Consider the following 72,089-nt stretch of genomic DNA (forward strand, 5'->3'; position numbering starts at 1 on the left):
TATGGCACCAGGAAAATGGTGGACCCTCAAGAAACATTTGTTGAGTGAATGTCTTACACAATAGAATCAGTGATGGATATTTGGGTAACATTATTCAGATCCAGCAATTCCAAGACTTAACATCAGAGATAGCATTTATCTGTTCACAAGACAACTGAGAAGTTAATATCATTAAGAGATTCTCTTGAGAAAGCAATAAAAACTGTCAGACTGTCATATGGACCAGCTCTGAACAGATGCTGTGCTGAGGGATCTGAGAAAGAACACTTTGAATTACATCCTAAAATTAACCATGTGAAATTGTATGTATTTCTGGCTGTCAAGTGGAAATGGGTTTGTATGGTTAGTTCTGCTACTGTGTTTGAGTGAACTCAGTTGGAAGAGTTCTGAGTCAGCACACAGAGGGTTGAAGGCTGTGGGGAGCTTGCTAAAACTCTGCTCAGTAGTGCGTAAGAATGGAGTACCATTTTTAAATCTTCCATAAAAGATTGCTGCAACTTGGAGGGTGAGCGAAACATAACCATTATATTTTGAGATCCTTAGAGAAGAAGAAAGTGTCTGCATTCATTATAGCTAACTTTAGGGCCTAGGACTGTGAAATATGTGTTCATCTTATGAATACAAAATATAAGTAAGAAAGACAAAACAACAGTAAGCAAGAGGGTGGGCACAATTCACAGTTGAGAGTCTGTCTGGATGTTTCTGTTCCCATTATAGTCCTTATTTCTCAATTTTTTTTTATGTCTAAAGGTCTCTAAGCAAAATCATCACTAAGAAATTGTGATTGGAAGAAAGATTTATCTTGAGAATATTTATAGGAAATCCCAAAAGACTTAGATTTTAGGAAATCTAAAATAGATTTATTCTAGACATAGGGCAAAGCATTGATGACAAGAGAATATCTAGAAAAGGATAAAGAATAAAAATCTGTTTGACAAGCACTTGTTTTTAAAGGAAGGAAAAGCTCAGATTTGACTGGGAAAAGACTGACTTAGAATCACCCGGGAATTGTGTTTTGGAGGATATGTTCCTGGACTCTATCATGAGAAATTCTGAATCAGAAAATCTGCTCTGTTTGGTTGTTTTTTTTATAGGAGTTTTCCAATATAAACAGCTGCCATGTCCATGTAATGTTTGCTAATATCCTATGAGTTGCTTCTCAGTCATAGACAAACCATACTTGGCTTAAACACCATAAGCAGCTTGACCTATCCCTACTCCTATCTGGAACGTTGCCTCGGTTAGAGGTGTGAATAAAGAGAATGTATGCTGGTCACAGCTAATTTGTGTGCTTCAATTCAGCTTATTATTTCTGGTCCATTTCATAAATCCTGGCCTCTATTATAACTAATTTCCCCTCTCTCTCTCTTTCTCTAAAAATCCCCAGTTGCGAAGGTAGATCATTCCGTATATTTCTTTTATTTAAAAATAGCCATGTTCATGTAATGATTTTAGAGTAAAACTTACTAGAGTTTGAGAGATGTTTTCCTTTATTAGAGAGCATGCGGATAATCTTAACTTGTTTGTTAAGTAAGAATAACCTAAAACATAAAATTTTAGGAATCACAGATATATGGAATGTTAAGTATTTTAACACAGTAATAGAATAAACTAAATGAGACAAATGATTCTAACTAATAAAGAGAGATGCATCAAAATATCAGTTATTGACATTGGGAGAGTCTAGGGTAGAGGATTTGATGACTCTAATTATCTTTAGTATTGCAAGAGAATGGTAAGTTCTGCCACTGGTTTTTCTTTAAAACACTTCAGAAGAGTCTCTGTATATCAGTGGAGGTTACAGCATAGTATAGCTGCATAAAATCTATGCTAGCGCAAAGATGCTAAAGAGAATCATTTGTTTTCCTTATAGCTCTATTTCAGCAGATCATGGCCTTCCCAAGAAATGCCCTGTTAGCAAAGCTGTCATTTCACAATGATCTCCAGATGAAAGAACGATGACAGAGCACAGACTTCTGCATTTATTGTAGAATAGCATTTTTCCTTTATTTTTGAAAGAACTCATATTTTGTATTCCAGTTTTCCTTTGGCTATAATGGACTGAAGTTTGATTCAAGGTAAAAACTCATCCAAGTAGGGAATTATACACTGGAGAAATATTTACAAGATACACTGTAATCTTCCCAGCTAGAGTACATTAGATTTTCTTCTCATAGCCAGGCACTTGAAATTGATACACTGAATATTTCTTTTTCCCCAGGTCACAGTATAAGAATAATACCATTTAGTTTACAAATTATACCTTGGGAGTCAAACTTTATGTGGTATAAACTAAAGATGGGTTGATACTGTTTTGGCAATTTACACACCAAACATCTTCAATGCCCTTGGACCTGTAGGAATAATGAGGGGGATATGATTAAATAGCAGTCCCTGCTTGAAATTCCTCCTCAGCTTTGCATCACCTTAGATTTCATTCAGATCCTCATCATGGCCTACGAGGCCCTACTGGATCCTGGCCTGGCCTCTCTCCCCTAGACTTCATCTTCTTTCATTCCTCTTTTTATTACTTTCCAGGTATACTTGCCTTCTTAATTTCCTTCACACATATCAACCTCGTTCCTCCCTCTTGGAATTTGTCTGAGCTATTTCACCTGCTGAATTGCTCTTTGCGTCAAGTATTTACTTGGTTCTTTTTGTTAGATCCTTTTTGTTAGACAGGTATCAGTTTAAATGTCTTCTCCTTTGAGAGGCTTTATGACCACCCATTCCAAAGTTGTCTCCAGATGCTCAATTACGTTGCCTTCCTTTTTTTAAAAAACAACAGTTATAACTATTTCTATATTTGTTTGTTGTTTCTCACCTCCTTACTAGGATGTAAGCTCCGTGAGATCAGGTTCCCTGTCTCTTTCATTGCTCTACTTGAGGCAGTACCTGGTGATTATTGGCACTTATTCTTGGTTGAATGAGGCAACGAAAGAATAAATTAAGTGGGATTTCAATCTAAGGACAAAACAAAGCAAGTGAAATTCAGTCCTATTTCTTTTCCTCTCGCTGCCTCTCTTTCACTTAATTAAAGCATGTACTCATGCTCTAATTTCACATTTAAATGCCATGAAAGGCAATATCAAAGGGTAGTTTCAATTTTCTTCAAACAAAAATTTAAGATAGAGAAAGAATGAGTGTTTTTTCTGTATCCCTAGAGTCAGCACTCAGGGACTTGGGCCTATTTGCAGCAAGATTGATTAAGTTTCCCAAAGTCTGGCATTTAACATGAGCTTCCACTTTGGTTCTGTAAATCTCTTGACCTAGAGAGATCCTCCAGATTTCTAGTGGACACTTCCCGACTAGTGCAACGTCAAAGAGATGAAGTTAATATCAGTAATCTAAGAAGCCTGATGCAATATGCTGCCAAAGGGAGTCTCTGCCATTGCATTTTTGTTCTTCTTCTTTTTTTTTTTTTTTTCCAAACTGGTTTCTTTGGGAGCCAAAGTTTTCCAAATTCTTCCAATTTGTATGGTTGCTGTCACTGGTAACCAATAACACCTTGACACCATCGTAAAACAGTTTATTAGGGTAAATAAGGCAATAAAAATAATCAAAGATGCTGATGAATAAGATCTTTCAATGTTGGCAAATATATTGAGATATGCTCTTTTTTGCCATACAATTTCCTCTCTGGCCACTACTTAGTTGTTGTTCCAATATTATATTTGATTTAAAGTCAGGAGATGTTATTCTAGTTTTGATGAAATCTGGGACATTTGTGTATAGTTAAAAAAAAACTACAGCATGTCTGTCTCATTGGACATTTCTCCTATATCTGTCACAGTCACTTGCGGTTATCTCTTACCAGCCTTCTTGAACATTTATCCTACAACTGCCTTCTTTATAACTAATGTCTGACTTTGGCTCATAAATCCCATGCAGCATCAGTATTTCACATATATACCCTTGCTCCCACTGTATGCACACATGGAAAAAACTGCATAGAGCAGAAAGATTCACCACTCAGAAATGATGCATAATGACTGAGAATTGCAGAATAAGTCAAGAACTCAAGATATAATTTTCCTGGGAGAAATGAAATATCTGAGATGTGGACTTGGATATGCCGAGAGGCTGATGTTACGTTTGAAATGTATAATATTTGATTTAAAACTTAAGGAAAGAAGATACAGAGCTGAGATTTGGGAGAAATGGCTTATAACCAAAGCTCTGACACTCCATGATCTTGCACAAATTACTCATTGCATATATGTATTCGTTCTCTTTAATGTAATATGAGGTATTGGCCAAAAATATTGCTAAGAATATTTTCTAATTCAAGATTTCTATGATAGTATAACTACCTGGATGTATTTTTACATATTTTCAGAATTATGTTGTACTTGGACTTTTCATAGAAGGACAGATTTGATATATGAGAAATGTGTTTCAAAAGACTCCTGTCTCTATGTATATGATAGACCAGATAGTTTTAAAAAGTCTGACTAGAAACTAAAACAAATGCAATATTAATTACTAATTATTAAGTAAATAAAACTTGTTTCAAATTGGTTGAAAAAAATGCTTGAGTTTGAAAGAAAGTAAGGAAGCTATTCATAGCAGAACACAAAGTAAGAGCACAAATCCAAAGATTTAAACAAGAGCAGAAGTTGCTTGCCACTCAAACAATTAGAAGCTGAGAACTTAATTCAAAGTTGACATGGACTGATAGCAGCCCCAGACACACAGCAGAGGCCAATTCAAACTATCTCTGAGAAAAAAAATTTCCAACCCAGGCCCCCATATATTTTTACAAATAAAGTTCCAGCAAACATGCATTCTCTATAAAAAAATCACAGAACACGAGAAAATAAGGTTTTATAATTGAGAAGCATCAGTAACAAAAATCAATAGGACAAAAACACAGCAAAGTTGCATTTTGGAAGTACTGGCTATGGAAGGTAGAATACAAAATAAGTTCATGTATATGGAAAGAATGAAAGCATGGGGTAAATAATGTAAGAGCAAGATACTAGATAGTGAAAAAAGATGCCAGGTGGATTTGAAACAAATATGACTTATAACATCTAGAGAGGAAAAAAAGTTCACTTGGTGAGTTAAACAGTAGATCAGGAATAGCTGAACAGAGCATTAGTGAACTAGAAGGTTTAAAAAATTTGTACAATATGAAGCACAGGTAGAGAAATAGATGGAAAATATAAAAGAGAAGACAGGGAGTGTTGAGTAAACATATCTGACGTTCACCTGGTCAGAGATCTATAAAGAGAAGGTAGAAAGAATTAGAGATAAGAAATAGTCCAAGAGAAACTTGCTGATGAATGCTACCTGGCCTCAATTTCAGGATTCACAATGAAAAGTAGCATAAATAAAAAGGTATCTTCACCTAGATACATCAGCTTCATACTTAAGACCAAGAAAATATCTTAACGTTTGTCAGAGAAAAAACAACAATCTTCTGCAAAGTAATGACAATTAGACCAATTCCTGACTTCCCAACAGCAACAGTGGAAGTCAGAAGAGAACATAAATACATTTTCTAAATGCTGAGATAAAATAACTACCAATCAAAATCACGTAATACATACAAAATGCATAATACATACATACTACATAGACCATGCTTCTATTTGGAAGTGAAATAAATAATTTTAAAATAAGGCAAGAAGTAAGCAAGTTTACCCCTATGAACTCTTACTAATATTTCTTCTAAATGATATACTTCAGGAATGTGATCCCCAATGGATAATATTAGATGAAAGATAGAATGATGATTTTAAAAATTCATAAAATATTGGCAAGTTAGTACAAAATAATAATCTTTATGTCTAATATATGAGGTTTCAAATAACAAGATTCAATTAAAATATAGCACAATAATAAAGTAATCCAAGATGATGGGCTTTGGATTTAAATCATTTTAAGATCTTGATATGTTTCGGAAGGAGGATAAAAGTATTTATTACCATTAGCATTTATATTTAGAATATTTAGAATTTATAAACAGAATATATACTGCTTAACATCCACTAAAGAAGAGAAATCTAGTGATTACCTTCTAAATTATTGGAGAGAAACAAAAAGAGAAATTGAGAAAACAGTTAAGCTATTCATAAAGAAGCAAGAAATGAAAATAAAATAAATAGAAAAAAATGACACAAGTGGAGAGTATGAAATAAGTTGGTAAGTATAAAGACAAGCATATAACTAATCACAATAAATGTGAAAACACTAAACATTCTTGTTGAAAGACAGTTTTGCTGACTGGATTATAACATCATCTTGTTTATTAAAGACTATAGTTATTGGCTGTTAATATATTATAGCCATTTCTAAAATATAAGGATACAGAAAATCTGAATGTACAAACACAGGAAAAGATTTACTGGTTAAATGTTATCCCATAAAATGTTACTGTAAGAAAATTAGTATCAGACCAAAAAAACAAAAGTGAAAATCTCCCCTAGAGATCAAGGCAGTGACCTTACAAAGTTGAATTCACTGTGCAGGTACAATAATCCCAAACTTGAGTCAGTAATGATATTGCTTCAAAATTATAAAGCAGAAATAAAAGGGATTACAAGGAGAAATTTTAAAATCCATATAATGGTGGGAGATTTTAACACCTTCTCTCAGTGATTAATAGGTTGAGCTATAAAAAAATATGAGTAAGTGTAAGAAGTATTGTGAAAATCTGATTTAACAGACATATATAGAACCTAAATTTAACAACTAGATAAGTACAAATTGAATACTAATGAAAATTGATCATTTTTAGGCTATTATCAAGTCCCAACAAAGGTTAAATATTTGGTATAATATGCACTATGTTCTCTGAATAAAATGCAGTTGAGTTGAAGTTTAAAATTGATACTGAAAAAAATAAACCTACTCACTTGAAAATTAATAAAACATGCATACTTCCAAATACTTGTGCTTCAAAAAAGAAGCCACAATGGGAAATTAAAAATACTTACACCTGTATATCAAAATTGTGGGATGCAGCTAATGAAGGATCTAGAGGAGAAGGTACAGCTTAGACTGCTGATATTAGAAAAGAAGAGAGCTCAGAATGAAGGAGATAAGCGTTCAAGTTAAGAGTTACAGAATGAATAACAGAATACACTCAAAAGAAATGAAAGAAATTAAATATTAAGATTAGAAAATAAGTTAGTAAAATTGGAAACAAACATTGTATAAAAGTTGGTTCTTTGAAGCAATGTTAATACGATTGACAAAACTCTGGTAAGATTTATTTAAACTGAAAAATTAGAAAGGCTCAAATAGAAAATATTGGAAATGAAAATGGGGACATATAACTGCAGATATACTAGAGAGTAAGAGAATATTAAGAAAGCGTTATAGGGCTGGCCTTGTGGCTTAGCGGTTAAGTGCGCGCGCTCCACTGCTGGCGGCCTGGGTTCGGATCCCGGGTGTGCACTGACGCACCGCTTCTCCGGTCATGCTGAGGCTGCGTCCCACATACAGCAATTAGAAGGATATGCAACTATGACATACAACTATCTACTGGGGCTTTGGGGGAAAAAATAAATAAAATTATTTAAAAAAAAAAAAAAGAAAACGTTTTAAAATATTTATGACAATAAGTTTGAAAATTTAGACAAAATAGAAACTTCCAGGGGCCAGCCCCGTGGCTTAGCGGTTAAGTGCGCGCGCTCCGCTGCTGGCGGCCTGGGTTCGGATCCCGGGCGCGCACCGACACACCGCTTCTCCGGCCATGCTGAGGCTGCGTCCCACATACAGCAAATAGAAGGCTGTGCAACTAAGACATACAACTATCTACTGGGGCTTTGGGGGAAAAAATAAATAAATAAAAAATTAAAAAAAGAAAATTCCAAGAAAAACAAAAATGCTTTATTGTGTTTTCCTTACAATGCTTCTGAAATTATCTATAGTAATGAAGTGTTTTATTTGATTAGATAGGAATCCTACATGTAAAGTTCATTTTTCTGAAAAACTGAGGTGTTTACTCATCTTGTTTACCTTCAAAAGGAGATGCGGGAAGTGGCCAGGAGCATTATGCTACATGGTTTGCTTTGAGTGACTCCCTAAATGACCCTTTTGCCTAAGACATCTCTGTTATTTGCCTGTTATGGGGACTGAATTATCACTATAAAAATGAATTTACTGCAGTTAGTAAATCTATTACAAGTTATATATTGAGTGAAAATGTCCTCGGCATGCAGATTTTCCGTTAATGATGGATTGTAAATTAGTAATAACCAAATAGGAATCCAAGGGTGATAGAAGAAAAATTTAAGGAGTGGGAACATGCATGTATAGTGTAAAGTGAGACCTGGGAATGAGAAGAGCTGAGGCAAAAGAAGAGATGATCAAAAGGCGCCAACATCAGCGTTTGAACACATCTGGTGCCTGGGAGTTTTGCCGAGAGAGGGTAAGACAGTGAGAAAGAGATACAAGAATGTTGAAAGAAGGGCAAAGAAAAACATATGTCCTCTAAATTTTGTCTAGCGGAAGATATGATACAGCATGTTTTCTGGAAGGAGAACTAGACTAGAAGTCAAAAGAACTGAATGTTTTTTACTTGCTGTGGGATCTACATAAGACATTGGGCCTCTCCGTAAAATAAAGATGTTGTTTATACAGGAATTTCCAAGATCTTTCCTGTTCTAACATTCCATTTCTATACATTTTAAAGTCAGTCACCTAGCCATACATAAAGCTTCTGATTTCCAGTTCTCCGTTTTCTAATACAAAGGCTTCTAATTTCCAGGTATCCATGTCTATTATTTCATTGTTTTTGAAGTTAAACAATCTTCTGTCCTTAAACTATGGAGCTAAAGAATGTCAACTCATCATTACTTCTACTCCTATGCTACCTTTTTGAGTTATTAGTTAGCATTTTTGTGTTATCATAAACACTTTAAAGTCAACAATTAATCCTCAAAACAGCTCCTCTAGGAGGCTTTCAAAAGATTTTATAGATACTAATGAAATTCATCACACATCTCCTTAGGAAAGTATGCAAATGGTTTCTCTACTGTATGACTAGGATTCTATATCAAGTTCCAACTTCACAGAGAACAGTCAATAGCACATGTACTAATTAAGCTTCTGTTCCTTAGTGTTATTGTGATATGTAATTGTTTGTTAGCCCCGACAAGATGCTTTGCCAGGATGAGAACTGTCAATTTTATAAAATTGATTGACCAAAGCTTAGACCTTGGATGAGAAAAGTAAGAGTGGAATAGAATTGACAGATATTTGTGAAATGCAGGCACATTATCTCTTACTTTCAGACACTAATGGAGGTAATCAATAAAGTAGAATTCAGTGCAACAAAGAGGAGCTCTCACCTGATGATAACATAACACATGATCCAAATGGATGAAGAGGTAAAGTCTTAGCTGAAATTCCATCTTTTACAGAAATAGATGTTACTTCAACATAGATCCCAGCAGATGTTTGTACATTGGCTCATTTCCTAAAGGAGAATTGTAAATGCACCAACACCACACTGGCTTTTATAGGCCTCTCACGAAGACATTGCACAATTACAAAATATTTCTTATTAAAGATATTTTCTGTGAATGGATTCTTAAAATTGGATTCTACTGTGTCCCTCACACATATTGTTTTCTCTGAGAGGACCCTACAGAGCAGTAGAAATCACTGGGTAGTCACTCTGAAGAAGCCACAGGGCAGAAAATGAAAAGACGGATTGCATCCACTTCTCAGTTCTGTGTGCCTTTTCCTGCTCTGTGAATGTTACTGTGGTCCAGACAAGGGTACTTAGCTATGCATGGCCTTCACCTTGAATTTGTTTCTTGGCCTGCGCTATTGAAGAAAGTAAGAATAGCTCTCACACTGGATATCTTAGTCCATTTGGGCTCCTATAACAGAATACCATAGACTGAGAGACTGATAAACAGAAATTTATTTGTCACAGTTCTGGAGGCTGGAAGTCCAAGACCCAGGTGCTGACAGCGTCCGTGTCTAGTGAGAGCCCCTCCTTCACAGATGGCTTTCTCTTGCTGTAACCTCGCAGGGCAGAAGGAGCCAGAGAGCTCTCTGAGGTGAGGTCTCTTTTATAAGAGCATTAATCTCATTCATGAGGGCTCCACCATCATGACCTAAGCACCTCCCCAAGGCCCCAGCTCCTAAGACCATCACATTGGGCGTTAGGATTCAACATACAACTTTTAGTGCGGACGATAACATTCAGTCCGTAGCACTGGTTTGGTGTGAGAATCCCAGGTGATGCATAGGAAGGTGCATCATCAAATTGTAAGGGGCTGCACACGAAATGTTTGTTACCTTGCTGAAATGACCACATCTCAGGAAACTGCTAAGGAAATTTCACACACACACACATGCAGACTCCTAACTCTCCGTAATAAACTACAATAAATTTCATAATATACTACAAATGAAGTAGCCTACTTTTTATAAATGCCAAGTGTCATGTAGGTGAGATAGAAGAAAAGAAAGGTTTCTCAGATGGACCAGCTGACACTGGAGCTGTCTTGCGGCCTAGCTGACACAGAGCGCTGTGAATCAGTGTGGTCCTGGCTGTAACACAGTGTTAAGTCTCAGCCTAGTGAGATAACACGGCATCCCTAAACCTAGTGCTCACTGAAAAGCCAGCGCTTTGCTTTTCGTCCTGAGAGCAGGTCATAACAATATTTCAGTCCATGCAAAGGAAACCAGTTTGACTTAGTGCTAAATGCCTCTTTATATAGTCCCTTAATTGGTGATATGATGGACTAAAAAATTACCTTCCCTCACCCTACACAAGGCTGACTGACTAGCATTGAGATAATAGGGTGAAAATATCATAAAAAAAGATTATTTAAAAGAAAGAATTGATCATGCTTCTTATCTTAGGGCCTTCAAATAATTAACTCTCTCTCTTTTACCTCCTTTAATTCACCTCCTTTAGCTGAAATCTTTTTCTCTGAATGAGCTCACATAGAAATACATCACCAAAATTAGGATTTAACACAAATAAAAAAAGAAATTATTGAAAGCAAAAGATAATTTCACTGAAAACATATTAAGTATTACAGAGTTCTGTGCAAATGGGATGTATAATATCCTAAATATTACGGAAAACTCACAATGCACTGTGGAAATAAGTTTGGATAGAGCAAGTCTAACTAACTTCTTCAGAGAGATGTAATATGAGTCATATATCTCAATAGATGTCTGGAAGTTTGTGTATCTATGTCCATAGAACTGTCCACAACTCAAATTTAAGGAAAAGAACTCGTGTTCATACGAACCTGTAGGCGCCCTAAGATTTCTTTCCGGGTAGTGAAAGTTCCTTTATGTCTTATATTGTCAACAAAAGTTCCTGTGGTTTATTATATATCATAGCAGAAAGGCATCTTTTTCTAGATTGTTTTGTGTTCAAATAGCAATATTTCTGGCCCTCTAGGAATGACATGTTGTTTGGATTACTGAGCTCCAGAGAAGCCTCCGGACTTGGATAGAAGATTGAGATTTAGTAGGCAATATGTTTGCCAGCCTTTTTGAAAATTGGAATGTCACTTTTGAACTTTATCAGCTAGCATGTTGGATCCTTGAGGTGGACATCATAAAATTAATGAACATATGATTACACCTCATTTGTTTGCCTTCTACTAACCTAGAAGGCCAATGATTCAACTATTCAACTTTAAGAAAATATTATTGATCATAGATGAGATTTTTTTTTTCTTTTGCTTAACGGTATTGTTTACACAAGTAATAATAAACACTTAACCTGCTGAATAGTCACATTCATTTATACCCACACGCACACTGGCTAAACTACTTTTTTTGTCCAAGAACGAAAAATACCGCAAGTACATATGCAGAGTTTGATATGCTCCTGTTACCATAGAAACACTTATTTTTGTTAATTAAGATACTTTATTTTGATTAAAGTTATTAGTAGTTCTACAGAATTAAAAGCAACTGGATTTGTTTCATATGTCACAAGTCTTATATCTTACAATGTACCTCTATCTCTGTTGTATACAGACATTTAGTTAGAGTGCTGTGTTAACAAGATCATTGATCTCATTTTATGCAGGGCAATTAGTTTCATTCTGCTTGAAGGCCACAGATTGCACCAATGATCATGATCACTTATCTTGACCGTGTTTGTCACGTGTCACAGGAAGAATGTGGCGACAGAAGGAGGCTGGGTCAGCACTATTTCCTGATAGGGAAAATAACTCAAAGATACCCTTGGTGATAGTAGGTCCGAGGACTTAGAGTGTGAGAGCCAGGAGAGATATTAGATGGTCTCTTCCAGCCCTCTCAGAGACACTGTTTTTGAGAGCAAAGAATAGCCTGTAATGTAGCACATAATATGCAGAAGCTATCCTGTGATAACTACATAATAGATCTCATGTCTTTAAGTCTAATGTGCTACAGACATCAGTGCTTATCGGAGGGTGACAACCTCAAGTTAGCTTAACTGTAGGAAAATTGGGGATGCAGCTCAGGTGTCCCATTTTCAAGGAAGTATTAAAACTTAAATATATTATCTGTCTATTCATGATTTGATGGGCCTATGAGAGTAATATAAATCTATTCCTTGTAAAGCCATAATAACACATAATATGTGTGATTATTATGGATCATAATAGTAACATAATATAAATCTTTTGCAATGTCAATGTTAAAATATAGATTCATAAAGCATTTGCAGTTTCATATTTTCAGTGAAGAGTTTATTGGCACCAAATAGAGTAATAAAATAAAACATCTTTTAGAAAACATATATATATATATATTAAATGCTGTAAAATCTTACGATTTTATTTTTTCAAAGTAGGCATCTCTGTATCGTGACAAATTTGACACCATTTCCCTCATTTTCCCCCAAAGCTGTGGTGATGTCTGTAGGAGAATTAAATAAAATAAAAAAATTGCATTACTCTGAAATGTTGTACATAGCAAGGCCTACTCTAGACAAAGTAGAATCATACATTGTTTATTTCAAATGTTCTTATTTAACAACATTTATTGTGCACCTAATAGTGTAAGATACTGAAATCAGAGGTAAATCTGGTTAGTTCATGACCTCTAGGAAGAAACAAAGTCTATACACCTCCCCCAATGTGGTAATGACAAGAGGATGAAAAAGATTTAAGATATATCCTCTGTAGTGTATTGAATGGTGGCCCCTTGAAAGATTTGTTCACATAGCTGGAATCTGTGCACGTGAGAGAATTTATACAAAGAGCCTTTTCAGATGTAATTAAGATGAAGATCTTGAGATAAGATCATCCTGGAACCCCCTGGGTGGGCCCTAAATCCAATGACAAGTGTCCTCATAAGAGAGAGGAGAGGAGAAGACACAGACAGAGGAGAAGGCCATGTGAAGACAGAGACAGAGATTGGAGATGGGCAGCTACAAGCCAAAGAACATCTGGTACCACCAGAGGCTGGAAGAGGAAAGAAAGGATTTCTCCTTAGATCCTCTGGAGGCAGTGCAGCTCTGCTGACACCTTGATTTAGAACCTCTGAGAAAATATATTTCTGTTGTTTGAAGCCATCAAGTGTGTGGTATTTGTTATGGCATCTCTAAGAAACTAATAAATCCCCTCTCACATTTTCATTCTAATTGAACTCTTTTGACAACTCAGTCTTTGCAGTGCAAAAGTAACGGGCCCTCTAGTGGTTGAATTTCAGAGTTTACATTGTGGTTCTATTTATGGTCCCTAGGCATGGAGGTAATTGATGTTTTTACCTACTTGTAACATCTTCCCTGTTGATTTGTTGAATTATGGAAACCATCTCCTCGAGGGTCTTGATCAAGTTGACCATACCAGTAACAGTAATGATAAAAGTAATATATTGTTATTTATGGAGCTTCTTATACATGCTAGGTATTATTCTTAGGCTTCACCATATGATAATAATTATGAGATAGGAACTCTTATTTTTAAAGATGAGGAAACGGGGATAGGAATGTTAAATAATTTTCTCAGTGTCAATAGCTAGAGAGTGAGAAAGCTTGTGCTCATGAGGACTACTCTTAAATTACTTTTTGTAAAAAAAAATTTCTCTGTAATTTTATCTTCTTCCTTTGCACTTGCTCATTCTTTTCTAAATATGCTCAAATCTCCCTCCTTAAAACAAAAAAAAAAAGCACCTTCCCAGCCCTGAAGTCTCCCACTAGTTATTATCATCCTATCTCAAGACTTTTTCAAAAAATAATGTACATTTACTATCTCCACAGCTAACCGACTGCCTCTTATGTTGAATCATATGAGTTTGCTGACCGTTGATCAATTTTGATACACAAAATGGCAGTCTTAATTGGTCCAATCTAGTGTTTTTCAACCCACTAGAGTCAACCTTCTACCTTTACTACTCCGAATCTACTCTTGAAAGATGCACAGGTAACACCCTAATTACAAAATGCAGTACAGTTTTTCCTTAGTGTCTGCAGGGGATTGGTTCCAGGACCTCCATAGGTACTAAAATCCGAGGATGCTCAAGTCCCTTGTATAAAATGGTGTAGTACTTACATATAACCTACGCACATCCTCCCCGTGTACTTTAAGTCATCTCTGGATTACTCATAATACCTAATGCAATGTAAATGCTATGTAAATAGTTGTTGTACTGTATTGTTTAGGAAATAATGACAAGAAAAAAGTCTGTACATGTTAGGTGCAGACACTACCTTTATAGGCCTTTCCATCACCTGTAGTTGGTTGAATTCAAGGATGTAGAACCCGCAGATATAGAGGGCCAATTGCAGTCAATTTTCAGTCCTCTTTATATAAATAGTACTTCAAGTTAATAACAGCGGATAACATTTGCTTAGTGTTTTCTGTGTAATTTGCATAGGGTTAAGCATTTTAACCCTTTGAGAAGAGATAACATGCTTTACCCCAATTAAATGAGGAGGGAATGAAACTTGGACAGGTTATGTAATTTTCCCTCCACACTCAGCAAAGCTAGATGCAAAGACTGGTGCATTTCACTGTGAAACTTTTGATGGCTATGATACAAATCCTCCTTGCTTTTGACACAATTGAGCACTCCCTTCTTGAACATTCTTTTGCTCCTGACATCTGTGGAACCACCTTTTGTTCTCCTTCAACCTCTGATCACTATCCACTTACTCTTTCTAACTCTTCTTTCTCTGCCTAACTTTTAAGTGTCACTTTTCCTTGGGGTTTTGTCTTTGGCCCTCTTCTCATCTCACTTTGCCTCTTCTCACCTTTTTCACTTTATGCACTCGTCCTATGGATTCAATTATCACTTATAATATGACGACTTTCAAACCTCCACCTAGAATTCTCTTCTGAGCTTCAGATGTAATTCACTGTTAGGCATTGCTCGTGGATCTTAGGCTACTCAACCCAAATATGCACATCTATTCATACCCCAAACTCCTCCACAACTTTCTTTATTTCCTGTCCTGATTGAAATGTTCCCACTGAAAAATCAGGTAAGCTGAGGTTAACTCACAGAATTATTGGAGTTTCTCTCCCTTCTTTCATTTTTTCATCGATTTCATAAAAAAAGTAATCACTAGGTTTTATAACTGTTGCCTCCATAACGATGCTCAAATCGATCTCCCTTTCTGCATCCTCAATTCAACTGCTGTTGTTTGAACCTCCAGCAGCTGCCATATAGACTTCTCCACTGTTCTTTTATTTTTTTCGTGAGGAAGATTGGCCTCGAGCTGACATCCATTGCCAATCCTTCTCTTTTTGCTTGAGGAAGATTGTCCTTGAGCTAACATCTGTGCCAATCTTCCTCCATACAAAAAATGGAGGCTACAGCCTTGGCTTGATGAGTGGTGCAGGTCTGTGCCTGGGATCTGAACCTGTGAACCCTGGGCCGCCATAGCAGAGCATGCAAAATCAACCACTACACCACCAGGCCAGCCCCCCTCCACTGGTCTTTTGACTGGTCTTCCTGTTCCCATTGTGTCACCTTGGGGAACCTCCCTTGATTTAGTTGGCCCTTCATGGATAGCGCCATTGAAAATGTTGTAGGAGAGACATCCTGGACCCAGGCCAAGGTGGCTACTTCTATTGTGTTCTGTGCCTCCCACAGAATAGCTAATACTAAATTAATATTTGTTGATTAAACACATCAATCCACATTTTATTTGTCAATTTATAAAGCTCTTCAACATATTATAGAACATTTGTATCACTATCACAGTAATTTTGGGGGCTAGGCATATAAACACATCTTTATTTTACAGAAAAGACTATGAAGGCTCAGGATGGCTAAGACTATTGCAAAGTTATGCAGCAAATTGTAGAAAGGGGATTAAACCCAGATTTTCCTGATTCATAGTCAGGTTCTCTTCTTACTCTATCTTCATCTCTGTTGAAAGAACCCAAATTTACCTGTGCTCTAAACCCCTAGAAACAGTCCATTCTCTGACTTAGCCAGTCAGGGTCTGTTAATGAAGGCCAATTCACAATGTCACTGGTATTAATAATTTATTTTTAATCGGGCGTCACCTCGGAGGTTTCAGCTTCACCCACTATTCACATCAAAACCCTAAAGCCCTCAGGCGTTCTTTGACCAGAGTCTTCCTTCCTTAGAGTTTGATGACCATAATGAACTAGAATATAAGTGTAGTCTCTAGAAGCATTCCAGATTATTAAGGCTTGCTTGATGTCTGTATTTATATTTATTAGTAGGTGATGGAACTGCATATCTAGTTGGTGTGGCTGAGGAAGAACTCAGCCAAAGCAAGTTTAAGCTGTTATGTTTACCTGTCTTTATTTCAACTCTCTATTGGTATTTTTGTATTTTGCTTCCTGTGACTAACTCTGTTCTAGACCTGCAAGAGTATTCTGCTCCAACTTTAAGATCTCATCCCATGTATGGACCACAAAATCCTTCTTGATTTCTCATAGTGGAGCTGAGATATAGGCTGGCAGGTGTTCCCAAAATGAAATTTGTTAAATATTATAATAATTTTGACTATATGTGATAAATACATGCAATTATATATATTAAAGATGTATAATCTTGTAATAATATTAAATATTAAGTGAATCAAATAGGAAATATAGAAAATAAAAATATATCACAGTAAGCACTTTTCTGAATATAAGAACAAGAAGTAATTTATCTTAATGGAAAGGTATCATAGGCTTTACAGTAGGACAAGATTGTGGTTCTCTCAATTAAAGAATGCATGACTTTGTGCAATTCACTTAACTCTTCAAGCTTTTTGTCCTTCCTTTATCATTAGAAATAATCCTCCTTTTGGTGATAAAAAACTTATTTTATCATTAGAAAGAACTATCCTGTAGGGCTGGGGTGAGGAAAAATAAAATAATCAATTTACAGCACCTACCTTAGTTCTTGGCATGTGCATGATAACTATTACTATGTTAGAGGAGAGTAAAAAGGATGTGAAAAGTTCAGAAATTATGGTGAACTTTTTTAAAATGACAGGAATGAAGAAATTGAACAAATAAGGCTAAACCTCAAAGATAACTTTGTAATAAGTAAAGCCATCAGACAATGGAAGTGCTTTTTATAATATAGTGGGCAGCCAATAGCTGGAAGGGTTCAAGTAAGGGCTATATTATATTCCTGGGGAGGGAAAATTCTTTCAATTAGGTGGAATAATTAGCAAGATGACCTTTGAGTTCTCTTTCAAGTATAATGTTATTTGATTGTGAAATTGAGATCCTCAGTACCTGGGGTAACATTTAAGTCTATTAGTCATGGACATCATTGTGTGATTGAATTTAACAGACTTTTTAGAGTCATAACAAAGCACAGACTTGATCAGGAGTTGGAGGAGAGCTCAGTGGAGCTGGGAGAATCACCCGGCAGAGTAACCTGAATGAAGGGCATTGACCAGAAGGAGGTCCTTTGTTCCTTGGAGAGGGGTGGTTAAAGCAGCTGAGAAGTAACTTTGCCTATTTAATTTGCTTGGGTGAGCTTTTGCTTTGTCCTGGTTATATTTAATTTGAATATCTAATTAGTAATTGTCCTTGAGAAATCTCTGCTTTTGAAATATAATTGGCAGGTAAACACTGTGTCTAGACCCTGTTTCCTATCTCCTAGTAGCCCTTTATAATTTTCTCTGCTGAGGGAGTATTTGCTGCTTGAGCAGTTTGGTGATGTCATCAAACTTGAGAATGCTCTGGAATTTCTGGAATCTGTCATTTAGATTTAGAGGGCACAAAGGGAAGGGGAGGTTGAGTTCTCTTACATCGAGGGTCAGTTCTCTTTATGGTAATTTTAAAACAAAGACTTGTCTTGAAGCAGTCACTAGAGATTTCTGTGGAGTCCTGATTAGACCTGGTTCAATACAAGCCACTTAAGTCCATCAGAACTCTTAGGGAGTTTCTTATTTAAGACTTTGTGAAGCTTGGATTCATTCAGAATATTCTCATATAGTGAGAAGCAGATTGTGGTCCAGGTGATGTGATTTGAGATACCCCCCGATCACTCTAAACATACACACCTCTAAAATGCTTTATAGTGTCTTAAATCCTACACTTAAGAAGTTTTTCTCTGGTTATAATCCATTGTATGCACATTTAACATGTGTATAAAAGCCTAGGAGAGAGTGTGTGGTTATCAGGCATTCATACATATAATGTAAATTTACTAAATCAAATTACGTTCTTTCTCAGTTGGCCTGACTCATGGATATAAAGGACAGTTTCTGTAACTGAGGGTAGCAGGAAGGCGGGGGAGAAGGAATATTTGTGCACTAGGAGGGAAACGTTGGTTCTTTACGTAGCAGGGAGGGGAGGAACAGAGAAGGCGGGTGTTGAGAGACACAACGATTCCCTTATGCCATGATTTTCCATGTGGTGGCACATGGCCAGGCTTATAACAATCATCTATATCCTTTAAATTTTCCAAACAGCTGCCAAACTATCCTGGAATCAGAGTGCCTGTATGAATTTGCTAGCAACAAAAGTCTGTGGACAGTTAGCTGTGGACTAACGCTGAACATCAGAAGCCTGAACGTGAGTACTGGGCATAGTCATTGAGCACTTACTATGCTATTGTGTGCTAGTCGTACCGGGCATTTTGGTGTGCGCTTTGTTGTGATAGTTCCCTTTTTTAAAATTTTGTTTTGTTTTTAATTGTGGTAAAATATACAAAACAAAATTTACCATCTTAATCATTTTTAAGTGTACAGTTCAGTAGTGTTAAGTACTTTCACATTATTGTGCAACCAACATCCACAACTTTTTTCATCCTCAAAATGAATATGCTATACACATTACACTATACCTCCCCATTCTCCTCCATCCCCTCCAGCCCCTGGCAACCTCTATTGTACTTTCTGTCTCTATGAATGTGACTGTTCTATGCACCTTATGTAAGTGGAGTCACACCATATTTGTCCTTTTGTGTCTGGCTTATTTTACTTAGCATAACGTCTTCAAGTTTCACTCACGTTGTAGCATGTGTCAGAATTTCATTCCCTTTTGAGGTTGAGTAATATTCCATTACATGCATATACCAGACTTTGCTTAATCCATTTATCTGTCAATGGACATTTGGGTTATTTCCACCTTTGGCTATTATGAATAATGCTACTACGTATATGGGTGTGGAAATATCTCTTCAAGACCCTGCTTTCAACTTTTGGGGGGTATATACTCATAATTGGAACTGCTAGAGAAATTTCCATTGTGTAATAAGATCTAAAATGAGGGTGGGAGCCATGTTGGTGTTTCCAGATAAGAAAGCAAAGTTGAGGCAGGAGTGGGCTAGGACACAGGGGCAGTCTTAGGCTCAAGATGGAATGACAATGCCTGTTGTGCACTTTCATCAAAAGATTTTAGTAAAAACACCACTGAAGGTAATTTCCATAAGCGTCTCATTTAATTCAGTTTCCACCACAGTCTTAAGAAGTAGTATATTCTAGTCTCATGAGAGGGAGCATTGTGTGTGCGTGTTTGGGTGGGGAATGATTAACAGTACCTGGAGTCACATTACCTGGATTTCTATCCCGTCTCTGCTACTTCCCATCTGTGTGACCTTAGGAAAATTACTTAACTTCTGTGTCTCAGTTCTCTCATGAGGATGATAATTGTTTTGAGTTGTAATCAGACAATGCACGAAGACTTTAGAATAGTGCCTGTACTAATCACTCAGTCGATATTCACTATAATTATGAAGTTCCTCCCTTCCTTCCTTCCTTCCTTCTTTTCTGTCTTTATGTCTGTTTGTCTTTCCTTTCTAATACAAATGAAGAACCTGAAGTTTAAATGATTGACAGAACCAGAATTTGAATTAAGCTATTTATGACTCTAATGAGAAAGTTCTTTCCAGAATTTCATTGCTCCTTCTCCTTGCTAATAATGAATCTTACTATGAAATCCAGATTATTGTGTGTTAACTTAATTAACTGGTATTTTAGTTAGTAAATGTTTATTGAATATCTACTATGTTTCAAACATTATGCTAGGAACAGAGAATACTATTGTAGCCCAAGGAAGACAAGGTAATATATTAAATAACAGGACATAGGAAAGAAAAGTAAATCAAATAAGATTCAACTTCAGAAACATGAGATTTAAAACAGTGAAAAACATCCTATTATGGAGTAGCCCGACTTGGAGTTCTAGGCAGTTGTTAGAGCCATTTTTCCTTGCATCACAAAAACACATCTGTGTATTTTGATCTTGATTCTATTCCTACCACCTCCACCCCTCAGCTCAACACCACTTCAACAACGTATGAAAGAAAATAATTTGCACGATCATTGCTTCTGGTTGCTCAGAGCATTGTCTCATGGTGAGAGGTGATAAGTGGAGAACAGTGAGAAGGAAAACAGCTCTTTATTAAACTCTGCTTCTTGCCTCAACCCTTCAGAGGCATAACACTGCTTAATTAACCAAGCAGCACTTACCATTCTAACTTTAGGGTCCCAGGATCCATCCTCTAAGCTTTGCTTTGTTTGTATTTTCTTTACTAAGCGACAAGCTTGCCAGCTTGAGATGTCTGTGTGATATGTAAATGGTGCCCTGAATCGTTTTTATATTCCACTCGGCACTGGGAGAGCAGTTTCAGGGCTGTCATCTCTGCTGAGAGATATCAAACCTCAGATGTCAAGGAAGATTCTCAATTAAATTTCAGAAAAGCTGGGTATTTGCTTCCTGGCTGTACTGATTTACATCAGTTTGTTTGATATATCTGTGAGGATGTAAAAGCTGTGGCTGCTATTTTCACCTTACAGAACCTGAGGTTAATTCGTCTCGAAGGACGTGAGTATTTGAAGATGTTGTTCTGAGTGTAGCTGGAGCTGTGGTTGCTCAGGTGCGTAGAACAATAAGGGAGCAAAAGCTTGTAAAGGGGGCTTGGTGGGGACACACCTTGGAAAAAGAAGGGGCAGTTACGGCTTCATCTCTCTTTTTACTGAAATCTAGGGGGAAAGCTCTGCTAATAAAGCATCCCGAGTTGGAAGAGGCTCTCCCTTGTGAAGAAGGATAGCGCGATCCGGGATAGGGCTGCTAGAAATCCACTTGTACATGGGATTCCTGGGCTGCCTTAGGTGGTTCCAATGCCCAGGCCCCAAGCATGCTGGCCTGCCCTTTGTGACTATGGAGTCCCACACTCTTTAGCAAGATGGGCTTGGGGGAGGTGGGGACGCTCCAAACTGGACCTGCTGCAGGAAGGCAATAACAACTCTTCTCTCTCTCTTGGACCTCCTTTAGTGTTTAGAGATGGCGTCATGCAATGCAATAACTTTAGTTACTTATGGTTTCAACATCATTTTTTATGCTTAGGCTAATCTCTCTAACTAGATACAAAAATTCATGAGAAGAGAAACTGTTTTGGACTTCTCTTTCCCAAAGTGTGGGCACATGGCAGAGACCCCATGAACTCTCGATTCCTGGTAAACTGGGCCTAGACTATTACAACTTCTACCTTCTCTCAGCACATTTGCCTTCTGCATTTGCACCAATCACTGAGGACTTGGGTAAGTGTAACCGAAGTAACAAGAACAATCACAATGTTCTTCAGGGACTTTCTGAAAGGTTCCTCTGAGGCAGACATGGCAGTCCTTCCTGGCAACACACACTGATCTGTCTTCCCCTGGTGTAAACACTATATGGGGAACATAAGCACTCTCTGGCAGTCTTCTGGTAGTGTAGGGGCCTAAGAGTAAAAAGATTCTAAATCTGCTAGAATTGGTAGAGGTGGCCTTCTCTTATGATGTGTAGAGAGTCTTAGATGGAGAAAAGAAAATTTGATGATGTGCCATTAAGAATACAAAATATGTGTATGGTTCTCTTTCACAGAAAGGTCTCTAATAGCTGGAAGGTTAACATCTAGGCTTCCAGGCATAGTCCCTGCTTACCTCTAATTGTGTGAAGTCACGTGGTGAAATCTTTTCTCGGAGTTGTTTATGACGTTGCAGGACTGCTTGGGAATATTACTACCATCTGTCACCGCAGTAACTGTTTCCAGTAGTGGCCCTGAACATGGACAGAAAGGGACAGGGGATCTTAAGGCAAATATGTTCAACCCATTATATCCAACACATATAGAGGATTATTTTCATCTCTTCTATATAATCACATGAGGACACCAGGTATATGGCTGCACAATGATTAGATATACTTTCCCTTTTGAATCTCGAAACATCTTTGAGACGTTTAAAAGTATTTTTTTTTAAACCTACATTCAAACACTTTGATAATTGAACAATTCCTGACCAGTTATTTTCTATATTTTTCACCACATAGTGTGATGGTCCCAGTAGCACTGTTTAGGAATGTTGGCAAGGGAAACATATTTATTTTCCTTCTGGAGGGCCAGAAGTTAGGACTTGGATTTGTGCATGGGGTGTTTTAGGCTGGCTGTTTTAAAGTCAGGAACAAATGGTAGGTAGGATATAGTTTAAATGAATTTTAATACATATAGACATGATGTAGAATTAATGGTGACTGCTAAGTACTCTGGTCCCTTGCATGAGTATACCTGGACATACAAAAATGCAACCCTTAGAAATGCTGGTCTGGGGTTGATCATCAGGAATCACTACCCAGTGTTGAGTGCCATTTGTAGGCAAAACCAGGAAATCATGAAGTCATGGTCTTTCCTAACAGGAGTTTATCTTCTGTTGTTTAACTAAATCATATATATCATTCTACTCTAGATATGCTTCAGTTTGACTCTGCCCACTGAAAATTGTAGAGTCTAAAACTGGACTGGCAGCTTTATCTGGTTTCTGGCTAATGACTAATACTTTCTTTCATAGCAATACCTCTGTTATTGCAACCAGGTCTTATATTCGCCTTCAAAATAACTGAACCATATTACTGATTCATATCAACCTAGGATTCCTTATGACTCCTAGGTCTTACAAAATATATTTATTATTTTACTTTATACCTGTGAATCTCTGATAGAAATTGCTTTTCTTTGTTTGACAAGCACTTTAATAGGTTGTTTCGCTATGCCTAGTCTGGATGGGAATGGTTGAGATAAAGTTTGCATAATTAGAGTGTACCAAATTGCAGGGATTGTTTTTATTCTTTAAAAACTATAAATATACACATATATAGAAAAGTACATAAAATATAATATAACCTACAGACAGATTGGGGAACAGAACAGTATCAAGTAGCACCCCAGAATCATCTTTTGTTTCTTCCATATAACAATCTTCCTTTATCCCAGAGTTAACCATTGTCCTTAATTTTTGTTGCTGTATAGTATTCTATCATACGCCTATACCAATACTTATCATTCTACTGGAAATAGACATTTGGGTAATGTACATTTTTGCTTCCATTCACAATATAGATACAAGCTTACTAGTATATATATCTTCATACATATATGAATAAATTTTTCTAGGATATATATAATGAAGGGAGAATTGTTGGCCATGAATAGTTTATCTTCACTTTTGGTAGATAGTGTCAAATTTTGTTTCCAAAGTGGATGTACCAATTTATACCTCTTACTTGTAGAGTAAGGGATTCTAGTTACTCCACACTCTTGTTTTGGTATTATCAGACATTTCAATTTTTGCTCTTCTGATGGATGTGTTATTTACTAGGATTGACAGACAAAATACAGAATGCACAGTTAAATTTGAATTTTTGGTAAAAAATAATAATTATGTAGCATAAATATGACCCAAATATTACATAGGACATATGTATACTAAAAAATTATTCATTGTTCACCTGAAATTCAAATTTAATAGGGCATCCTGTATTTTCATTTGCTAACATGGCAACCCTATGTGTAATAGGGTTTTATTGTGGTGGAAATTTATATTTCCCTAATTTCTAGGAAGGTAGAGATGTTTATTGCAAATGTTTATTGGCTATTTAGATTTATTTTCTGTGAAAAAATTGTAGAAGAATTCTTTTCCCATTTTCCATTGTTTTTCCAGTTTTCTATCATTCATATATATATAGTGTTAGATTCACTATATTAGTCTTGTGTCTGTTATATGTATTTCATGTATCTTCTTCCATTCTTTTTTCACCCTCTTTGTGTTGTGATTAAAACATAATTTACTCATTCTAATGTTGTTGCATTTTATTAATATTTTTCATTATGATTAACACTTTCAGTTCCTTTAATCTACCCTAAGGTCATAAGTACCCCAATATAATTTTATAAGAGCTTTAGAGGTACACCATCTACCCGCAGTTGATTTTTATGTGTACTGTGAGCTAAGAGTTCATTCATTTTTATTTTTTAGGATATACAATTATCCCAGAACCACATGTTGAAAAAGTATATTTATTTTCTCACTACAGTTTTTGTAATGTTGAGGGACTTTCAGATTTCCCCTGGAAAATCAAGAAAGAGAAAAGTGTTGAGATGAGAGAAGGGAGTTTGTTGTATGCTTATAGCACAGTGGCAAGTTGATACCTAAGAGCCAAAGAGTAAGGATTCACCTGGCTTAACCAGCATGATATCCCCCTGTAAGCTATTTCTTGTCATTTTCCTAATTTATCACCAAAGCTATCAGCAAACTTTGTCAACCACCATAATTGTGTTAGCCTCATGCTCTCCAATTCCTAGACAATGAAGGGAGAACTAAGCCCTTTTCTTCAGAGAAAGAGTATCAGAGGGAGTTGGAGAAACTCAGGGAGCTCATGGCAAGAAGGCCAGAGGGGATCAGAGGGAGCAGGAGTTTTGATCCGGTGAAGCAAAGATAGAGGAAAACAAAGGGACTCAATAAGCCTGGACCCTGCCCAAGCCACCTTCGTGAATTTCCAGGTAGACTTTCCAAAAGTTTGGAGCTGAACTTATTATCGTCAAACTAGCGTATAATTTGAATAATGGTATTTGCCTGAATTAAAGGAAAGGATGAAGCAAGAAAGCTGTAGACTTTGTTGAGGATATTTGGGTTACAAAAATGGGAGGCAACATGGCTGGAATGGAATGCTGGACACTTACTAGCTTTGTCTTAAGATTACAGGGCCAGTGAATTGGCAGGAAAGAAAAGGAATACTTACAGCAGGTGTTGAAAAACTCAAATGTCTGCAGAGGCCAGCAGGTAATATAAATGAGTAAACTGAATCAGGTATAGAAAAGCAACAGCAGAAGTTTGATGATAAATGGCTGCCGACTGTAGCCTCAGCGGGAGGGAGGTATTAGTTGGTGTTGAGGCCTGTGGCTGCCTAGGGCATACAGGATCCTCTAATGGGGCAGCTGCCTCTCTTCCAGGTGGGAATTCCAGGCGGGAATGGAAGTCTGATGCTGCTGGATATGCAGACTTTTCCAGTGGAGCCAAGAATCTAGATTTTTATATGAACTATCTCAATTATCATTGTCAGTAACTGATTCAATTTTAAACAAAAGAAAAAGAAGAGAGAAGAACAAAACTATGAGAAAACACACTATGGGCCAAAGAAACACTGTCCCGTCAGCTGGCCTCCACTTCCAGGCTGGTTTGTGCTCTCCAGAGCCAGTACACTTCTTAATTGGACAGGCCCAGGGAAGGTTGACTGAGAAGTGCTAGAAAGCCAGAAAATGGCAAGAAGTGTCTGGGGTTTTGGAGAAGAATGGATGGACATTGAAATTCTAGATTGTTCATACACAATTTTGCTTTAGACTTGCCTTTTCTATCTAGCCCGGCTGGCTATAGATTATTGTAGAAATAAACAAAATAAACCAAGAAAGTAAATCATTTCTAACCATCCACAGTGCCACTTAGACAAATGCTGAAAGAGAAAACAAATACTGACCTGAAAGTAGGTCTAGTGATCACTTACTGGATATGAACACCTTCACAGAATTCCCTTTATCAGAAAATTTGTCTGGCAATAAACAGAATGTTTTTCTAGCAGGGGTTCAGCGTGGTGTCAGTTCTGCTGTCCATTATCAATAGAATTATTTCTCCCTGAAGAGTATCCACAGATGCCTTTTGGTTTAACTTGTCTCCCTTGTATCTTATTTTTCTCTCCGACTCTGTCTGCTCTCACATCAACAAGAAATTTGAACTGGATCAGTCAAGCACTTCATCAGTGGGAAGAAAACTCTTTCATTAGAGGCTAAAACTCACTCAGCGCAGAAACACATACGCATATGCACACACTCACACTTACACACAGATTCCTCCTAGCAAGGCTGCCTTATGTAATTAAAGGTAATGTGTATCAAGCGTTAATTACACAATTACTGTGCTCTTCTGAGTAGTGCACAATTATCAGGCAAGCAGCACAAATATCATCATGCCACAAGGCTGCCCTTCCTACCATGAGCTTTAACAATTTATTTTCAGGCCTTCGGTTATCTATTAATTATGTATGCATCTCTATACACTCACCACATGCCTGAATGACTGTGTATGTGCCGTATCATGAAGGTTATGAAAGTCAAAGATACCTGGCCCCCAGTCCCTTACGCACATGCGCCTATATTAATAAACACACTATTGCAGCAGAAGGCTTGCATTTGAGTCATTCAGAATAGCCACAATGCTCAAGAACAGTTAACTTGACTTATACATGTTTTCATCATGGGACATCAGGAACTGCCCATGCCGTAAATCAGGAGCTTATAATTTCCGAAACTGAAATAAATCAGACTGCTGGAAAGAAAGAAATGTAATTAAAATTAGAAAGAAAAAAAACTATTCTGATTCTTTGAGCCCTACATGTTTTACTGTCAGATGCTTTGGCACCGTTTGTCCCAGGTGTTAGAAATTCTGTGTAAAAATCTGACAGGCTGAAAAAATTATTGGTGAGCTGATAGATATTCAAAGTACATCTCCATTGCTGAAGGATCCTGAATCTGCAATATTAACACAAAACAGCTATATCTTCCTGGCCTACATCTGACCCATCAGTGCTGCTTCATAATGAACTATTAATAAATAGGTGTGTTTGGCATAATTGGATTGAGTGTCTTCAAAGGAAACTATTATTTTAGTATCTAGGAAATAATATATAACAGCAGAAATGTAGGGTAGGGGCTGGCCTGGTGGTATAGTGGTTAATTTCATGTGCTCCGCTTCAGCGGCCTGGGGTTTGTGGGATCAGATCCTGGGTGGGGACCCACACACCACTCATCAAGCCACGCTGTGGCGGCACCCCTCACACAAAATAGAGGAAGATTGGCACAGATGTTAGTTCAGGACCAATCTTCCTCACCAAAAAGAAAAAAAAAATAAATAAATGTATAGTAAATACTACTTATAATAATAAAAAAGGAATATTTGAGTTTTTAAATGGTTCTTGGATATTTGTCATATGACCTAAAGTTCATACACGATTATTGTTACTTAGGGATTTATTGCAACCCATTCATTGCAACAAGTTTTACATGTGCAGAATATCCTTGTAGGTAAGTACAAGAAGGTGAAGTCCAAGGCTCTTTTTCTGATATACCACACCAGTGGCTCTCAGACTTATTATGCATCAGGAATCACCTGGAAGTCTCATTAAAGTACCACAAATCTTGGGGTCCCACCCCCACAGTTTCTGATTCAGTAGGTCTGGGGTGGGTCCAGGAATTTCCATTTCCAACAAGATCCCTGGTGCTGCTAGCACTGCTGGTCCAGAGACCACACTTGGAGAATCACTGCTGTGCGACATAAACTCCACCTTACCAGGGGGAAAATCTCTACTGTTTAGGCCAGTACCATAGCAGGCGTTCAATAAGCAGATAATAAATGGAGAGTACTTCTGAAAACCATCAAAATACTGCACACTTTTATTACAGAGAAATTTTAATAGGCCACCTGACAGTAGAAAATCATCTGTATTTTATATACAAAAACAATTCACCACAGGCTCTGGTGCCTCCATTAAAGCAAAATACTGGTTCTGCCTTATTAACTCGATTTATTGCTACTAGATTTTTTTATTATTATGTTTTCAGCATTTTTATGGATTTTGCCACATTTGTTTTTTGCTCTCCATTTAACTTACATTTCAGAGGATCTGCTTTTCCCCTTCCAACTGGGGAAGGGACATTGAGATTTCTTGCAGAAACAACTAATGCCAGTATTCTTATTTTCTTCCTTTCTTTTCTTTCCATTAGAACCACTTACTCCTCTTGCAGCTGTGTTCCAAGCAACCACAAACAACTTATTCCAGGTAGCATGCAAAATATAAACAATTTTCCATCCTTGGGATAAGTTTCATCTGTGATTGGCAGAGGCTCCGTTCTTCTGTGCTAGCACTGTGTGAAGTCCATTATGTGTATGACTTCATTTATTTCTTACAATGAACTTTTAAATGCAACTGTTATTTTGAAGCTGCTTTATGTCCAATGAGAAAGATTGCCATTGTCAGTCATTCATGGACATACGAGGGGGAAGTAGACATGTGAATGCTGTGTTCGCTGTCCCCTGGCTTAATCCAGTTATTTTACAGATGAGAACACTGAAGTGTGTTTTCTATAATAACAAAATTGGGTGCATGGGGTAGTGGGGAAAGCAAAACATGACATACATACATTAGAAAACAAATCAAAAAAGAAAAATCAGTGGGTTGAGTTGGATTTAGAATCTCTGTCTTCTGTTTCCTAAAACAGTACCTTATTTTCCCCCACTTGCTCATCTAGTATGTTCAGAGATGTGTTTTTTTATTCATCACCTACCAATGGGGATCATACTTTGCGTATTAATGTCGGGTAATCCTGTAAATGTACTGATGGAAGTAGAGAAATGAGAGTTGAGACAGACTCACAGAGGTGGTTGGTCTTTGCTCGTGTCACCTCAGATTGACATGCAGCTGAGGTTGGAGCTTTCTGAACCAGAAATGGGTCCAGGTACATTAATTCAAGACACGATCCCCAGGCAAATTTCTGTATATACTTGTTTCTAGCTTTCCTCCTCCACTTCCTCGTCCTCTGGCCATATTGACATTGTTGTACAGGCTATGACAAGCTGCAAGTTTGACATGGGAGTGAGAAGATGAAAAAAAAAGCACAGCCTGGGGGGTTTATGTGAGGAAAGATGATGTTTTTTCTAGGGATGTGTGGTCTATGACCTCCTAAGATTGCTGTCCTCTAATTCTTCAACCAGATGCTAATCTAGGCCCTGTTGTGAAGGGACTTTGCAGATAGAATTAAGATTATGGGCTTTCAATAGGTAGATTCCAAATGGGCAGATCCTGTGACCCTGAAAAGCAGAGAACTGTGACCAGCTGAAGGAAGATGAAGAGACAGTCAGAGAGATGTGGCAGAAGGGGAAGACGGAGAGGTCGGAAGATGTTGATAGAGAAAAAGGGTCACACGCCAAGAAACGCAGCGGCCTCTGGAAGCTGAGAATGACTCCCAGCCAATGGCAAGCAAAGAAACAAGAGACCTCAGTCCTAAAACTGCAAGGAACTGAATTCGGTCAACAACCTGACTGAGTCTGGAAGCAGATTCTTTACAGAATCTCCTGATAAAAGCCCAGCCAGTCGGCAGCTTGGTTTTGGCTTTGTGAAACTGGGAGTGGAGAAACCAGCTGTGCCAACCCAAACTTCTGACCAACAGAAATGTGAGATGATAAATATGAGTTGCCTTAAATTGCTAAGTTTGTAGCAATTGGTTCCTGGGGTATAGAAATCTAATAAGAGGAATGAGTATGTACAGGGACTATGTCAGGCCCATCTTTTCTCATAACATTCTGCACATCCCTTCATGATGGCATCCCTTGCATTTTATCACAGTCTGTTAGGGCAAGAATCACAAATAGATTTATCTAATAAGCACTAAGATAGCACTTAATTTTTGCTAAGCACTGCCCTCAGCATTTAACTTATATTAACCATCTAAATCTCATACATATCGTTTGTGGTGGGTGTTATTACTCTCTTCATTTTACAGATGAGGGACTTGGGGCATGGAGATTTCGTCACTTGCTCAGATCACATAGCCAGTAAGTGGCAGAGACAAGGTTTGAATCCAGGCAGGCTGGCTGCAAACTCCATGCTCAAACCACCACACTGTATTGTTATTTGCTAAGTGAATATGTGGACACTCAAGAGCATCAGGGATTTTTGGTGGAGCATTGTCTGATATAGCACTGGAAGGCGAGAGGATGGCATCAAAAGACCAGGCAGGGTTCCCCTCTGCTGTCCACAGGGTCGCTAACTCCAGGACACCAGCAACAAAAACCTAAGGGAGCTCGCTCGGTTCCACCACTTACTCAGACACCATAATTGAAGAAATTGCCTCTCTTGTCTGTTTTGCCTCCTTCCTTCCATTTCTTTGTTCCTTTCTCCCTTCTTTCCTCTCTCTACCTTCCCCTTTTCTCTATTCACCCTTAATTTACTTTGCCTTTACGTTATCTTTTAGTTTATTACTTGAATTTTTATAACACAGGTATTATCTAAATCACATAATTTTACATTTTTCTAACTATTTAGATCCTACATTCAGAAGTCAGAATAGCTATGTTAGCCTGTGTATGGGCCACAAAGCCTGTATTTGGTAGCTAAACCGCTTCCTTTACATTTATTGCTTCCAAGAAATTTTTTCCTAAACTTAGGTAAAATAAGTGAAGAAGGACCCCTCAATAAACACTAGACTGTCAAACATAGACTCCCCTACTGACATTTTCTTTTCCTTTTATTGGGGTAGGATATGTCACAGGTATGAAAAGTAACCATTGCCAAAGTGAACTCATGAGTATGTTAATATTTATAAGGTGATCATTAAAGCATTAACTCTAATTTGAATGATAATGCTATGGGCAGACTTGCCCCTGTATTCATTTCCATGCTCAGACTTGATCCCTGTAAAAAACATCGCCGAAACCAACTGCCTCTTCAACTGAACATGAGAAATAAAGAGCTTTGCTAATTGCTGCCAGAACATGATCTTGAACTGATTGCACTGTGGGAAGACAGTCTTGCTTTGATATATTACCGTTGTTTGCTTAACATCCAGCAGATAAAAAAAAGGGGAGAATTTGAGAAATATACACTGCACTTTTACTATCACACTCTTATTGGAAATCCGCATCTCGGAAAATGTTTCAAATAATGAAGAAGAGTGAGGCTTTGATGATATAAGACAATTCATTTTAGAAATACATGACAGAAGCGTTAAAATTACTTGAAAGTGTTATTTAATTATTGGTTCACTTAAATTATGTATTACAATAATAGCTGTTGCATGTGGCATCGTTATTTGAAATTACTGGTGATATAAACACATTTTTATGAGTCCATAAAAAAACAAATTCTTTGTACCAGGGGTTATTAGAACTATCCTATACTTCTTATGTATTTTTGAACTGCATCGGAAAACAATCACAATTGTGGATATTTATTCAAAGTAATATTTCCAATTTTTGTGGTATTTGATTATAAACTCTTTCTTGGCCAGTTATTTTGATAGGAATACTGTGCATCTGAGATCCAAGCATACTGCCTTTAGTACGTATTACTTATCATTAAAATCAAGATGATGGTTTCTAACTTGTTGTAGTTGTGAAAATTAAATGCTTGCAAACACGTAAAGTGTCTACATGCTTGGAATATGGGGGTTGCTAACAAATATTGTCTATAGTAGTAGTAGTAGTAGTAGCATATTCTACATTAGTATTTGTTTATTTCATACCTCTGCTTTTTAATTTTTTTCCTGTATTGGGTCTGCAACTACATTTCACTCAAAGCTACTTGAAGGCAGAGATGATCTATTTTGTATTTTGCCTGGTACCCAGGACTGTGCTGAGCACACTGGAAGTGTTCAATTTAATTCACTTCGTCAGACATTCGTAAAGTATTTGATTTGACCATTGCGTGTTTACAACAAAACCTGAGCTTCATTCAGCAGTCCTGGGCTGCACAGTGTCCTCTCTTCAGTTTGGCCAATGTGATCTGCTGGTGGAAGTGGACAGAGTAAGGCAGTGTGGATAAAGCCGCCTGTGCTGTGACCTTTCTAACATCCCCCTTCCACCTTAATCTTTTGCTCCACTTGACTGTCTCACAGCCCCAGTGCTCTGTTACTCACCCTTGTTTTCCTCTGTTCCTCTTTCCAGGCTGCAATAAAGTTCTGGAAATGGGCTAATATTCATTCTTTCTAAATTAAATTAAGCTTCACTGTAACTCAGTCATTGTAATAATAACAAAATGGCAGAAAGTGTTTCTTCTCCATCACCCTTTTTCTTCAGGGTCTAGGAAAGTACCAGATTTAATGGGGGAATACAGATAGATATCTACAAGAATATTAATTTAAGCAGAGTAAATGTATAGTGTGGGCATTGCAATAATGGTGATAATAATGTCTATTAATTATTGATCATTTGCCAGGAATTTTGAGATATATTATGCATACTATCTAGTTCATTCTCATAATAACGCCTTGTAAGGTGGATGTTATTATTCAGTTCAGAGAGGTTAAATCATTTGCCCAAAGTCATGTGACTAACTGAGAGGTAGAGTTGGGATTTAGAGCACAAGTCTTTCTAATTTCAAAGTTCATTTTCTTTCCACTCTGTTGTGTTGCACATCCATTTTGGGTTTTTCTTTGTTTTAATACTTTTACACCTTTGTATGTTTTTCATTTTATAACTTTAATTGTATTTCCAATCATATACTTGGCTACTGATTTTAACTTCATTTTATTTTATATTTTTTCAATTAAGACTTTATATTTTTAGAGCAGTTTAAGGTTCACAGCAAAATGGAGGGGAAGGCACAAAGATTTCCCATATCTCCCTTGCCCCCACACGTGCATAACCTCCTCCATTGTCAACTTCCCCTACCGGAGTGGTACACCTGTTGCAACTGATGAACCTCTATTGACACGTCATAATCACCCAAAGCCCATAGTTTACATTAATTTCACTTTATTTTGAAATTCATAAGAATCGGTTGTGATCTTCTTCCCCATCATCTATCTGTCTGTCTGTCTATCATCTATCTATCATCCTCTATCTATAATTTCCTTTATGTTGTCTTATAAAAATGAACACCGCTCTTCATTTCTAAAACTAACTCTTCTGTTTCTATTTTTGTCTACATCTGGCCTTACCAGATTTTAGACATTGTTTTCTAAAAAGTAAAGGTCAGTCTAGTTTCCTTCTCGAAGGTGCATCTCCTCTATGTTAGTGAGTGATACATCTGACTCTTCCACGCTTACATGTGAATGGCATCACTCGACTGCTGTCCTCGATTTTAACCTAGGTTTGCTTGTTCTCTTAAAACTCAACTGTCTCAAAAATCCTCAGTCCATGTCTTATGCTCCAAACTCCATTTCAGACTTTCTACAAAGCACCTCCAGCCAAACGTCCCCAATTCAACTTATGCTATTCAATTTACGCTATTTCTCCCATTTCCTAAATCAGGTACTATCACTCTTCCCAGTAACTTTTGAGTCATCTTGCCCTGTCTTTCTCAGATGCGCTATTTGATCTGCCACCAAATCCAGATAATTTTGCTTTTAAAATGTCTCTATCGGGGCCAGCCTGGTGGTGTAGCAGTTGAGTTCATACACTCTGTTTTGGCGGCCCGGGGTTTGCAGGTTCGGATCCTGGGTAGGGAGCATCACAGCGCTTGTCAAGCCATGCTGTGGCGGCGTCCCATATAAAGTAGAGGAAGATGGGAATGGATGTTAGCCCAGGGCCAATCTTCCCCAGCAAAAAGAGGAGGATTGGCAATGGATGTTAGCTCAGGGCTGATCTTCCTGACACACACACACACACACACACACACACATACACACACACACACACAAAGTCTCTATCTCTTCTTCTTAATTTCCATGATCATTTACCTAACTCAAGATTTTTTCATAATTTTGAAAAATCCTTTAATAACCTTCAAACGGATCTCTCTGTACCCTTCTTCACATTTCGCAGATATGATCTATTCATTCTGCTGCTTACGTCTAGCTCCAATGACTTGTTCCCATTTCATCTCTTGACCTTCTCTGGATTCACTACCTACCTTACTCTTTCTACACTATAGTTTGCTCAGAAAATATCTTGGATTGTTAAGCTTATTTTCTTCTTTTCTATTGTGGTATTCATCTTCTTTCTACATCTGTTGTAACTGTCAGTCATTCTTCAAAATTTATGTCAAATATCACCTCAGTAAATTATTTCCTGACCTGCCAAGTAGAATTCAAATTTCTCTCTACTATGATTCTGTAGTAATTTTCACATAGACTCTAATATTATAGCAATGTTTTGTTACCATTTCATTTGCAAACTTAGAATGTAAGCCCCACAAATTCTAAAATAGTGAAAATCTTCTCATTTTCTTTCCCAAGAACATAAGCCAAGGTTAAATTACATACTTGGTACTCAATAATTCCTGGTAACTTAATTAAAAGTCCTGACCCTGGGAATCAATCATCTTATACATAATTTTTTACTATAAAAACTTTTTATTTAGGGGGCCGGCCCCGTGGCTTAGCGTTAAGTATGCCCGCTCCGCTACTGGCGGCCAGGGTTCGGATCCCAAGTGCGCACCGAAGCACTGCTTGTCTGGCCATGCTGAGGTGGCGTCCCACATACAGCAACTAGAGGGATGTGCAACTATGACATACAACTATCTATTGGGTTTTTGGGGCGAAAAAGGGAAAAAAAGGAGGAGGATTAGCAATTGATGTTAGTTTAAGGCCGGTCTTCCTCAGTAAAAAGAAGAGAATTGGCATGGATGTTAACTCAGGGCTGATCTTCCTCACACACAAAAAAACCACACTTTTTTTTATTGAGGTATCATTGGTTTAAAACGTTACATAAATTTTAGGTGTACATCATTATATTTCAACTTTTGCATAGACTACATGGTGTTCACCACCAAAAGTCTAGTTTCCATCTGTCACCATACGTATGTGTCCCTTTACCCCTTTCACCCTCCCCTCACTCCCTTTCCCTCTGGTAACCACCACTCTGTTCTCTGTATCTATGGGTTTGCTTGTTGTTGGTTTTTTTTTATCTTCCACCTATGAGTAAAATCATATGGTATTTGGCTTTCTCCATCTGACTTATCTCACTTAGCATAATACCCTCAAAGTCCATCCATGTCATTGCATATATATAATTCTATATTATCCAATTCATGGCTAATATAGAATTATATTATAATATGGACCTTCAAGGTCCATCCATGTCATTGCATATATATAATTCTATATTATCCATGAATTGGATAATATTCATGAATTATCCATTCATCTGTCCATGGGCACTTAGGTTGTTTCCAAGTCTTGGCTACCATAAATAATTTTGCAGTGAACATGGGGGTGCAAATATCTTTTCAAATTAGTGTTTTCATGTTCTTCAGATAAATACTCAGAAAGGGAATAGCTGGATTATATGGTAGTTCTGCTCTTAATTTTTTGAGTAATCTCTATACTGTTTTCCATAGTGGCTGCACCAGTTTACATTCCCACCAGCAGTGTATAAGGGTTCCCTTTTCTCCACATCCTCTCCAAAACTTGATATTTCTTGTCTTGTTAATTATAGCCATTGTGATGGGCTTGAGGTGATATCTCATTGTGGTTTTGATTTGCATTTCTCTAGTAATTAATGATGAGTGCCTGTTTGGCACTCTGTATATCTTCAAGTGCCTGTTGGCTATCCGTATATCTTCTTTAGAAAAATGTTTGTTCATATCCTCAGCCCATTTTTTAATTGGGTTGTTTGTTTTTGTTGTTGCTGAATTGGATGAGTTATTTATATATTTTGGATACTAAGCCCTTATCATATGTATGATTTGTAAATATCTTCTCCCAATCAGTAGGTTGTCTTTTCATTTTGTTGATGGTTTCCTTTGCTGTGCAGAAGCTTTTTAATTTGTTGTAGTCCCATTTGTTTATTTTTTCTTTTGTTTCCTTTGCCTGAGGAGACATTTCAAAAAAGATATTTTTAAGACTGACGTCAAAGACCATACTGGCTAAAAACTTTTTTATAATATTTTCTCACTGCCTCCTCTCACTCATTTTGTACTCTAACGCACACATAGAAGAAATCACAGGCTTTAAGTACATTTAAATTCTGCCTGTATAATCTAATAGCTAGTGATGTTGGGTCAAATTATATAACTCCTTTGAGAGAAGATTTCTTCACTTGGAAATTTATTTATTCTGAGGATTCAATGAGATGACATATGTGACTTGTCTTAAAGGTTCTGACACATATGTCATGCTTTGTCATCACAACTTTCCTTCCTCTCTGCCTCCTCTTATTCATTCAAAATCCAGTTCCATATCACTATTGCATGCTGAAGTTTTCCTAACATTCTCCCAGTCAGATAGTCTGTTTTCCTGTCTTGATTTTCCAGTGTTTTACATTTGATTACTTAAATTTTGGTTCTGGTCCCCTAGAAGGCATGTTCCACGGATTACTCTTAAATTTTCGTAGCAACTTGACTAGCACTCCATACCAGTAATCAATAACATTTTCTTGATTGATCTGCATTACTAGGAGACGACATCATGTGCTGGTTTCCTCTTGGCAGAGCAGAAGCAACTACAGTGCACGAGGCCTGAGTCTCCATTTTCCTTATCACACCCACACTACCCTAATCTCCAAAGTTCACACTCCCAGTCTGAGCTCAGTTTCGAGAAATAGAGAAGGAAGCAAAAAACTGAGGAAATTATGTTTATTTAAAAATTTTATGCCATTAGCAACATATATTTAGCTTTTATTTTTAGAAAATATATTAAAAACAGATGATATTTTTCTCTTCAGCTATTTTTTTAACAGGACATCTATTTCATTTTGACATATTTATGTTAATCCTAAATTGAAACAGAAAATCAGGCTTGCATATGTCAAGTGTACCTAATACAAATAAATGAATACACACTCAATAAAAATAGAGATAAGTAATTTTTGTTTATCCACTTACTCTTTTTGAAGAAATTAGCTTCCATTTATAAGAGAAATATGTTCTGGGGGTCTAACGTATAGAATGGTGATGATAGTTAATAAAACTGTATTTTATACTTGAAAGTTACTAAGAGTAGATCTTAAATATTCTCACCAAAACAACAACAATAACATGTTAATTACGTGAGGTGATGGAGGTATTAACTAACTTTATTGTGATAATCATCTTGCAATATATATCAAATCGTCATATTGTACACCTTAAACATACACAATGTTATATGTCAATTATACAGTGTCTCAATAAAGCTGGGAAAATTTAGAAAAATAAAAACACATGTAAGACAGAAAAGAAGTTTAAATCTAAGGCAAGTATCAGTGTAGGTTGTTTGTATTAAAAATGTGATGCATAAGTTTGAAGGAAAAGTGAAGATAATAGATTACAATATACTGGATCATTGTGTTTTCTGACTTAACCAGAAGATAAATTCCTAAGTATTATCTTTCATGACAATAATAGCTATAGCTTATTAAGTGCTCACCAAATATTTCAATTCACTTCCTCATTTAATTCTAATAAGAACTCTATGAGGTAGGTGCTGTCATTATCCTCCTTTCATAGACAAGGCATAGACAGGCTAAACAACTTGTCCAAGGTCACAGAGCTAATAAGTGTTGATGCAGGACCTCACCTCAGGTTGACCTCAAAGCCCATGCTCACAGCAGCACTGTGCTCTTCTTACTCTGACGTAAATTTGAGTCCACCTGAGAGTGCTTCGTAGCCTTCTGACCTTCCTATCTATACCTCACATATTCTAGTTTTATATAACAAAAGGCAACTTAAAAACAACAAAAAAACAGATAGCAGTAAGTGCCATTTTTTTTTTTTTTTAATTAACCAGAGTGCAGCCAATTAGAGTTTCAAAGAATGCAACTTGAAACAATGCTGGAGATGATGGTTAGGCTCTCAGTTTTCTCCACTATCTAATTCATAATGCAGTAGAAATATCACCACAGACCACTGAGGCTGAGAGGTTCATTGACATCATATAGTCCAGCCCCCTAATTTTATAGAAGAGGAAATTGAGGCCCACAGAGGTCAAATGACTTGCCTAAATGACTTGCAATGAACAACAGCAAGAAAAATTACTACTGCAAATATGTAGTATTTCAGGTTTATTATGGGTTTTTGTGGGCTTGCTTGGGAATATAACTATTGTTTATATCATTGCTTTTGCAGGAAAGTATGTGGTAAGAAGTTCAAAAAACCCACTACAACCTCATCCACTAAGGGAATAAAATAGGAGCTGAGGAGTTGAGGGAGATTAGATGTGTATGAAGAAAAGAAACAGGGAAGTTTAGGAATGTGATTCATTTTGAGAGTCTCCCCTGTAGAGAAAATGGAAATATATGATTACCATGAATGACTAATGTGCCATAGCTAGCGCTAAGCACGTTGTGTTATTTCATTGACTAAATGAGTGAATTTTTAAAAAATGGCCTGAACTTGACATGGTTCTTGAGACAGCAATAGGCCATTACCAAAAAAATATATGTTTCAGACACAGAGTTCATGTGAACATTCTAGACTTTTTGCAGCAAGAGAGAATGAAGCTCAAATTAATTAACTTATTTTTAAAGTTAATTTATAGTGACTGCTTCCCATATGCAAGGTACTAATACATTTGGATGTATATCATACCATATACTACATCTTTGGTCTCTAAGTTTTCATATTTGCCCTATTAATTTTAAACATCATTTACAATTTCATAAGCATTTTCCCTTGAACAAGTTTATTTTTAGCTAAGGAGCAAGGAAATAATTGTTTAGGCACTTGGTCCTCTTAGCACTTACAGAATTAATGGGAGGAAGGAGAGAATCACAGGGGAAGGAAACCACCAGAGCACATCCAGTAGTGTACATTGATGTGGTGAGCGTTTATAATCCAAAAAAAGGATGTGAATGGCCCAAAGGAGACCGCGTGCGCCCTGACCTCCTCTCCTACGAAGCCATAAGCAGGAAATGCTCTGTTACTGCCTTTGCAGGATCCTTAATGACGCCTTTGCCCGCCTCCCCCGCTGCAGGTAATGGCTCACCCATGCAATTACCTTCTTTTGTCTTCTCAGAGTTCAAGATAAATTATTTCAACCTCTTTGCAGGGGGCATTTGAAGCTGAAGTTATTTTTAGGGAGAAATAAATTTTTTCATGTAAGATGCAGGAGTTGTTGCTCCTCAGGCAGCTGAGAGAAAATGAAAGGCACTTCAAGTCTTTTTAAAAGGCAGATTCTGATGTTTAGCTTGAGATCAAAGAGAAACTCAGGAAAGGAGGGGAAATAGAGAAGAGACCAGAATATACAGCACTGGATCCTTTGAAGGCACTGCCGTTCATGTCTGATCTTTGAACTCAGCTACTTATTTCATGAGGATAAGCTGAATTCCTTGCAATTGTGAAGCTAATAACCAGATAGCTTGAGCAGTATGTACCAACCTTAAAACAAGAAAGAAGACTACATTCTTGATCATAATTAACGCAGAAACACTTTTGCTTATACCTGTAAACACACTGAAACAGATTAAAACACCTTCTGGTATTTATGGAGTCAAAATCATGGTTTTGGGGGGAACATTTTGCATTTCTTCCAGCCCCCGTACTGCCTTTTGGGTGCAGCATTATATTAAACATTCAATTCAGGACTCCATTTACCTGGATTTGACTTCCAGTGTCTCTACTTATTAGCCGTGAAAGCTTGAGCAACTTGCTTACCTTCTCTGTGCTGAAATTTACTCATGGATATAAAAAAAGGTTAATAGGATTAGGGCTGATTCTGAAAAGTTGTTGTGAGGATTAAATGAGATAAGTGCCTGCCATATTATAAGTTTTCGATAAATATTAGGTACTATTTTTCATCACATTCTGCAGCAAGATGATTTTCTTTTTGAATGACTTCATTTTTCAATGATGTTACAGACAAAGCTGTTCAACACTTATTGCATTACCCAAACGTAGTCAGCTGAACATACAGTTTAAACTTTAATTCCACACTAAATTACTTACAAATGGTGGTATACATCTAACAGAGATCCTGGTTACTAAGAGTGTTGACAAACCACAGATGGCTCTTGCTACTGAAAGGAAACTGATTCCTCCCTTCACAAATCTCCTCTAATTTGAAGAGACGAGAAAAAAAAAAAAGAGAAGTTTCAGCATAGTGGCAGTCTACCTGTGGGCTCCCCGTTATTCCCCCATCAGCCAGTGAGATCACTGTAAAGTTTCTCAGCACCTGGTATTGATCTCAATTACATCCCAATTGTTTCCTAAATGTATCCTACCTGAAGCGGTAGACACTGGAAATCCATCACATTTTATTGTCTCGGCTATGGAGACACCGCAAGATACAATTTCAAAGCAATGTGCATGATGTCAGGTATTTCACAGTGCCTTTTATTTTATTCCATGGGGAAAGAAATGACCATGAGAACAAGCACTTATTTTAATCTTTCCCTTCTCCATCTTCACCTTTGCCTTAGTTGATATGTATTTATCATCTGCTAATAGGTTAATGTATGTTTCTTCTTTATTTTCTCTTTAAGTGGCTCTGCTGACACGATAGCCACTGATGAGATTCTTCAACATTGTGGTAAGTATTTAAATAAAAAGGAAGAATTCAGGACTCTGAAAATAACCAAGTATTAAGAGGAAAGAATATTTTCATTGTGTTTTTGAATATTTGAATCAATTTTGATTGAAACCTATAATATTGGGGTAATCATATGATTTATCCAATTTGTGTGCAGTTTGTTAACTATGTACCCTAGGACTTTGATTTGATGCAAGTTTAAACTTGATGTATCATTATAGTAATATTGCTCTAAAAAGTCTCAAAATATATAAATTCAAATAATATTGCCTATAAAATAACCCCCTTAGATATGCTATGATAAATTTTGATCCATGACCTTTAAGTTTTGTACTAGACAAATGTTTTTATGAGTCATGTCAAAATTATTATTATTTTCAAGTGAACTTTGACTAAAATTTGTTCTATTCGTTTAGATTCTCTAACTATTCTTTAGCATAAATTTGACTTTTGGTTATGTTCATAAATCACATTCAGTCTCAGAGGATGAAGATTTTTCTACCACTGTAGATACACAAAATAATGTGCTACAGAGTAGAAAGCAATTCAAAGAAAGGCAGTCCAGTAATTTTTTGGTCAATGATGACATTACTGAAATAACAGAATAGCTTCTGAAGGTGACTATTGTGTTAAAGGGGCAAAAGTCACTTAAGCGTATATATTTTGTAAGAGTTGTTAAAAATACCAATGTCAGTGCACCTGGACCTCTCAAGCTTCCTTTAAAACATAATAGTCTGTTTCTAAAATGGGATAGACCTCTGAGTTCTAGCAAAAGGTAAAATTATTATTGCTCACACACTAAACTGCTCGTGAAAATGGTACTTCCACTAACCGTCCAAGATATAAAAATTTGGGAGGAGAGTTTTTAATGCCAAACAGACAAAATGTTTGCTGAGTGACGAAATATTAAGTACACTATCTTAGGTGCTATTTCTGAGAAATAAAGGCATTGATTCTTTTGGGAAAGCAACTTTGATTTTCCAAACTTACTTCTTTCTTCCTTAAACTCTAATTTCACTCTGTACAAACCTCTCTTTTGCCACGTTTCTCAAAGCAGTTAAATTATGTGTTTAGGTTTCTGCCCCTTGCACTCAACTCTGGGATCTTTTAGAACAAGGATCATATCTTATTGCAGAATCTGCAGGATCTTATGCAATGCCCAGCCCATAGTAGATCCTTCATAAATATTTTATAAATGAATGAATGAATGATTCACTGAAAGCAAGCTATTTGAGCCGAATTATTTTTACCTTCAAAGAGAGGAATGTAATAAAAGTATATCACAGATGGAATATGGAAAACAGAATTCTAGGGGTTTTTTCATCATAAACTTTTTGTCACTAAGTTCTTTGAAATTAAACGATTCACATCTGTGACAAGGTGTGGCCTGTTCTTGTTCTAGGCGTATCGTATTCAAAACTATAGGAAACCAAAGACAAAGGGAATATATTGAAAAAAGTCAGAGTAGGCAAAAAAAAAGAAAAAATATCTTATTTATAGAGGAACAAGTCTAAGAATTACAGAGGACTTCTCATTAGAAACCATGCAAACAAACAAAAAAAACACAGAGTAAAATATTTAAAGGGTTTAAATGAAAAAAAAAAAAAAAAAAACCAATGTAGAATTAGTTGGTGAGTTTATCTGTCAAAACTTAAAGAGAAATAAAGACTTCTCAGAAAAACACAATCTGAGGGAATTCATCACCAGCAGACCTGCCCTGCAGGAAGTGCTAAAAGAAATTTTTCCGGGAGAAGGAAAATGATATAGACAGAAACTCAGATCGATATAAGAAAGAGTATCAAAGAAGGGATAAATGATGGCATAAATAAGAATAAATTTTATTTTTCATTCTTAACTGCTGTAAAGAATAACTGCTTAAAGTAATTATAGGAACAATATATTGGGTGATAAAAGCATAGGATCAGTAAAATGAATGATAGCAGCGCCATAAGGAATAAGAGGGAAAAATCCGGAATACTCTTCTATAGGGTACCTGTAGTACCCTAGAAGTGGTACGGTGTTATATGAAAGTGGAGATATATTAGTTAAAAATGTATATTGGAAACTCTAGGGTGACAACTAAAACTTTTTTAAGGTATGAGTGATATGCCAAAAGAGAAGTTAAAATAGAAACATATAAAGTGCTCAACTAAAACCACAGAAAGCAGAAAAAGAGGGGGAAAAAGGAAAGAATGAATGCAACAACAAAAAAACCTGCTAGAAATATAGTTAATATCAATACAACTCTGTCAATAATGACTTTGTGAATGGAATAAATGCAGCAGTTAAAAGACAGAGATTATCAGAGTGGATAAAAGCAAAAGAAAAAACCAGACCTGATTATATGTTGTCTACAAGAAACTCACTTCAAATATAAAACTCAAATAGATAAAAATAAAGTATGGAGAAATATATACAATACTTACACTAATCCAAAGAAAGCTGGAGTAACTATATTAATTTCAGACACAGTAGACTTCAGAACAAGGAAAGTCATCAGGGATAAGGGGCATAATGATCCTAATGATAAAGGGTCAATTTTCTGAGAAGACAAAACAATCCTAAATGTATATGCACCTAATAGAATGTGAAAACACATAAGAAAACAATAGTAAAACTGAAAGGAGAAATAGAAAAATCTACTCTTATAGTTGAAAACTTCAACATGCCTCTCTCTCTCAGTCATCAATAGATCAAGCAGGTGGAAAATCAGAAAAAACAAAGTTGATTTGAGGAGCACTCTCAATCGTCTTGATCTAATTAACATTTATAAAATACTCCACCAAAAAAGAGCAGAGTACATATTCTTTTCAAGATAACAAGGAATATTCACCAAGATAGGCTGTATTTTTGGCCATAAAACACATCTTAACAAATTTAGGAATAAAAATGGTAGGAAGTATGTTCTCAGAGTACAGTGTAAATGTAAATCACTTACAGAAAGTTAGTTGGAAAATCCCTAAATATCAGGAAATTAAATAATACTTTTCTGATTAACACGTGGGTCAAAGAGGAAGTCTCAAGAGAAATAAAATATAATTTTAATTAAAATACAACATAATTTTTGAGATGCTGTGAAAGCAGCACTTAGTGAGAAATTCATAGTGTTAAATGCATGTATTGGAAAAGAATTAAGATGTAAAATCTATAACCAAAGCATCGACATTGAGAAATTAGAGAAAGATGAGAAATTTAAGTATAAAAAAGCAGAATAGAAGAAATAATAAAAATTAGAACAAAAATTAATGAAATTGAAAACAGGAAAACAATAGAGAAAATCAATGAAATCAAAAATTGATTCTTTGAAAAGATCAATAAAATTGATAAATCTCTAGTCAGCCTAATGAAGAAATAAAGAAATAAGATACCAATTACTAATATTGGAAATGAAAGTAGGGTCCTTGCTACTATTCCATCGACATTAAAAAGACAATTAAAAAATACTAACAACTCTACATCCACAATGTGATAACTTAGATGAAATGGAAAAATTTCTTGAAAGACATTAACTACTGAAAGTTACACAAGGAGAAATTGATAATCTAAATAGGCCTAAATCTAGAAAGGAATTGAATCAATAATTAATAATCTTCCAAATCAGAAAGCACCAGGCACAGATGGTATCACCAGATACCATCTTTATACCAAATACCAAATTTAGGTATTTCTACCAACTACTTAAAGAAGAAATTTACCAATTCCTCATAATCTCTTCCAAAAAATAGAAGCAAAGGGAACACTTAATGTCTCATTCTTTGAGGCCAGTATTATCACAATACCAAAACCAGATAAAGATTATACAAAAAAGGAAAACTACAGACCAATATCTCTCATGAAAACACATGCAAAAATTCTCAAAAAAATATTTGCAAAGCAACACTGTATAAGAAAGAATTATACACCACAACCAAGTGAGATTTATTGAGTGTATGCAAGGCTGATTCAACATTAGAAAATAAGTCAGTGTCATCTACCACATGACAAGGTGAAAAAGAAAAATCACATGATTATATCAATGCAGAAAAAGTGACAAAATTTAATTTCCATTCATGATCAAAACTCTGAGGAAATTAGGAATTCTCAACTTGATAAAGAACATCTACAGAAAACCCAGCACTAACATCTTACTTAATGGTATTGTACCTAGGATTGAATCTGCAGCTTAATTAAGATCATATATATGATAGATAGATAATAGATGATAGGTAGGTAGATAGATAGATAGATAGATAGATAGATAGATAGATAGATAGATTGATAGATAGATAGATAGATAGAGGTATATGTAAGAGAAAAATTATTACAGGAATTGGTTCATCTGGTTAGCAAGGCCGAGAAGTTTCATAATCTGCTGTCTGCAGGGTGGAGAACCAGAAAGACTGGTGGTGTAATTCAGTCTGAGTCTGAAGGTCTGAGAACCAGGAGCTCTGACACCTGAGGGCAGGAGAATATGAAAGTCTCAGCTTAAAAAGAGAGAATTTGCCCTGCCTTGGACTTTTTGTTCTATTGGGGCCCTCAATAGATTGGATGAAGCCCATTGACAATGCAGAGGGCAATCTTATTTACTCATTCTATTGAATCAAATGCTAATCTCTTACAGAGACACCGAGACACCCAATACACTCTCACAGACACACCCAGAAATAATGTTTTAAGAGCTATCTGGGCATCCATTAGTTGGATGAAGTTGATGCAAACAATTAATCCTCATAATCTATAAGCCTGGGGGCCGGGATGCTGGGAATGAAGACCTGGGAACCCCTGGGACTAATCAAGGGACTGTAAGATGATGTCCCTCTTTTCTAGGAGTTGAGACAGTAGTCCTTGATCTGTTGTCCTGGGGAGAGAGAGTCCTCGAATTTCTATGCAGACTATGAATGAATATTATGTAGACTAAATGAGCAGAATACTTCACACATGTATGTATTTTTCTCAATGTGTAGAGGTGGCTGAAATGAATTAAATACACGTTCAGAAGATTTACTGAATTTACACTGTCATTACATATTTTCTCAATCAATGTGCATTAAAACTGTAATTACTAGCATGTTGGAGACTCCAAAAAGTTTAGCCAGTCTCAACAATACTGGATCCAGAGCATAACGAGTGGAAGAAGAAATATACAAACATCGTGGATGAAGCCAATATATCCATATTATCCAGCCAATATATTAATATCAATATGTTTGAGAATAAGTAAGGAGATATGAGGTATTGTGGCATTGTTCAGTGAGTTTCAAAATTAATTTTCACTATGCAATAATTTCTCCAATAGCGAAAAAATAACTTGAATTGTTTCGACTGAAAACCTTCTCTGGATGCCAACATTCTGACTTACTAGCCTTATATCATCAGGTGAGCCCCTAATCCATTGTCTGTTAAATGATTAATATTACTTTCCTCACATTACAATTATACGTATTAGGGGTTGTGAAGATATTAGAGGTGTAATATTGCTGTCAAATAGTAGACATTCATATGCATTTTTATCACATGAGAAATAGAGAATTAAGAAGGTGAGAATAATTTGGATTGGGTGAGACATCATATGTAATCTCAATTTTCATTCCCCAAATCTCTAAGATGCGTGCTACTCTACACAGGAAGGGATTTTCCTTTCTCTTTATGGCTAAGGTGAAGTAGGCAGGAATAAATTTGTTGAAGGATTGCTTACTTGGAACCTAGGAACACGTGTTTAATAAAAGCTTTTATTCCATTCTTTCAACAATTCTTTATTAAGCACTTACTATGTATCAAGCTCTGGAGATATAGTAGCATACTAAATGGATAAATATTTGCCTACAGAGAATTTACAGTTTACTAGGAGAAGAGATACAATAGCAACTAAAATGTGTATAATCAAATAATGCTATAATGGAAAATTAAGTGGGATAATGAAGTAGAAAATAATGGTGTAGGAGGAGAGACAGTTTTTTAAATAGGATAGTCAGAAAGGTGTTTTGTTGTGTTCTCTGCTTGAGTGAAGACCAGAATGAAGTGAAGGAATTAGTCACACCTAGGGAGGAGTATTCCAGGTAGCCAGAACAGCGCATTCAAAGGCTCTCAGTAAACGCAAGCCTGTTGTGTCTGAGGAACAACAAGAAGGCCAGCAAGGCTGGAGTGGAGTGAGCAAGGGAAGATTTATAGAACGTAGAATAAATGGAGTTCCCAGGGACAGGCTCACATGCATACATCTTTTAAATCATAGCTGGGTATTTATTCCTATTGAGATGGGAAGCCACGGGGGATGTGATCAGAAGAGGGACATGATCTGACTTATAATTCTGGCTGCTGTGTGGAAAATAGGCTGTGGGGAGCGTGGCTTACGAGAGTGGAAGCAGGGAAACTCATTAGAAAGTTGTTGCAATTTGGGCAGGAGATAATGGCTATTTGGGTTACAATGTTAGCGTTGGAGCAAGTAGAAAGTGGTTATGTCAGTTTATACTTTGAAGGTAAAGGCGATGGCATTTGCTGATGGATAAAATGTGGGATATGCAAAAAAAAAAGAGTAGTCAAGGATGACTCAAGGATTTTGCATATGTATTGATGTATATTTGAATATATATGACTTTTTATACATATCAGTAAATCTGAATGTTTAATCTCTAAAATAGCAGTGATAAATATATGGAAGGTTGTAGATCATTTAATTCTGTGAGGATTAGGAATGCATCTTTCGTGTCCACCACTGCAGCCCCACATCTTAGAACCATGCCCAGGACATAGTGTGCATTATAGACATTGGTTAAAATAATTAATGGAAATCAATGATAAGAGAAGAATATTCTTAATGTCTGGGGTTGAATAAAATATAACTCTTTCATATTAACAGCGTTTGATTTGAAGTTTGGAGGCATTCTGTGAAAAATGATTTACTAATTAGTAGTCTCCAAAATCTCTGCCTAATTACTATGGATTTATTAAGGCACTGGAAAAGTGTAGCTTGATCATTGCTTTCAATCACCAGTGACTTTAATAAATGTGATACCAGAACATGCTGTATGTGTGAAATATGCATGAATTAATTTTAGTTTAAAATTTGGGGTTTGGAGTCTTTGCTTTCTTCACAGGGCTCCAACTAGCATAATTAACATAACATTAACTTTTCATCAGCAGAGACTTCAGTTTTATTTACTCTGACCCTAGCCTTCAAATCCCACTCCAAGTTCCTACGGCCTTTATTATTAATCATGACCTTTGGGGCTCTCTGTCATCTGTCTGTCTACCCATCTTCTCTCACTCCATTTCCATTTGTTTTCCTTTCCATTTGACTTTTCTGTTTGTTTTTCACTCCCCTTAATATACATGTCTACACATCTAGTATTATTTTATGATTTCCCTTTTGTTCCTCGAATTTTTATTCAGTCTTCCCAATATGTAGTTTTAACCACATTAAGTCATCAAATCCCTACCTAGCTCAATTTTTAGAACTTGCTGATATCATTTTGCGAATACCTTAAGATGAAGACACACGGACTGTATAAACATTTACTACATTTACATCTTCTTCTCCCTTAATGCATGCATTATGGCTTTCATGTCTATGTTTCATATGCAGATAGAGTTATTAATTATAAGAACACAAAGAGGAAGACTGTTTCTGTCCTGAAAGCTGCGGGTTGTTGAGGTGTAATGGCCATGAGGATGAGCTGCTCAGATCTTTGACTTCAGTGAGTGTAATTGACAGAGGGCTGCAGCATCAGTAAGTTCAGTAGTGGCTTTCTTCTGAAGACCAGGGCCCAGAGTAGGAGACATTCACAGGTCTGGGTTTGATGCCTTTCCCCACAAAGTCATTGAGACGAGGTGGAATTACTTTACCACCAGAAGCCAGGAGGCCATAGTTACCTGGCAAAATAGGAGGAGTAGCCAGGGAGTTTGACCTGCATGGAGTTGTGGAGATGCTTAATAGACCATGGTGTCCTTGTGAATAAAATAGACAGGTGTGGAATTATTAAGGGTGTTTATTAATACTTATAAAACAAACAAAAATCAAGAGTGGAAGAGCAGGAGGCTGAGCCTGGTCACCCCAACTAAAAAATTAAAAAGCCCCCTTATTCATCTTCCAACCTGAATCAATATTCAGATCCAGAATCCATTGCCAGAAGAGGCAGCTGGGTCCCTACGAAGAAGAACCCTCAGGACCATGGTAAGTGATAACTCTCCCAGTTTTGCTGCCAAAGGCCTAAAACTAATTACTCAGTGGAGAAAAGAGATTAACCAGATATTTGGGGCATTTTCATACTACTGCCTACAAAATCGGGCTACTAGATTTGGGACCCCAGGTCCCAAACCATCATCATGTAGCCCGTTCTATTAGAGCGGGGGGCCTATGGGAACATGGTTAAAGTCCACTGACAGTGGGCTCAGTATGTCCAAAAACCCATCAGTGGTCATTTCTCCAGTCCCTGAGAGTGTAATTGGAATTGAAAACCGATTACAGAGATTGGTTCCATGTTGGTTAATAACCATATTGGTTCTCTCGTGAGATAAGAGTCCCTAGAGTGGAAAGGCCAAATGGAAATTTCTGAAACTGCATAAGCCCCCTCACCTCCCAACCCCCACCCAGTCAAGAGAGTGAATTAAAAAACAATATTGTATTCATGGAGGATAGCCACCATTAAAAACATAAATAATATAGAAGAGTTGGTTCCTATTATATCTTCATTTAGCTTGCTACTTTGACCCACAGAGGAACTGAATGGATCCTGGGGAATGACTGCGGGGCATACGGACTTAACCAAGCAGAAGGCCTGATTACAGCTGCTTTGCCAGGTGCAGTATCACTGCTAGAGAAGATTAAAGAGGCCTTAGGTACAGCATGTGGTCATTGATTTGGTGAACATCTGAAGGTGACCTGTCTCATAGAATGCTGAAATGGCCTTATAATGGCTCAGCTGGAACACTCAGAGGCAACACTTTGAAAGAATGGCTGTCATCCTTGAGGATGCAGTGCATATATCAAATCCAAGATTTCTACATAGTGCGATGTTCTCAATAGGATCCAAGGACCGTGGGGTGGAAGCAGAAGTGGCCCACTGACCATCACTACACGTTACCCTCTGAAGGATTTTGGGATTCCAGTACCCACAACTTTGAACTCTGCAGGTTTGGAGGTCCTGGCCCCCAAAAGGGGTATGTTCCTACTCTCTTAAGCTTCTCATATGGACAGAATGAAATACCACCAACTAGGTGGCTTAAACAACAGAAATGTATTTTCTCACAGTTCTGGGGGCTGGAAGTCTGAGATCAAGGTGTCATCAGGGTTGGTTTCTGTTGAAGCCTCTCTTCTTGGCTTATGGATGGCTACCTTCTTGTATCCTAAAGTGGCCTCTACTCTGTGCTTGTGTGGAGAGAAAGAGCTACCTCTCTTATGTCTCTTCCTCTACTTATAAGGACTCTAGTCCTGTCAGATTAGGGTCCCATCTTTATGAACTCATTTAATTTAACTACCTTCTTAAAGGCCCTATCTCCAAATACAGTCACATTGGACATTAAAGCTACAACCTATGAATTTGGGGGGGGGCACAATTTCACCCATAACACCTGCCACAGGATGCATCAAAGTTCCTATTGAACCACAAGTTATAATTGTTCCCAGGGCACTTTAGACTCATTGTTTCCAAACACCCACAGGCAAGAAGAGTCAGCCAACTGACAGAAGTAATTGGTCCTAATCAACAAAAGGAGGAAAGGCTTTTAAACAATGTTCGAGTTTGGAATATAAATTGAACCCAGGTGATCAACTTGGTGTCCTACTGGTAGGCCCTTGCCCTATCATGACTACGAAGAGATCCCAGAGTAAAAGGGGTGTGCTTACCAGCACCCTCACTGTAGATGCAAAACACCAGATAGCAAATCTCTGTGCAAAACTTAGAATCCTCACATATACAAGGATGCTCATTGCAGCATCGTTTTTGGTGACAGGGAGTTGGAAGCAACTGGGGATTATAATTTAGGATAGGAAAAATGTGTTAGATGTACACTATAGACCAATATGCAACAACCAGAAGAATCAGAGGATGAGCTGAACATGAAGTAACATGAATAGACCTTAAAAATATAGTGTTTACTGAATAAAGGACAGAAGATAATAAGATATTCAATATAATAGTAATAATGAAAACTAAAGAATTTGTTCACCAAAAGTCAACGGACATTTTAGAACACCTACAAATACATATACACAAACACACATACACAACACAATAGAATGGTGACCTATTATTTGGGAGGTCAGAAGGGGAACAGTTGTGTATTTAGGGATGAAAGACAAAAAAAGCAAGTGAGACAGGAAAACTGAAACAATATTCATGCTCACCAACTACATTCTAGCAATCATATCTCTATGTAGCCAACACTCCCACCACCCCAATAAATGCTGCTTTTAAAGCATCTTTTATTCCAACCCTTGCAACACTTAAGTTCATGGTGGATTGAGCTGCCTGGCAGTCCTAGACATCTCAACACATTTTCCAGATGAATAACTGGACTTGGGCAATGACTCTGCCTCCTGCTTCACCAACTGCTTATCGTCCACTTTGTGCCGCTTTCGTACAGACTGTTGACCTGTCACTTGGCTTTGGTTTTTTGCTCTCAGCTCTTTCCCCGCCTCAGTCTCTCCCCAGTAACATTTCCATTTCTTGTCTAGTTGTGTAGAATGTATAATTTATACATAAGCCTCCCAAAAAATCCCATTTTTTTAAAAAGAAGAGCTTCCTGACAGTTATCACCAGTCACTAATTATGTAGTTTATTCAAGGAGTTAAGCTTTGAGTGTTAATTAAAAAAACAAAACTCATTAATAAATGTAATATCGCTGTTCTGCAAATAATATCACATAAACATTGTCCCTAAATCATTAATTTTACCAAAATGTGAACATCCTAGCCCCCATTGTAAATACCGTAAGACTCAGTGATCTTGCACTAGGATTCCATCATCAGGGTAAGAGGGGCTTTTGTTACCAAGCAAGGTGACACTTTAGGTATTAGATGTTCCTGGTTATACATTGTTCAGTTAAAAACAAAAGCAAAATATGACCTCTGTGAGAATGTATTCTTAAGGATAAAACATCAAGTTCGATACTCAACTTTTAGCTAATTTCCACTGTCTCTTTTCCTTGTGTGAATGTCTCTTTTCCTTGTGTGAATGTAAGAATTCACATTCTGCTCTAAATCAGTTTTTTATTTAATATGCTTTACAATAAAAGACACTCAAGGAATCACATAGCTATTGGACCAGGTTAGCAGAAGAAATGAGAGAGTCCAAGAGAATAGAGCAAGACTGCATTAGTAGGAAAAATAAAAATAGGAAATACAATCATCTGATGGGAAATATTACCTCAAAATTAAATATGTTAATTAGGAGAGAGTTATTTTCACAAAGCTCAAACAATTTCTCAGTAAGGTAAATTTAACTGTATCGATGTTTTCAAATTAAAACAAAACATTAATTTGGACTGGGTGAGATGAAAATTCAGGGTTATGTGAAGAAAAGAATGTCAAACTTCAACAGCTGATCCTTTGTCTCTTGAGATTACCTTTTTTTTAAAAAAAAAAAGCTAGATTTTTACTGGATCCTTATCTGCTGAAGTTGCCCATTTTTTACAAGGACTTCAGTGATATTCAGTTTATAATGAAGTTAATTCAATAGTTAGAAAATAATGAAAAGACATCTTTCCTCATCTTCGTTTGAAATAGCTTTACAGCAGACAGAACAGCATGGGACAATGATAGATGGATAAGCATTCAGGAAATTTTAGTTCTGAATTCAGCTTTGCTTATAATTAACAGTATGTGAACTTGGACAAACTCTAACTCTTTGACCCTCAGTTTCCACATCTGTTAAGTAATTATGTTTGCCTAGGTCAGAGGTTCTTAACCTGAGGTCCACAGACCCTGAGATGCCCGTGGATAGGCCTTAGGATGAGGAGAAGGGAAAATGTCATCTCAGACAGAAATGTACAACTACTGAATTTTAATGAACTTTCAACTGAAATTTAGCATTTCTTTCAATTTTGAATATAGACACACAGAGGGATTAGCAGTATCTGTGATTTTATCAGTAATAGAAATCACAGATTTTTCATATCACCTAAAGATATCATAGATCTTTCAAAAAGTCATTTAAGCTCATCACTACTTCAAAGTTACAATGGTTATTAGACCTATTGGCATGTCTTGTCGTTTATGCATTAGTAAAGATAAATTATAGTCTATTTCAATATATTTTTTAATAATTCCACATGTTATGCATTTGTATACATTATACTGTAATGATGCCCATGAACTTAATACTGAAAAAGAGGTCCATGGTACAGAAGATAGGAAATCCCTCAGCTAGCTGATGACAGCAATCCCTTTCACTGCTAGCACCTCATGGCTTTCTTCTTCTTCTTCTTTTTTTTTTTTTTTTGGTGAGGAAGATTAGCCCTGAGCCAACATCTGTTGCTAATCCTCCTCTTTTTGCTGAGGAAGATTGGCCCTGGGCTAACATCCGTGCCCATCTTCCTCTACTTTCTATGGAACGCCGCCACAGCATGGCTTGATAAGCGGTGCATAGGTCCGCACCTGGGATCCCAACCTGCGAACCCCAAGCTGCCTAAGCAGAGCATGAAAACTGAACCACTACGCCACCAGGCCCACTCCTCATGGCCTTTTAAGTCCCATCAAAGAACATTTTGTTTCTCTAAAGAGTGAGGGAAAAAATACTTAGAAATAATTAGTGTTCTATATTTTATAGATTTCTCATGTGTCCTCTTCGGGGCAGGCGACTAATTCTTCCCCTAATCCAATCTTCTTTTCTACTCTGGCTTTTTACCAATTAAAAAATATATATATATGTATATGAATCAGCAGTTAAATGAAAATCCAGTTGTAGACATTATGTGAAGGGCTCAGTAAGGACACATTTACATCCCGAACAAGTCTCTCCTGTAAACATATGATCAAAGAGAGTGTCTCAACTGGGCCTCCTTCTATTTCCCACTGTGCCAGTCATTTGAAGAGTAGAGATAGTGGTGGGCATCTTTGTGCTTTCCACACCAGAATCAGGAGAATTTCTTTCTTGACCTCAGGAAGTAAAAGAGAAAATCAGGCACCCTGCTGCACCTTAGCAGAGTCAAAGAGGTTGTTTTGTCATGATCGTTGGTTTTGAAGCACGATAACAATGCCCACTAGTAATATATCCAAATAACACTGAAAAGTGTTCTAATATACATTGAGTACTTGCTATGTGCCTGGCACAGTTCCAAGTACTTTGCATCTGTTAACACGTGAAATCTTCACAACAAACCTATGAGGTAGGTACAGTGTTGAGCCTTACTTTACTATAAAAAAATTGAGCTACAGAGATGTCAGGTAAATTATTCTTGTTCACAAGAGTAAGCAGCAGAACTGGAGACGGAACTCAGGTCTTCTGCTCTGGGCCCGTGACTCTCACCCACCTCGCCCAAGACCTCATCAGTCAAACTGGCTACCCCTGCTTCCCTGGAGTGTGGACACAGTGCCAAGAAGAGTGGAAACTCACTCCCCCAAATTCCTCCAAGTTGTTTTAATTTCTTCTGCCATTGTTTGTGGTGGGAATGTGTGAAGTGTGGGCTGAGGATTTCTCCTTCCAACATGAATAAGAAGATACCCTCATGGACTTAAATATAAAACACAAAAGTGTAAAACTCCTGGAACATAACATAAGAGAAAACCTAGATGCTCTTAGTTATGGTGATCCCTTTTTAGATATAACATCAAAGTCACAATCCATAAAATAGTTGATAAGCTAAACATCATTAAAATTAAAACTTCTGCTCTGTGAAAAACAATATCAAGAGAATTAGAAGACAAGCAAACAGACTGGGAGAAAATATTTGCAATTTGCAAACGACAACTGATAAAAGACAGTTATCCAAAATAAACAAAGAATTTTAAAACTCAACAATAAGAAAGCAAACAACCTAATTAAAAAATGAGCCAAAGACCTTAACAGATATCTCCTCAAAGAAGATAAACAGATGGTGAATAAGCATATGAAAAGATGTTCCGCATCATATGTTATCAGGGAAATGCAAATTAAAACAGCAGTGAGATACCATTAGAACACACTTACTAGAATGGCTGAAATCCAGAACATTGGCAACACCAAATGCTGGCAAAGATATGGAACAACAGGAATTCTCATTTATTGCTGGTAAAAATGCAAAATGGTACAACCACTTTGGAAGGCGTTTTGGCAATTTCTCACAAAACTAAACCTACTCTTACCATACAGTCCAGTAATCGTGCCCTTTGGTGTTTACCTAAAGGAGTTGAAAACTTGTGTCCATACAAAAACCTGTACATGGATGTTTATGGCAGCTTTATTCATAATTGCCAAAACTTGGAAGCAACCAAAATGTTCTTCAGTAGGTGAATAGATAAATAAACTGTGGCATATCCAGACAACGAAATATTCATGCTAAAAAACAAAAAAAATGAGCTATCAAGCCACAAAAACACATGGAGGAACCTTATATGCCTATTACTACTGAGTGAAAGAAGCCCATATGAAGTGGTTACTACTATATGATTCCAACTGTATGACATTTTGGAAAAGGAAAATCGATGAAGACTGTAAAAAGATCAGTGGTTGGCAGATGAGTGTGTGGAGGAGAGATGAACAGGTGGAGCATAGGATTTTTAGAGGATAATACTCTGTATGATATTATAATGATGGATATATGTTATTATACATTTGTCCAAACTTATAGCATATACAACATCAAGAGTGAACCCTAAGGTAAACTATGGACGTTGGGTGACTATGTGTGTCAGTATAGGCTCATCTCTGATAAAAAATGTACCACCCTACTGAGTGATCTTGATAATGGAGGAGGCTAGTCATGTGTGGGGACAGGAGGTGTATAGGAAATCTCTGTACCTTTCTCTCTAAATTTTGTTGTAAACTTTAAACTGCTTTTAAAAATTAAATTCTTTAAAAAAATCAAAATAAACAAACAGACAAAAATGATAAGCTTCTCTTCTCACCCCACAATTAGGAAAGAATTTTCTATAGCAGGATACCCACGGAATCCTCTCACTCAGTAGTTTCAGCACAAAAGTGACATCCGAAATCACTATGCTATTTTCAACCATGGTACTTATTTTTCCAATATTGACATGATCTATATTATTAGTTTAAAAAATAAGTATAAAGTTGTTACTAAGTGCATATTGGTTGGAGTCAGATGAATAGGGAATAGAGAACTGGATACTGTTCACTAGTTACGCAATGTCTCTAAAGCTCAGTCTCTTTATTTATTAAATGTGTATCTTAATGTCTACTTCAGCGCATTTTTATAAGAGTTAAGCCAATTAAAGCATGTTTAGTGATTAGCAGAGTGCTTACATGTTAACAAAAGTGCTATGTTAGGGTTATTACCATTATTAGATTAAATAACAATCCTACTGTACTGATTGGTTGGGACTTTATTTTTGTTTGGTTTTGCTTTTCCTTCTCCTTTTTAGATGATATAAGAAGCGTTCTATTTTAAATCACTTCTGCTTATTTATACTAGCCAACTAACCAAGAAATGGACCTAGCCACATCAACCTGATCCATGAAATCCTAATTTAACTCAAGTAACAGAGCAGGTACTATCTACGTCCTGAGGAGGGTGGAAGACAAAAGATCCAATATCTAAGGAGGACAGTTAGAATAGTAACATACATTTCTATAATATGATCTGTCGTTGGAGGAGATGGAGAGCAAATTGTTAGCTCCTTTCCTAACACCTAAGCCTGTTCCTTTTCTGCCCAAATCCATCATCAAGGAATAGTCGCATCATTTTCAACTAATCGGGCAAGAATGAAAGGGAGCATATTTTCAAGGTCTTCTAACTGTAACGATACAAACATTGAGATCAGAGAGATTAAAATGGTTACATTTGCAAGAACGGCTTATCTGATGGATTAAACAAGCTGGGAGATGTTTGTCTAGAAAACAAAGCTACTGATTCTTTCAAGAGGAGGCTCTTGGCAACCTGCCTCACCTCCGTTCTGCTCTGAGTTACTAATGCTTTCTGCTTACTCTCCACTCTCTGCTGACTATCTGAGAAAAGTCTAGCCTTTCCTATAAATCCAAAGCAGAGTTCTGATGTGCAGAGTGGAAACCATTTTTTAAAAGCAACACAGAACAACACATAGTGACCCACTTCCTCATTTGGACCAGTTAAAATTCTATAATCATTCTCATCACAAGCCAAAACAGATTTTTAAAACAGATATAAATTAAGTAATATATTTAGTAATAGGAGCTAGAAAATTCAGTGGTTGTAAGACCTCTGGAAAACAAAATTTTATGTAAAAAATGTGAATATTGCTTCAGAGTGAAAAAAAATACATGTCCCAAAACAATACCATTTCACATTTTTAGGATCAATAATAGGTAGACTGTCCTCTCGACGATAAATGTAATTTTGAATAAATCCATCTGAATGTTTCAAAATAGAGATTGTTCCAAAAAAAAAAAGTTAAGCATCTGAAGAAGAGACCTGCGAGTGGCATGCGTGCTGTGCATGCTGTGGGACCATGTGTGTGCTCGAAAGCGTGTGGCTCCGCGTTTGCTGCAGACAGATTGCGACAGTCTGACTCTGAGGGCGCTTACATCAGGGCCATCATTTTTGATGTAGATTGGTAATTGCCCAGCATGCTGTCTTGAATTCTGTCTCAAGCTGTTTATATTCCTTTTTGTTAATTCCACCCAATGTTTTCATGTCTTCAATTGCATTAACAGTGCAGAGGTGGTTAGAATGCCAAAGTATATTTTGAGTTATTAAATTGATTTATATCTTCATTATCTCCTAACGATTATGAAAGCTAGAGAAAAGAGAATCCATAAATTAGGGGTTAGAACACGTCCTTGTGCCCCAAATGAAGGGTCCACAGTTGATCTCATCCTCAGATAAGTTTTGCCAGTCCTGTTGATTCTATTTTAGGTTACCTCATTTTTTCTTTCATTCAATTATTCAATAAACAAACATTTGTTGATGTGTTCTGTGAGCCAGACATTGGAGATTTAGAGGTACAAAAATACAATAAACATGATCTCTCTTCTCAAGGAACTTTCAATATTGTGGGGGAATATCCAGGCAAAACAGCAGGTAGAATTCACTATGACAAGTTCTATAGAGCGATATATTAAGAATGACTCCAGAACAAAGCATTTTATCTTACATAGTGCTAATCAGTCACCGACTATTTTGTAATCCCTGGTCAAAACTAAGTGAGCTTGAAATGTTGTCAATAGTATAACCTGAGTATTTTATCACTGCAGCTTTAGAAAGAGCACGTGAAATTCTTCTACCTGTAATGATTTCCTCATCCCAGCTCACTCATTCCCCCTATTTCTTTACTGGTCAACTCCAGACCCTTCGAGTCTCTGTACAAATGTTCTCTCCTTTGTGAATCTTCTCCTGATTTCACCCTAAAGACTTGGTAGCTCTCCTTTGCCATCAATGTCAACGTGCAAATGCCTATTATAACAATTACCTTAGGGTCGTGGTTTTCACGAGTGGTCCTTAGACAGCAGCAGCATCAGTATCATGTGGGAACTTGTTAGAAATATAAAGTATGGGATCCCTCCCTAGATCTACTGAATGAGAATCTCTGCAGTTTGGGTCCAGCAATCTGTGTTTTTATGAACCCTAAAGTGATTCTCATGTAAATTACAGTTTGAAATATACTGCCTTAGTGTATTGCAATTTCACGTTTGTGTGTCTGTCTTCACATTAAATCGTAAAGTACTTGAAAACAGAAATGATGTCTTTTCACCTTGAAAAATGTAATACTGAACACAGAAATGTAGTACTGAACACAATGCCTATCACCTATTAGATAATAAATTAATAATTTGGGGAAAAATCCATTATTAAAACATTAATAGTGAGGCTTCATTCTTTTAGATCAGTATTCTATTTCTCCAGAACCCTCTTCTGATAGCCATATGTCCCAAAGACATATATGTTTGGAGGAAAGGAATATAACCCACCAGCAATCATTAACACCTAATGGAGTGTGAGGCACCATGTTTTACTGAACAGTTTTTGAGTCAATGAGGAATCAAACTCTGGTTCTACTTCTTTTCCCTGGGAAAATTAATTAACCTCTTGAGTCTTTATTAGTGTTTACTATTCTTGTCTCTAAAACATTGGTGATAACAAATAAATCACAGGATATCCATGAAAATAAGATGAACATAAGATAAATGCATATAACAAAGTCCAATGTTATATATTAACTATCAAAAAGTTCTGGTTCCTCTAGGTAGCCTGGATTCTCTGTTGAAGTGGATCTCATTTTTCCACTTGCAGCTTCTTTGCTCAGGATTTGAGGATATGTACATCTACCAGCTGCCTTGAAGGGGGAAACTACGTAAGACAAATTTCTAAGACAAGACAGTATAGTCGGCCTTAAGTAGAAGGGATTAGAGTGGAGATCTGGGAAAACAGAATAAGGGCGTGCAACAGATCCTCCCCCTACCAGAATTATAGACAATGTGACAGAATGTGTTCGGATGAGTAGAGAATGCAAAACAGTGTTTGGTTTAAGACCCTGAGTGCTGCACACCAGGAAAGATGGATACCCACGTTTGTTTAAAAGGAAGACAAAGTGTGTGTGCGTGTGTCTGTGTGTTTCTACTTCTCTATTTTGATGCTAGTTAGCAGAAGAATAGCATTTCCATAGATCAGAGAATTAATGTAAAATTTGCAATAAATAAAATAAAAACTGCAATACGTTATTACAAATTAGGTACTGTGCTAAGTATTATGTATTATCTCAATTCAGGTCTACATAATTTTTGGGACACCATGCAAAATGAAAATGAGGACCACTTTGTTCAAAACATAGGGGAAAGCCACTGCTAATGGTACTAAAATTAAAGGGTTTCCCTTCCATTCACAATCTCTCTCTTGTCTCACGATAGTGGGTTTTTTTTGTTTGTTTGTTTTATTTTTTGCTATAATGTCATTCAAAGTAAAGGAAAATTAAACTTTCAAATTATTAGTGTGAATTTTGCTATTCATCTTCATATTGTGCAATGTCAGTTTTAAATGTAAATATAAGAACATTTGACTTGTATGTTTAATCACTGAAAATGCACAATCTATATTTTGTAGCTTGTGTCTACATATACTCTTTATTCTTATCATCTTATCTTACAGTGGAAATGTGGCACAATGATAACTCAGCTGTATTATTTCACTTGTGGATATGCGTGCGTTCTACCAACATTCTATCTTTGGCTTACTGAAGACTGAGGAAATTCTGAAAGGAATAAGATCTATGTGTTGCCCATCTCACTCTTTCCTTCTATGTTATCAATTTCAGCATAAGAAATACTAGTAAGAGAGGATATGATAGAGTTCCTTGGTTGATTGGGTTTTCGACAACATGTTGACTTCTTTGTGTTATAATTAAGCTCTAATTCTAAGAAAGTGTAGCCCTTTGGGGTTGTTCATTGCCCACACTTACTCAATGTGGATGTAACATGCTTACCCTGTACTCATGTTGAGTCTTGCTAGACTCCTACACGTCATGGGTCAACACAAATGCTCAATGTAAATGTGGTGGTGAGGAACAGCACACACATGTATTGTGCATATTTTCTCTGCTCACCTGTATGCTCCATCACCCCATTGGGTTTCACTTACAAAACGCAAGTTCAAAGATAAAATTTGTAAGAATTTCAATATGGCGTTGGGAAAGCATTAAACCAAGTTTGGGGCCCTTTTGAGAAATGAGCAACTGCACAGGTCCCATGCCAATGAAGCCGTCCCTGTCCCATGTTATCATGAGGTTGTACAGCTGTGCCAGCCTAGGACCTAAGCACAGCTTTGATTTCCATTTTATAGATCGGACACGGAGGCTCGGTTGGTAAGTCGTGGGGTGGGGATTCAATTTCAGGCAGCCTGGCTCCACAGCTCATGTTTTTAACTGTTATTTGCCATGTTGAGGGAGCTAATTTTTGAACATTGCTATGTTATATACCAGGTATTGTTCCAAGTACTTTATGAGTATTAACTCATGAATCCTCATAGCACCTATTAGGTGTTAGGCTTATCCCCAATTTACAAGTGAGTAACCTGAAGTTCAAATAGCATAAATGTATTGTCAAAAGTTATCCAGCTCATAAGTGGTGGAGCTAGATTCAAATCCAGGCAGTCAGATCCAAATCCCCTTCTTATCACCAAGCTAATAGTGCTTCTACAAGATTGATTGCTGCAGGTGGAAATGCAGGTATTTGATAAAATTATTATTTTATTCAAACAGGTAGTCAATAAAATTATTTTTTCTCTACTCACTAAATTTGTTTGTAGAAAATATATACATTTTAATATAAGCTTGTTAAGTAAAAGAAAAGTTAAGACTGAAAAATGACAGAACATATCTTCTATATAAGATAAATATATCTTATATAGGGGAGGGCTAGATCATTGAAGTGTCTATGATTAGCTCTTGACTAGAGTTGTAGAGTAGTTAGTGGTTCCTGGTAGCAAAATAGCAAGCCTGAACTTCAACTGCTTTCCTATCTTGTGCAGAACAAGTCCTGCTTCTATACTTACTCTAGGCCCTATCCTCTTGAGAGACGCATCACGTTACAGAACTAGAAGTCTGTCGTAATCTGCTCAGGGTGCTATAACAAATTACCATAGACTGGGTGGTTTAAACAACAGAAATCTATTTTTCACGGTTCTGGAGGCTGGAAGTCAGAGATCAGGGTGCCAGCACAGTCATGTTCCGATGAGGGCCCTCTTCCAGGTTTACAGGTGGCATCTTCTTCTTCTGTCCTCATATAGCAAAGAATGACAGAGAGAGAAGCAAGCTCTCTCCTCATAAGGGCACTAATCCCATCATGAGAGCTCCACCTACATGACCTAATTACCTCCGAAAGACCCCATGCCCAAGTACCATCACATTGGGGATTAGGGTTTCAAAATATGAATTTTGTGGGACTTAAACATTCAGTCCATAGTAGAGTCCTTTTATCAGAGAAAAACTATGCAACCAAATTTTCCCCTAGGATAACAAGTTCTGTCATACAGGGGATCTGTTAAAAGTAGGGGTTGTTCAAAATCCTTTTGTACACAGCCATTCACAGAAGAGCTACTGGTAAATTACTGCTTTCACTTTCAAACACTAATAAACATGATTGCATCTAATTGTAGATTAGCAGAAACACCCAGTCATTTTCTTTAGCAATATTGTGTTAGACAGCTAACCTGGAAATAATCAATTGCATTATTCTAAGTTATATTTATAAGAATTGCCATCCACTGCAAAGCTGAAAATGTTATCATTTTCCTTCTGACTTTGCTCTTTAAACTGTATACCTGAAGTCTAAATTTTGTTAACCTAATTACTGTATATTTAAAATGACAGTAATTTCATTTGGGAGATTAAATCTTAATATTCCAGGAATCTTAGTATTTTTATTATTTGAACATGTCTTTATCTTAATAAAATAGTAATTAGAAATGAACATACTGGCTCTGATTTTTGCTGATGAGCTCAATTCTGTACCACCTAGATCCAAAGATCTGATTTGTTTTACATAACAGATGAGCTGAGTTACACAATTAAGTTGAAATAAAAGGATGTACAATCAATGCTTTGGTAAAATGTATAAATGAATCAACTGACTGGCTAATATAAGTTTTTGTGATTATGTAATGTTTTTACACAATTAATATTTATCTTTAAAAAAGATTCTTTTATAATGCTATGATTTGAGTGTTTGCGTCCCCCCAAATTCATGTGTTGAAATCTTAACCCCAAAAGATGATGGTATTGGGATATGGGGCCTTTGGGAGGTGCTTCAAGGAGGTTGGACCCCTCATGAATGGGATCAGTGCTCTTATGAAAGAAGATCCAGAGATTTCCTACCCTCTTTCACCATGTGAAGACTCAGTGAGAAGGCACCAGGCACCAGCTATTAACCAGAGAGAGGGGCTTTATCAGATCTGGACCATGCTGGCACATTGATCTTGGAATTCCCAGCCTTCAGAACTGTGAGAAATAAATTTGTTGTTTATAATTTCTGTTGTTGCCCAGTATGTGGTGTTTTGTTGTAGCATCCCAAATGGACCAAGACACATGTAAAATTAGTTCAACTTTTATCCATTAATTTTCAACAGAAAGAAATTAAGGTGTTTAATGTTAAACATGTGGCTGCTATGACTCCCATTTTCTTCTATCTGTTCCTTGCTTGCTTTGGAAACAAAGAATCAGAATCAATTGTATAATATCAGCTTTTCTTTCTACACTGTAACTATTGACCAAAAACTTAGCTTTATTAAGATACTATTTACATTTACTATTTTAATTTAATAGATAATATTTTAATTTAAACATCTCATGACCTAAAATTTACAATAATGGTAAAGACAAAAAACTAATCTATTTTTTTAAAAACTTTCTCATCTTTCCAGATTACCAATATCCATAATTTCTAAATGCAGCATTTTATTGATCCACTGTTTGTGGTCTATGTGTGTGTGTATATGTATGTATAGATATAGATATAGATATAGATAATCTCACAATTTTTTTTGTATTTCCAATTCAAAATAATACAAGTTTGTAGAGTTTTCTCTATTCTTTCCTAAGCCCTCTCAAAAGTGAAAAGAATGGGACAGTAGTACAGAAGACACCAGTGCACAAATTTCAACATATATCTAAAACATAGAAAGCGGATATACACCTGCTAAAGGATAATAGAAAGTAGAGGCAACAATTCAGAATAAACAGAAACAGCTTCAGTGAAGGATTTAACTGAACAGCCAGCAGAACCTCTCAAAGGCTCTAAGACCAGTCAACTGGTTTCCAAGGGCAGAAGTAAGAACAAGGATTCAAACAGGAGTGAGAGTTGAAATAGTTTTTATGGAACAACTGTGTTGGTTGGTTTTCTATATCTTTTCTCCCTTTTTTTCTCCTTTCTTGATCCCCATATACTTTGAACTCAGCATTCTAAAAAAATTGCTACCTGGGGAGCTGGTTTCTAAATACTATTCTGCTCCAAAGGAAACCAGGGCTCATTGGTCATATGGTTGATGCCAAGGACAGGGAGAACAACAGAATGTGCCAGAAAGAAAGTGCTTAGAAATACAAAAGGACATGAAGACACTTCCAAAGACACAGAAACCAGCATGAAAACTTCCAACTGACCAAATCTGTAGAAAAAAATGAACATGAATACTAATAGTAATGTTAGTGTTATTAGTAATATTAGCATTAACATTAATAATTAATAGTTAATAGTAATATTAATAGTAATATTATAACTTATTTAATAACCAGACTGGTAACAGAACAAAGAAACAAATAAGCAAGCAAAGAAACCAATGAATAGGTGCGGAAGACGTGAGAGATGTAGACACTCATCCTTTTGCCACCATTATGGAGATAATTAATTCAGGCAAGGATCATGGATGGATGCTAAAATTATTGAATACAATTTGATAAGGAACACTATATATAAATATAATTCCACAGTATATCTTCACATGCTATTTAATATTTGCAAGATGAAGATATTTTTTGGACAAAACCTTAACCAAAGGATTGAATGTAACATCATCAATAACAGACAAAGTAGTGCCTTCTGATACGTTGCACTAAGAAGGAAAAGATGTCACCTCTATGTATTCCTGCAAAATATGCATGACCAGAATGTAACCACGAGGATACATCACACAAATTCAATTTGAGGTACATTCAAAAGGACAATTGCCACGTAGTCTTCAAAACTGTCAATAAGAGGCAAAGAAAGGTTAAAGGACTTGTTCAAACTGAGGGAGAATTAGATCTTGAAGCACGCAGGTAGTGGCGACATCTTGGGAGACATTATTGGGAAATTGTCGAAATTTAAGTATAGACTTTGTCTTAGAAAATAGTATATCAACGTTAAATTTCATAAACTTGACTATTTTATAGCAAGAATGTTATTCTTAAGAAAATCCACTGGAACACTGAATTATTTAGGGGGTAAAGGGGCATGATGTTTGCGACTTACTCTTAAATGGTTCAAAATATATGTATATATGTCATTCATATATATTCATATATGTGTACATATATATATCATTCATATGATCGAGAATAAGAAAGAGAGAAAGCAAATATGTCAAAATGTTATTTATTGGTGAATGGGGGTAAAGGGTATGTGGAGACTTTTTTGTAATATCTTTGCAACTCTTCCATAAATATGAACTTTTCAAAGGAAAAAAAATCACAGGCTTAAGTAATTTCTTTAAATGCCTGAAAATACCAGATGAAGTAATTACGTTAAACATGATACAAAATGGAAAGAAAGGGACAGTAGCAGTGGGTAATGTAGGTATACTCAATTATCTTCTGTGATGGCACATTTCCAACTGATAACCCAACACAGAGAGGTGTAAGCAGTTACTGGCAGAGTAACTAGACACAGAAGCCTCGGGGAAATGAGACTGTACATAGGGAAAGTTGGAGCAGGGACTGTAGCTCTTTTAAATTCCTCTGTACTGTATTTAGTTCAGTAGTATTAAGATCATGTACATATACTACTTTAATGAAAACAAAATAGCCAAAAAATTCCCAGTATTGGCATTGGTGGAAGACAATATCATCTATCATCTTACCCACATATTTAGATTTTGAATATTTTGATATAGCTTTAAGGATCATTTTATTTTCTATGTATTCAGTTTTCAAATGTTGAGAATTGAGTCATTAAATTCTAAAGTAATTAGTTATTGAGAAAAGATGCGAAATCATCTGATATTTAAATCAATAATTTGTGTGTCTTCATATTTCCTCAAGTTATAAATCAGATGTATGAGATGAACGTTCAGAAATCTTCAGGGATTTGTGAAGAGTATGTAATGTCTTGTTACCAGAAGAGTACAGTTTGAGGCTTCTCTATTTCTAAATAAATTTAATTACTGTAGAGGTAATAAAGAATTATATTTCTTTTCAAGCCTGCCTATAAAATGTTCTGGTTTCACGGAATTGGTAAGCAACCACAGCACTCTTCCATTGTACAATAACATAGTGGGCAGGTCAGGAGTCTCTTTGCAATCTCCTCAGCCTTACATCATTGAAAAGGCTATGACAAATTTTAATGTCAAGACAATTGGTCAATTCTATCAGAAAATTAGTCTATGATGGGAGAAATTCAGTCAAATAGGCAATCTGATGTCATTGGGTCTTACACCTTTGGCAATTTTACTGGTCAATCAGTCACAGATAATCATGGGCAAAATTAAGTAAGATTCATTTCTCTACCTTTTCATTCCGTTCTAAAACATCTTTCCCCAAAGTCAAAGCACAGCCTCTCTCTCTCTGTCTCTCTCTGTCTCTCTCTGTCTCTCTCTCTCCTCACTTTTAGTTTGTCCAGGTCAGTACTACTGCTCTACTCTATTAACTCTATTATTCTTTTTCCTTTCTTTCTTTCTTTCTTTCTTTCCTTCTGTTCTTTCTTTTCTTTCTTTCTTTCCTTCTGTTCTTTCTTTTCTTTCTTTCTCTCTCTTTCTTTCTTTCTTTCTTTCTTTCTTTCTTTCTTTCTTTCTTTCTTTCTTTCTTTCTTTCTTTCTTTCTTTCTTTCTTTCTCTCTCTCTCTCTCTCTCTCTCTCTCTCTCTCTCTCTCTCTCTCTCTCTCTCTCTCTATCTTTCTTCATTTCTTTCTTTCCTTTTTTCTTTCTTTCCTTCTTTCCTTCCTTCCTCCCTCCCTCCCTTCCTTCCTTCTTTTTTTCTTTCATTTAACACAATAATCATTTATTTGCTTGCAATTCTGCACCTGAGGCTGGAATCAGTTGGGTGGTACTTCTATTGGTCTTCTCTAGGGTCACTTGTGACTAGAATCATCTGAAGGCTTCATTGCCGGGTGGTACAAGATGGTACAGACTCACTCACAAGTCTGTTGGTTAGCTGGGGCTCTTGGCTGGGGAGCTTTAGTTTTCCTCCACGTGGCTCCTCAAGCAGGATAGATTGGATTTCTAACACGGTGGTAGGAGTACTGCAGAGGGCAAGCTCCACTGAGAAAGCCCTTATTAAGCCTCTGTTTGTGTCATATTTACTGACTTCCCATTGACCAAAGAAAAGTCACATGCAAAGCCCAGAGTTAGTGTGAAGGGGACTACACAGTGTGGAAGGCATGTTCATTGAGGGACATTGATTTAACAATCTACAATGCTGTTCCAGTACAAATAGAACTCTGGCCTATGTTTCACATTTTTGCTGTTGGTTTCCTATACTTTTGATAGCTCATGAAAGTTCCTGACTATGAAAAAAACAATTCTTAGGAAGCTAAATGTTGAGAGGATGTATGCATCCATGTCTTCCCCTAATGGAATACAAATGTTTTACCTATTATTCTCAACAGATTTGTCTTACTAAAACATCTCCCTCCTGCTTAGTCCTACTTCTGCTGCCAAATGCTTTGATTTATGTAACAAATACTTTATGTGTCAGGTCCTGGAATATGGCTCTGCACAAGAAAAGCAGAGTTCTGCCTTCTTTGATTGAGTGTCTGGTGGAGAAGATCAGCGTCCAACAACTAACTCAAATGTGATGCTTCCTGTGAAAGAGGAGGTACAGGTGCTAAGAGAGCCACGGCAGGGATATCCACCCTGACCTTCAGAATAAGAGAAGGAGAGCCTGGAGCAGGAGTGGAAGTGGGCCAGGCCAAGAAGAGTTATGGGTGAGTGAGAGATCACAGTCTAGGTACAAAGAAAGGTATGTCGTGAAGGAAACAAAAGAGCCCTAATATGTTTGTGGTATACAAGGTAAGCGTATTTGAAGAGGCTGAAGAGAGGTAAGCCGGAGCAAAGGTGTGGAAGGCCTTGTGTACCATGTAAAGGAATTGATGCTCATCCTGAGGGAAGAGTCCATTGCCACTAAGCTCTCCTACCCTTCCATCCAACCAAAGTTCTTTATCTCAGCTATGCTTCTTCTCCTACTCACCTCCAAATGTTTAAACAGTGTGCTTACATCTCGTCTGTTTCTTTCCAATGTAGTTCTGCAGAGTTTTTATTTAAATCGTATATTCTTCACTAGATATTTTTCCCCTGGGGGAAAAAAAACACAGAAAAGCAATAAAATAGGAAGCAGTTGAATTAATTTGTTACTCATGGATGCTAAGGGAGAGACAGATGGGATGCTAAAGGACAAGAAACCCAAGAAAGATCTTGATTCAAGATTATGTACTTGTTCAGAGCACAGACTGACAGCATAGAGGGCTCCTGGTCCTGGGCTATTTTGACTGTGTGCACAGTGTGAGGAGTATGAGCTCTGTCTAGACAATGTTAAGAAAAATTATCCCTTATGAATTCTGATTAGAGATAAAAATAAGAAAACATTTAGCAATCTGTACACACTTCCTAGAACTGTATATAACTGCCAATCACAAGCATACATGAAAATACTTTTCTATTCTTAATTTTTTTGCATAATAAAAATATAAAACATTTAAGTAGGTTACATTTTTGAAGTTAAACTAGAAAAATCCGCTCTTATATGAAGAGTCTACCTGAGGATAGAAATAAATAATGATATTGTGAATATACACCTGGACCATGATATCAATCAAGTACAATAGGCAATTTGGGTTTCATCCCAAGGATTTATGACTCAAGTTTGTTATAACAACACAAAAACTCAAACACACATTTTATTGTCTAAAAAAAAGACTATACTGGAAGAGGAGGTTGCTCAGCACAGGAAAGGGGCCGGATGAGAGAAGGTGTCAATATACATACATATAGCTAAATTAAAAAAAATCCCTGAGTTTGGTAAATGTGACTATTTTTGTCCCCAGAGGGGAGTTGGTTATTATTTAAAATGGGTGAAGTACTTGGTGTTCTCTCTTTCTCTCATTATATTGAAAGACTATTTGTATTGAAAGACGATTTGGTTAAGTTATTATGAGTATTTATATATTACTTCTCAATGTTTACTTTCTACTCTGAATTTCAAAAATTAAGAGGACTCATTAGTTTTGAAGTAATCTTCAGATCATTAAAGTACCCTCAATGGCAATAATAAAGCAAAATCCATTTTAATGTAAAAGCACTGAATAAATAATTTTGTAGTACCTTAATTCAGCGATGGTTGCTTGGATGTTGTCATTCTCTAGCTTGGAATTAATTTTTAACATAAAAACATCTTAGAAGTTAGCCTCAATGTTGTTCTCTTCCCTATTTTGGGTGGGTTTTTAAAGCGAACTTCTTCCAAATTCTACCACTGAATAGTCTATTTTTCTGGAGTGCAGAAAAAAAAAATGTTTCTATTTAGATATTGCTTTTGACGTACACAGCATCCTTCTGTAGTCCATTGTACATAATTAGGCATACTTCATTTTATTGTGCTTTTTTTTTATTACACTTCACAGATACTGTGTGTTTTACAAGTTGAGGGTTTGTGGCAACCCTGAGTTGAGCAAGTCTGTATGCACAATTTTTCCAAGAACATTTGCTCACTTTGTGTCTCTGTGTCACATTTTGGTAATTCTCACAATATTTTGAACTTTTTCACTATTATTATATTTGTATGGTGATCAGTGATCGGTGATCCTTGATGTCACTTATGTAATTGTTTTGGAATGCCACAAACAGCACCCATATAAGACAGCAAACTTAATTGATAAATGTGTGTGTTCTGATTGCTCCACCGGCCAGCTGTTCCCCTGTCTCTCTCCCTCTCCTTGGGCCTCCCTATTCGCTGAGACACAACATTGAATTTAGGACACTTAATAACCCTACAATGACCTCTAAGTGTTCAAGAGAAAGGAAGAGTCACGCATCTCTCATTTTAAATCAAGAGCTAGAAATGATTAAGCTTAGTGAGGAAGGCATGTCAAAAGCTGAGACAGGCCAAAAGCTAGGCCTCTTGTGCCAAACAGTTAGCCAAGCTGTGAATGCAAACCGAAAGTTCTTGAAGGAAATTAAAAGTGCTACCCCAGTGAACACACAAATGATAAGAAGAGAAACAGCCTTGTTGTTGATATAGAGAAAGTTTTACTGGTTTGGATAGACGATCAAACCAGCCACAACATCCCCTTAAGCCAAAGCTTAATCCAGAGCAAAGCCCTAACTCTCTTCAATTCTGTGAAGTCTGAGAGAGGTGAAGGAGCTTCAGAAGAAAAGTTCGAAGCTAGCAGAGGTTGGTTCATGAGACTTAAGGAAAGAAGCTGCCTCTGTAACATAAAAGTGCAAAGTGAAGCAGCAGATTCTGATGTGGAAGCTGCAGCAAGTTATCCAGAAGATCTAGCTAAGATAAGCAATGAAGGTGGCTACACGAAACAACTAGATTTTCAATGTAGATGAAACAGCCTTACATTGGAAGAAGATGCCATCTAGAACTTTCATAGCTAGAAAGGAGAAGTCAATACCTGGCTTCAAAGCTTCAAAGGAGAGGCTGACTCTCTTGTTCGCGGCTAATGCAGCTGGTGAATTTAAGTTGAAGCCAATGTTCATTTACCATTCCAAAAACTTTAGGGCCCTTAAGAATCATGCTAAATCTACTCTGCCTGTGTTCTATAAATGGAACAACAAAGCCTGGATGACAGCACATCTGTTTATAACATGAATTACTGAATATTTCAAGCCCACTGTTGAGACCTACTACCGGTAAAAAAAGATTTCATTCAAAATAATACTGCTCACTGACAATGCACCTGGTCACCCAAGAGCTCTGACGGAGATGTACAATGAGATTAATGTTTTCATGCCTGCTAATGAATGTAGCATCTATTCTACAGTCCATGGATCAGAGTCATTTTGACTTTCAAGTCTTATTCTTTAAGAAATACATTTTGTAAGACTATAGCTGCCATAGGTAGTGATTCCTCTGATGGATCTGGGCAAAGTTAATTGAAATCTTTCTGGAAAGGTTTCACCATTCTGGATGCCATTAAGAACATTCATGATTCATGGGAAGAAGTCTAAATATCAACATTAACAGGAGTTTTGAAAAAGTTGATTCCAGCCCTCATGGATGAATTTGAGGAGTTCAAGACTTCAGTGGAGGAAGTAACTGCAGATGTGGTGGAAATAGCAAGAGAACTAGAATTAGAAGCGGAGCCTGAAGATGTGACAGAATTGCTGCAATCTCATGAGAAAACTTTAACGAATGAAGAGTTGCTTCTTAGGGATGAGCAAAGAAAGTGGTTTCTTGAGATGGAATGTACTGCTGGTGAAGATGCTATGAAGATTGTTGAAATGACAACAAAGGATTTAGAATATGACATAAACTTAGTTGATAAAGCACTGGCAGAGTTTGAGAGGATCAACTCCAATTTTGGAAGAAGTTCTACTGTGGGTAAAATGCTATCAAACAGCACTGCATGCTACAGAGAAATTGTTCCTGAAAGGAAGAGTCAATTGACAGGGCAAATTTTATTATTGTCTTATTTTAAGAAATTAAGCCACCCTAACCTTCAGCAACTACCACCCTGATTAGTCAGCAGCTCTCAACATCAAAGCAAGTCCCTCCACTAGCAAAAGATTACAACTCTCTGAAGGCTCAGATAATGATTAGTACTTTTTAGCAATAAAGTATTTTTTAATTAAGGTATATACCTCATTTTTTTAGATATACTGCCATTGCATGATTAATAGACTACAATATGGTGTCAACATTACTTTTATGTGCACTGGGAAACCATAAATTTCTTGTGACTCACTTTATTGTGATGTTCGTTTTATTGCGATGGTCTGAAACCGAACTGGCAATTTCTCCAAGGTACGCCTGTGTTTTTACATGTTTTTTTTTTTTTTTTTTTTTTGTCATAACACTAATATGTGTTGGAGAAAGAAGGTACAATAGTAGAAAAAGGATAGGTAACATTATTTTTTAATTTTTGTATTGAAGTGTAATACACTAATAGAAAAAGTACACAAATCATAACTATGTAGATGAATGGATTTTCAAAAAAAACTTATCCATGTAATCAGCACCTGCATCAAGAAACAGAAGCCCCCTCCTGCCCTCTGCAGTCATTACATCCTCCCCAAAGCGATGGTTACTTTGACTTCTATCACCATAAAGTAGTTTTGACTGTGTTTGAACTGTATAGAAATGTAGTGATACAGTATATGTTCATACCTCCTCTCAAGAGTAACCATTAATCTGACTATTAACACCACCACCATTAATTTTGCCTGTTTTTTAACTTTATAGATGGAAATGGTATGACACTGTGTATATTCATGACTGTCTGTTTTCTTTCACTCAACAGTATTTTATGAGACCAGGTTTA

The sequence above is a fragment of the Diceros bicornis genome, chromosome 16, assembly GCF_020826845.1.
Source record: "Diceros bicornis minor isolate mBicDic1 chromosome 16, mDicBic1.mat.cur, whole genome shotgun sequence".
In the NCBI taxonomy this organism is placed as follows: Eukaryota; Metazoa; Chordata; class Mammalia; order Perissodactyla; family Rhinocerotidae; genus Diceros; species Diceros bicornis.